The sequence below is a fragment of the Strongylocentrotus purpuratus genome, unplaced genomic scaffold (genome assembly GCF_000002235.5).
Source record: "Strongylocentrotus purpuratus isolate Spur 01 unplaced genomic scaffold, Spur_5.0 spur5_scaffold_5, whole genome shotgun sequence".
NCBI classification, from domain to species: domain Eukaryota; kingdom Metazoa; phylum Echinodermata; class Echinoidea; order Camarodonta; family Strongylocentrotidae; genus Strongylocentrotus; species Strongylocentrotus purpuratus.
This window is the reverse complement of record NW_022145611.1, coordinates 8,558,547-8,619,488: the sequence shown is the minus strand read 5'-3', so window position 1 is coordinate 8,619,488 and position 60,942 is coordinate 8,558,547. Positions and strand designations below refer to the sequence as shown.

The 60,942-nt window shown below is 37.5% G+C and overlaps 2 protein-coding genes and 1 long non-coding RNA gene across 5 annotated transcripts; 2 read left to right on the top strand and 1 right to left on the bottom strand.

Annotated features, from left to right (window-relative positions):
* Positions 1-7,439: 7,439 nt before the first annotated feature.
* LOC576024 (diphthine--ammonia ligase) lies at positions 7,440-20,451 on the bottom strand. Its single transcript, XM_030999726.1, has 17 exons — positions 20,312-20,451; positions 19,231-19,322; positions 18,511-18,695; positions 17,839-17,912; positions 16,667-16,785; positions 15,990-16,051; positions 15,382-15,473; positions 14,511-14,604; positions 13,821-13,977; positions 12,766-12,909; positions 11,538-11,667; positions 10,204-10,402; positions 9,497-9,742; positions 9,016-9,148; positions 8,611-8,706; positions 8,046-8,210; positions 7,440-7,648 (listed from the first exon to the last, which is right to left on the bottom strand). Exons 1-17 carry the CDS (start codon positions 20,332-20,334, stop codon positions 7,500-7,502), a joined length of 2,160 nt encoding a protein of 719 aa, XP_030855586.1. The 5' UTR covers positions 20,335-20,451; the 3' UTR covers positions 7,440-7,499.
* Positions 20,452-20,921: 470 nt separating this feature from the next.
* Positions 20,922-41,894, top strand: arc2 (ADP-ribosyl cyclase). Of its 3 annotated transcripts, none has more exons than XM_030998292.1 (8): positions 20,922-21,039; positions 33,554-33,736; positions 34,023-34,155; positions 34,546-34,791; positions 35,643-35,719; positions 38,395-38,496; positions 39,240-39,332; positions 40,652-41,894. In XM_030998292.1, exons 2-8 carry the CDS (start codon positions 33,570-33,572, stop codon positions 40,833-40,835), a joined length of 1,002 nt encoding a protein of 333 aa, XP_030854152.1. In that variant the 5' UTR covers positions 20,922-21,039; positions 33,554-33,569; the 3' UTR covers positions 40,836-41,894.
* A 12,977-nt stretch (positions 41,895-54,871) lies between these two features.
* Positions 54,872-57,496, top strand: LOC115929445. Its single transcript, XR_004066498.1, has 3 exons — positions 54,872-55,960; positions 56,767-57,035; positions 57,429-57,496. It is a non-coding gene; the product is annotated as an uncharacterized LOC115929445 (long non-coding RNA).
* Positions 57,497-60,942: the final 3,446 nt, after the last annotated feature.

Below are 60,942 nucleotides of genomic sequence, written 5' to 3'. Positions count from 1 at the left end.
TCTTTTTGCATGGAATGAAGAATAAAATGGAAAACATCAAAATGGCTTACCAATGGATGCATTCCAGTAAATGAAATTAAGACAAGAGCTGAGTCTCAGCTTGATAAATTAATTCTTTGCATGGAATTGTGATACAGCTTTCACATAAATGCGTTGTATACTACTTTTTCAGCATGATCTCACTCTGTGTTATTGTTTGCAAATGTAGGAAACTGCAAGTTATACAAACTGTCTTTTTAAAGGAATATGAAGTGATTACAAAACTTATATCAAGCACTGAATGGATTGTTTGAATCTTTTTAAATATTTATCATGGTTTTTTCAGAGATTAATGAATGAATGAATGAAGGGAATTGAAACATAAACTGCTTTTAATATTACACTGATTTTATTATCCCCGGATCATACATACTATATGATATATAAACTTTTACTGATATAAGATTAAAACCGTCGCTGCATTTTATTGATGTGGATAAAGGTGGCATATAAATATCTCTTTCTACATGTTTAGGGGATTGAATAATTCTGACTACCGGTATATATTCTATGGTGTAAAGCTAATGCCTCTCAAATGTGGTCAAAAACTGCACAGATCATTGCGACATTCAAGTCATAATATGATAAGATATGTGCTGTCCGCACAAAACGCAAATCGGTTCAAATGATGCACAATTTATTGTGGTTTACTTCTGTACAGACACATTCTTTTCTATTTGCAGTTATTGTGTATTGTCACGTTGATTGCTGACTCCAAATTTTTCCTCAGTCTCTTCCTTACTACTGTACCTGGAAAATAAGAATGATTGATTTTGTTTAGTAATACGTGGTGCATAAATTAAGATTTTGATACGCATGTTTACCTCATCAGTCTGTTTCATAAAAAAACATCACTTACATAAATTATACAGAGAGAGAGAATTTTTAGTTCATGCCCCCAAATATTTAATGTGATGGTTTGTGTAAAGTGAAAAAGGGGTCACTATCTGTCTTGGAAATTTGCAGCAACGTAACATTCATATTTCCAAGCACAGATAGAATTTATGGTGGAACCGTCACACAGTTGAGAGAAATCACAATTAAAACCCTTGTATCCCAGTAGACCGAAGTTGGTCTTGTAAACCCTCAGAACAATTGGCTGCAGCCGGCAGGCCCTGGAGATTGACATTATGGGCTTGTAGGCCGTCAGTGTCATAGGCAGTTGGTCTCATTGGCAGTTGGCCTGGCGGGCTATGGCCAAATACGTTCTGTTTAGCAATCCAAAAATGTGCCCGAGTCCATTACATATCAAGGCTTGATTTAAACTTTTGATTCGCCCCTTGCAATTTCATGAGCAGAAAGAAAAAATTCTGCACATCTTGGTGTTTTATGCTAATGGTGCATTTATTGCTATATGTTTTACATTTTAGTTATTACCAGGAATTTTTAACTAATATCAGTACTTGATTAATAAACAGATGACAGAATTTTAATATTTAAATTCCATGTCTTATCAATGATAGATAAAAACAATCTAAGTCAGAACAAACAATAATTTGCTAGTTGGACATTTCTGTTTGATAATTGGCAGGGACATTTTATTTAGATATTTCTCCAAAAGCAAAAGAAACATTGCGACATATTATTTGATGTACAGAATGTTCATGAAATGCATTATCTATGAAGAGAAGAAAACATTCTCTGAGGAAAAAACTCTACCAAATTTGAATTTTTTAATAATAAAATGCATCAAGTATGAATGTGGTAGGAAATACACAAACTGCACATTGAAAGAAAAAAAATATTAGTATATCTCTTTTTATCCCTGATATGATAACCAAGAGGATTTGATTGTATAATATACATATTTTATCCCAAGGTATGGGACTTGTAGGCATTTTTAGAGATGCATCAGCAAAAATTACAGATGGGCTCTAAATTTGAGTCTTGTTAAAAAAAAAAATCAACATTTATCTTACAATATATATTTGGATGTTTTTACTTAATATCTGATGTGGAAACTTGATTAGCAAGAAGTGTATGATATGTATTAAAGGGTTGAGAAATTATATATCAACATTTTAGGAATATGTGTACTCGACATTTATTCTATTTCATATTTTAAGATTTTGAGGTGGTTTGAGGGGGAAAAATGACCGCGGCCATTTTAATAGTAGGAGGATGTTTGAAACATGAAATGCAATATTGTACTACATAATGTAGAATTGATTGAAATGAAAATTTACAGGTTACAAGAATGGTAGAATATGATATTACTCTGTCTTTAACATAATAAAGAAACGCAGAGCTAGCTTTGTTTTCAAGCAAAATGTGTTCTTAGATGTAGTAGTTTTACATGGTTGAATTTGTAAATAAATAATACTGCAGGAAAGAAGGGAAAAAACAGGAATCATTCAAAAGTATATGTGTATGGTTCTGGCTTATTATTTGGCTTGTAGTTTAGATTGCATCTCTATATCAATATCTTTTTTTTAAATCTCAATACACCCGTAATCTATCTATAGAGATGAAAGCATGCAATTCTGATTAACTGGCTTAAGATTAAGAAAAAAATGTATGCAACAAAGAATAGGCACACCACGCATCGATATTCAAAAATAGCATAAGCTGCACTGTATAGAAAGGTCTAGTCACTTTAACTTAAAGCTTTTGAACCCTGCAGGTATCATCACACTGTAATACAAAACGTAGCAATCTTCTAAAGTGTCTACTTGTGTGCTTTTTTTTCTTCTTCTTTTCTTCAAGTTTTCAGGTGTTTTGACGTGATTTTAAATTATTCACTATCATTTTTTTTGCTTTGTGTGAAAACTTATTTCCCTTCAATCTTTTTTTTTCCACTGTTGACAATAAAACTATAAGTGGAAATAGATCAAGTGTTTTGTATGTTGAGTCTTCTTTTGTGTGTGTGTGCGTGTGTGTGTGTAGGGTTGTATGACATTTAAACTGGTTGACTACTGAATGCTCTGGTTCCCATAGACTTACTACAGGCTTTGGGTTAATAATATACAGTCAAACCTGCTTTAGTGACCACCTGTCTACAAAGACCACATTTTGTGTATCCCTTGAAAATGGTTTCTCATTGAAACACATACTAAAGAAAACAGTACATAAAGACCACCTGCCTATAAAGACCACTTTTCTTGTCTTCCTTAGGGGGTCTTTGTAGACAGGTTTCACTGTACCATACATGGCACATATCACAACAGTATCTCTATGCGCTCTAATTGGGAGAAGAAAAGAAAATGGAAAATAGAGAAGAGTGAGATGCACTAAGCATACTTCCTTCATGTCATTAATTAACATCGGGAAATGTTTCTAAGAAGATATTAAGATGCATACATGCCAACTGTTCAGATTAAAGAGGAACATTCCTCTTTTTGGGAGAAGATAATTATCATTTTAATGCAGGTGTTCCTCTTCCTGTACAAATTTGTCTGTAGTATTGAATAGGAGAGTTAGGATTGTTCCTCTTTTTTTTTTTAAATAGCATAATTTGTACAGATTTCTGATTTTCAAATGTTGGCATGTATGAAGATGTTTCATTAGGTGAAGGCATTACTTAACTTCTTCAAAAAGTTGTCTACCATTAAACCATTGTTCTATAGTATTTTCTCTGTGCATTGTTGATGAGAGAGGTAGAGATGGAAAGATAAAAGATAGATAAAGATGAGAGAGAGAGAGAGAGAGAGAGAGAGAGAGAGAGAGAGATGGTGGAGAAGGAGAGAGAGAGAGAGGTAGGGGGAAAAGGTACTAGAGTGTTCATTAATAAAGAAAGGAGTGAAGAGAGAGTTGGGAGGGGGATGATTGAATGTTAAATATGGAAATCAGCCCATTGACTACTAAATTCTCTTAATCCCATTGGCTTAATACAGTTCCAGTTCCAGTGGGCAAAAGCTTAATGCAGCAATTCCAGAGTCGATTGTACTGACCCAGTATTTTGTTTCATAGAATAGGGGAAAGCACATGCATGCAAATGCACCTGTTTCAAGAGGTTTTTGGGAATATACCATTTATTTTGTAATGTAATCAAATGTAATCAAATGTAATGCACAAATCTTTGTTTGGTGCCTCGATTCATATTATTTCATTCACCTGTTACAAATTATTAATTTATTTCATTAGAATTTGAATTGCATACATTATTCTTGCTGGGTAGGACAAACATTATGGCTCGTCTTACCCATCGAAACGTAATGTATGCAATTCGCAATCTGACTATTGAAATACAGTTATTTTATAACAGGTGAATGAAATTATTTGTAACCAGGCACTTAACAAATATTTATGCATTGAATTTGGTTACATTATGAAAATGGCCTATTATATCTTGGACAAAAATTGTCTACAAATAATTTAAAGGCTACATGGATTGATTATACTGGTACTGCATGAAGACAGAGTCTCGGAGACCTCCTCACACTGACTGTTTGGCAGAAATGCTTCAACTGCGCTGCTTTGAATGCTGCAAACCAGTCATTGGGGGGGGGGGGGCAGATAATCTGAGCTTTGAAATTATCTTGGGAGTGAAGAGCATTGACTTTAATTGACTTTGTTATAGGTAAGTGATCTGAAGAAGTCGCAATTTCATTTCATCCTTTTGAAAAGACGATTTAAAAACAGATGCAATCTGCGCATGAGCATATAAAGATAATTTGTACCTGATTGTGAAACCCGCTGAGACAAACACTGTATACAAAGTCACATTATCATTTATTCTATGTGCACAAATGCTTTCCATAATAAACCAGTGACATGCATTTGGATGCAAAATTTGATAATTACATAACTGTCAGGAGCACATATTAACCCCCCCCCCCCCTTGCCATTTTAGCCAATAGTGATGATTTTCAACATTTTCCAAAAAAAGATGTACCTTTTCCTTTCACAAACAACAAATGCACTCACAGACTGAAATATCCAAATCTTTCATGCATTTTTTTTAGTTGCTGGCATTGTAAAGGGAAATAAAATCTTTTTGATTACTTCATTTGTATGAAAGCAGGAAAATATGAGAAACAGAATAACAAAAGTTTGAAATAAATTTGACCAATATCATAAGAAAGTTATGAATGTTAGAAATATGAAATCGCATGAATTTGACATTTTGGTAGGTGGATTGTGACAAAGTCACAGACTACTCTCCCGTTTGTCCTGTTCAAATCCCTCGGAATACTAATTAAAATATATTACAGCGAGAAGACCCTCCTGGGTCAAACATTTTGAAATATTGAAATTTTAGTCATTTTGTTGGAAGAAACAAATGTGAAAGTTATCTGGCACTACGTCACAGTGACCTTACCGATTATGCCAGGAATGATGACAATTATGTTAATTATATATAAGATTTAGTTGCATGATGCAAACTATTTTTAAAATAAGATCACTTAATATCAGAAATGTTGTTTGTGCATGAACTTTTACAATTTTTAGATGGCCTGTTATGTCAGGACAGGGTTTAATGTCGAAATCTATGAGAGAAAATGAGACCAAAATCAACATTTGCGAGAAGTTGCAAAGGGACGTGATGCGGTCTATAGATGCATCCCACTAATAGATGTAGAAGGATGCACTATCAAGGTAAGCTGTATATCATATTGATACTTTCAACCAAGTTAAACTATTGACACTAAGCGATTGACCCAACAGAAAAACAATGATATCCTTACGGGTATGCCTATATCTTAATTGACTAATTAGTTCTGAAACTGACTGTATGTGATTGAATTTTTGGAAGTGGGCATTTTTCCTTTCAATATTTTGTTGCGAGACATCATAATGTGGACAGGATAAGATCAGAGGTTTATCCATATGCAGTGGTATAGCCCCCCAGATATAGACAGAGAGAGAAAAAAAGAACTGTAGAACGGAAAATGAGGCCCTTCCTCACATGCTCGATCTTCGTTCCATTTACGGCGTAAGGCCTAGCTCATAATGTACCCATTTTTACACACAATAGGGTCATAGTTTGTGGAAAATATTCTTGGAAATATGCAAATAGGGGGTCATTTTGACTACGCTCATGATCATACATTACCAGTATACCTTTGACTATGAAGTGATACCATAAGACTTATGTCACTTCTCCAATCTTTCACTCTTACTTTAACCCACACCTCCTCTTTCTATCCTCTCTCTAGACAGACCACTGATGAAGAACGTATCACATTTAGTACAGGTGTTGTATTTCAATCCCATAGTAAACCCACTCCTAAAAGCCATCGACACCTTCAAATCACACACAAAATCATTTTTTAGTGACAAACTTTTTTGACAGTAAATTCATATCTCTTTGTAGAAACTTTTAAACAGTTCACCGATATCAAAATTTTCAAACCAAGTCAACTTGAATCTGCACTTGTGATTTGATTAATATATACTAAGATAAATGAAAAATATAAAAATGCAATCTAAGTTTTTTATTTTATCGTCTTTATTATAATGATAACAGTCAAATTTTTACAGGTCTTATACAACATTTTTTACCCGGCATTGTATTCCATTGCTAATTCCTACATGATAGTGCACACACTCCACTCACTGAGGATTATTCTTTACATATATTTGTAACATGATTTGCTGATAAAAATATCTATACACATGTAAGGTCAACAAGGTAACATAATGATTATACTGTCTTGAAAACAAAGCTCTATGAAATGTTTCTTTCTTTTGGTTCAAAGTTTACAGGTACTGTAGCATCCTGGAACATGCAGACATATTGATCCATTCAACACATTATAGTTCAAAAGGAGTATCAATAAAATATTTTGGAGTATTTGTTTGTTTGTTTTATCTGACAGCTACATGCTTGTAACTAAGCAACCAGGGGATCAACGGCTTTAAGTCCTCTCTTTTGATATACCCATCATGTAATTTTTATTCAATTTTTATTTCTTACACCTTGACTTTTTTTTATATCTACATGGAATTTCCACACGTACATGAAAATTGAAGTAATCTTTTGTATGAACACCAGAACAGCTTTTCAAAGATTTGTCAAACCTAGCAACAGCTGACATATACAGAATGGTGATTAACAAAAATAATTGAGTAGAAAGGTTGAATGAAATGTTTTAGCACGAGTTGACTTTTTAAAAGTATTATGTGCTGCATTACAAAATACTCACTTTCATTATCTGGTTTACAAAGGAGAGTTGATGGAGAACTATCTATCAAAATGATTTGTGGTGAAAACATCTCTTGGGAATTAACATGGTTCATTCTCATTCACTACTAATAGAACCAATATCTACATACAGGCAATCAAGAGGCTTGGTGGGGGAAGAGAGGACACCAATTGGTATACTAGTAAAACATACTGAACCATCAAGAATGAAAATAATTCATCCTCCATTGATGGAACACCCTGTACCCATATGCAGGCACTAAGGAGGCTTGGTGGAGGTAGGGATGTCACTGGTATAAAAGTAAAACGAGAAGGGTAGATTGGGGTAAAGAGGACACTGGTATACTAGTAAAACGTGCTGAACCATCAAGAATCATAACAAATCCTCCTCCTCCTCCATTGATGGAACACCCTGTACCCATATGCAGGCACTAAGGAGGCTGGGTGGGGGTAGGGATGTCACTGGTATACTACTGAATCGCACCACACCCTCATGGATGACTTGTAGCTCTCTCTGAAGTGCTGTAGGGGAAGTAAAGGGGAATAAATGGGAAAAAATACATATTTATCATAACAATTATTTTGAATGTAGAAAAAGTAATCAAAACTTTAGTCACTACTGGGATTTCTGCAAGAGCATTTTTTAATGGAGTTTTAGTTATTTTACATTCCTCCCTCTCACATGTAGACGGCGCAGTTGATAATGCAGTACCCCGATTCGATGAAGAAAGAAAAGGACAATATAATCTTTCTTCAAAGTACAATCCCATTCTACCACATTGTTGAACTGCATCAGCAACAGCACCAGCTACAACCAGGGCTGACAAAACTTGCAGCACAGCAAGTGAAAGCTTACCGAAACAGGTAATTTTCCACTGATTGTGAAGAAAGAACTCGTTTTCAAGTGAGGAGACTTTACCTGCATTGAGCTGCATCTGTGGAATCAAAGTCTGGCTATGGAAGACCTTGTAGGACAGGACATCACTGGTTTCCTTGCTGTGGTCCTTCAAGGCTCCAGCAACGGATGAGCACAGTCTCTGAACTACAGTCTGAAGATGAAGCTCTTTGGTAGTGGCTGAGGGGTCTGGAATTCGGAAGAATAATTAATTAATTTTTGTTAAAGCTTGCCATTTAATCGAGGCAAATCAGCCTCATTGTCGGGTTTACATCTGAATTCCAACGTAATTTATTCAGTACTATTACCTGCAAATTTCAACCGAGATTCCAACAAATCAGTTCACAGAATCATTGGGCAGCCAATTTGCCTGATTTTAGATTCACTTTTGTAAAATTTAATCTTAAAATGCATCTGTTCAGCCACACTTACACATATTCATGGAAAAACCTGATTTTGTATCGAGGCAGTTAACATGTCTTGGTTACCCAATTTCTAGATTGTGTATGAATATTGTCATTACTGCTCTCATCATAGGAATAAAGCCAGTCATGAATTTGTACTTTATACATGGGTCATGGTAACTTACCTACTGTAGCCATGATGGCCATTGCTCCCGACTGTTTACACCATGCCGTCTCTATCTCCACGGAAACACCATCTCCAATCGAATCGGTCTTCTCATCTGTAGAATGAAAAGGAGGTAGTTATTTCAGCATTTTGCCTCATTAAGGATGACTAAACCAAGTTTGGAGTTTAATAATAGGCATCACAAATGACCCAAATGTTGTGTTTTGGTGGATGGATCAATAAACTAGAAAACAATGTTTTATTACCAAAATGTAGCAATTAATAAACGAAAAATATTGTTGTTGTCAATTTGAAGAACACTATGTGACAAATTTAGCCCTTAAAATAAATTCTGTCCTGAAAGTGTTAAGACATACAAGGAAAAAACCACTGCCATGGTTTCCCACACAATGTGTTGACTTACATTGCCATGACCGTCTATTTGTGTCGGCTACCACATGCCACTCCACACACCCTCCCTTGGGTAAGCTGGGAACAACCACGTAGTTCATCAGGCAAGGAATGCTGGGATACTCGTTGGAAACCAAATCTTCCAACTTCAAAAACAAGAAAACGGAAAAGAATAAAAACGGGATTGTATTCAAATGTCATGATTATTAATAGCAGGGAAAGAATTACACTGATAAAAATGTCTTCCTTTCAATTTTTACACAATTTTTATGCGAATTTACAATTCGTATTCAATTTAAGAATACAAATTTATGTTTGCACTGTGCACATTCCTCCATGTTTATTTCAACTTGCCAGTTTTCTGGGTCATGCTGGCCTTTTGGAAATTTGTCAGCTCAGGTAAGCTAAAATAGAATGCAGTAAAAATTTATTTCCATACTTGCCATATCTGTTTGACCAAGTCACTAATAAAATAGAAACTTAGAGACACCCACCTGTTGCTTTTCTTCTCTAAGTGCTTGGTCCCATTGTCTCCTTGCAGTGACCTCTAACCCCGGCTTGGTGACATAACATGTTGCCATGACAACGTGGTTCAGTCCCATCCCAGGATGCATTGCAGCTAGAATCCTGGCCACGCTACGCAGCGAGAGTCTGGACTCGGCATTGATACCACCCTCTATGATGGTCATGTTGCTAGGGCAGAGGGCTATTGATCCAGCGCAGAATACAAGGCTGCCAATCTGAGAATGATGATAATTAACATAAGTCAAAAGTGCTGCCTCACACCTGATAGGTTTTCAAAAATGGTGCCAGGAGTCAAATTAGTTATTTTTTCTGATAGATATATCAAAGAAAAAAACTTTATTTACTGCACAATGACTGCTCATGACCTTACCTGTACTGCCTGGCTGTAAGGTCCCACATTAGCAGGTGCCCAATGTGACAGACCCTGGACGTGCATGGTGGTCCTGTAATGGGCGGGGTCCCTCTCTATGTCACCCCTGCCCTCCTCTGCCCCTGGGGTGGGGGTGGGGGTGTGGTGATCTTACCTGTACTGCCTGGCTGTAAGGTCCCACATTAGCAGGGGCCCAATGTGAGAGGCCCTGGACGTGCATGGTGGTCCTGTAATGGGCGGGGTCCTTCTCTATGTCACCCCCTCCCCCTCAGCCCTTGGGGCGGAGTAGGGGTGTGGTGATCTTACCTGTACTGCTTGGCTGTAAGGTCCCACATTAGCAGGTGCCCAATGTGAGAGGCCCTGGACGTGCATGGTCGTCCTGTAATGGGCGGGGTCCCTATCTATGTCACCCCCTCCCTCCTCAGCCCCTGGGGTGGGGGTGTGATGGGCTAGACAGTCCAGCTGCAGGGCCGTGCCTTCTGGCAAGTCGGCCTGGACACATACACTGAGAATTGAGAAAATATAGAAAGAAGGAGAAAAGGAAAAAAACTCTTAAGCTTTTTTGCAGGATGGGCAAACTTTTCTTCATAATTGAAACTGAAGGTGAAGAGAGTACTGTAGATTTTATTGGCAAAAAAGTGCGACATATTCTTTGAACTCTTATACTTGGGAGATTGTGAAGTTATATTCCTGAAAATGATTTGCTAACTGAAAAAGAAATATGAAAGAAATAAATATGGTTCACAGCCACTAGAACTAAGGAAATTTGAAGCTGAATTAACTTATATGAACATGAGATATCAAGATTAGCCTTTCAACAATGAATGAAGGCACAATGCAAATAAATCATCAAGAGAATGGGTTTAAAAAACCTCTTAGATAAGCCAGCTCATAGATACAATCTGCGCATGGGCAGATAAAGGTCATTAGTACCAAAATTGTAAGGCCCACCATGACGAATACTGATTACGTGCTCATGAAAGTTATGTAATCATTATTCATTTATGCACCAACGGTACATTCTATGGAACACAGGTGAAGTGTTCTTCTCAAGGGGGTAATGAAAAGGTATTTATGAAGCACATCCATGACTTTGGCAGTGATTATTCTAAAATGTGGGACTACTCTATTAGGATCTGTGGATATTTGATGTTCGATGATGTTTGATGATGTTTGATAATTGTTTTACTTGACTGCTGAGAAGGCATGTATACGCATGTAATAAAGCACCCCGGGGACTGACAGCTTTAAGCCCTCTCCAAGGGACTTGGCAATGAGAATTAATGCCTTACCAAAAGGCACAAGCGCATGGACTTGGTGTTCTAACCCAGGATCTCGCAATTATGAGACCACTGCGCTACCACTGAGCCATTGTGCCTCCTCGTTTTGGGCCATTTGTTAATGACAAACTGGTATTTTACAGTAATCTCTTAAAGCCCCTCTGCACTAATTTGGCCAGGAGGGATTAGACCTCCCTGCATGATCACTGACAGGTGGTTATCTCAACAAATCAGCTCTCAATTAACATAAGAAAAAGGGGATCATGGGGGACCAACGGGTACTGCTTAGGCATTGTTTGCTATATAGAGGGCGCAAGTAGCTACAAGTAGTACAGTCCTGCTTTAAAAGACCATACTTACCGTGCTGGTGGATTGAGTTTGAAGTACTGGCAGTAGACAGAGTTGACGGATGCAAAATCTGACATGTTCCTCACATAAAGGTGTATGAGAACAGCGTCCTTCAGGGAATAGCCATTGCTCTTGAGTTGTTCTGTCAATTTGGAAGCAATAATTTTTTACTCTTTTATTCATTTATTCATTTTTTTAAACTTCATTAAAATATAGATATAGGTAAAAAAAATAAAAAGGAAAGATTTGTCGGGGCATCAACCTTTTAAGAACAATTGACTAACATATCTAAAATCAACAATGAAGACATTAGTCAATTAATCATATAGACAATGGGTATGAAAAACATAATGTGTATAATCTGACAAGAACACTGATGAAATTCTGAAGAAAAGGACAACCTTTTTGTAATCAACATGACTTAATGGTGGGGGGGGGGGGGGGGGGGGAGGGGATCACAAGTACAACTAACTTTGTCATGACTCGTATATCAGGAGAAAAAAAGTTAAATTCATGTACAGGCCAATAGAAAAGTGCCTCAACAAGTCAATCACAGAGAGAAAGGACAAGAAAATACAAACATCAAACATTCAATTTTTAATAGGAAGATGGATTGAAGGAATAGATATATCTTGTAGAGGTGTCCTGGTCTAGCGGGTACGTCACCAGACTGTGGATCACATGGTTCACGGTGCGAGTCCCATTGAGAGACTAATGTCCTTTGGCAAGACATTAATCTACATTTGTCACTCTCCACCCAGGTGATGTAAATGGGTACCCAGTAGGAAGAAATTCCTCAAATACCAGAGCACCTTATCAGGGTAGCTTGGCTAATGCCGGGGTAAAAAAAGTGCAGTGCTTTATAGACACATTAGTATTAAGCGCTATATAAATGTTATTATATATTTTTGATCAATGAAATCCTATTCAGTGATTGGTCAACATAGCATCATGTTACCGATAAGAAAAATGTGCTTTACCGTGATGTCATCCATGGTATAGTGCAGTATACCATGGATGCGGTCGCTGCTCTCACTGCACTCTACACTACTTCGGTGACAGTATACATTATTGTTATTATTATTATTTTTATGAAGGTTGGTTTGAAAATTATAAAACAAATATATCATGGATTCCTCGGCGACAGAAATAGTGCTATTCCTGCCATCTCGATCCATAATTTCAACTAGAGCCTCTCAGTGCATGGTATATTTGTTTACTATTATTATCATATCTTTACCATTGAGTGTCTCCATAGCAACCTGAGTGCTTAGTAGGATAGAGGAGGTGCTATACTCCGCCTTGCAGGTTGCTCTTACTCCATATACCCAGGCAAAACCCTGGTTACTGCACTGGCAAGAGGGCGACAAACGGCCCTTCTGATCTGCAAAAGATATATTGATATCAGTAAATATATCATAGAAATTGATAATCGATGATTGTTTTACCTCACTACTAAGAATATGCTTGTAAGTAAACAAACAGGAGACTGACGACTTTAATTCCTCTCCTTATCAAAGGACATGAGCGCATTGATTTGGTTTTAAACTCAGGACCTCCCAGTTATGAGACCACTGCTCTGCTACTGAGCCATCATGCCTCCTTTGCTTTTAATGTTCTGTGGTTGGAATTGATTGAATGATGAATTGAAAAGAGTGCATATTTTTTAAAGTGTGATCCACAAAAAACATTATCCCTTTATTTGCCATTTTATCAAAACAAATAGTTAGCAACAATAACAGGATAAGCCCATTGGTATAGGAATGCAGCTTTCAATCGCCCATTTTCGATCTTCATATGAATTTATAAACTAATGTTAGATCACAATTTTGCAGTATCATAATGCAGAAACTCTTAAACTTAGTGAAAATTGTTCACATTAATGATAATAAATTGGCCCAGTCTTGCTAAAAAATCATATGCACTGTAAAAAAAAATGTGTCAGGTCCACAACTTTTACCTGTTGCTTGTCATATTTTGAATATGAGAGTACTTGAAGAACTTTTCAGGGGACATTTCTATGATACTGTTCCACACTAAAATAGAAAGAATGAATTACAAATTACTTTTCACTTTCCCAGAAAATAAGATTTTACTTTGCTTTTATGCAATATTGAAAGGGAAATATTTGTTATTCTTTTATATTTGTGTTCTACGTTCATTCAGCTATTCATTGATATAAAGTTGTATTTTCATCGGATATTGGCGAAAATTGGCGAATATCATCTAACAACGATGGAAAATGCCATTAAAACCAACAACAACAAGGATATGGTCTTTAACTTAATGACCTACTGTCAACTGCAGGACATAGGATGTCTGGACGATCATTTCTGGTGCTACTTGAGGGAGATGGTGTCAGATCTTTGATCATTAATTCTCTATGCAGGCTCCTTCCTCTTTTCATCTTCAGGTCCTGTATTCTCTCGGCAAAAGTCTTTGCTTCCAACCCCTATTGGAAGAACAAGATGACGAATCTTTCTCGACTGATACAATTGATTGGTTCGCTCACTTTAAACACAAAAAATTTCAAGTTGTATGGCAGTTGAATAAATGAAAATTATTTTCAAGCAGTTAAGGTATTTGTGTAGATAACTTTGATGTATCCTCTACCACATGTGTGGAATCAAATTCATGTACATTCTCATATTCAAATCCCATTTCACTCTTATATGCCACACAGATAATCTCCCTGTGCCACATTGTATCTATCATGGGATAAATATACCAAAGGCTTCAAGATTATTTAAACTATTTCCAGGGCAAGATTAATTTTCCACCGGTGTTAATAGGGTGGTCATGGAGCTAATCAAGACCGGAAGTTGATAATTTTGCAAAGCCATTGTGTCCTTCTGTCAATAAGTGCATATTGTTTTGTGCAAAACTGCATGTGTGGCAAACAAGCCACTGTGCACAGAGGCGAAGAAGGCAACCGAAGAGTTAAAGATGATTCTTATTGATAATATGTTACATAAAAAGACATACCGTATCTTTATCAGCGAGATGCATCTTCCCAAAGTGGATGTAGAAAACTGGTGCCACATCATCGTCATCATCTTTTACCACATCGTAGGAATCACTAAACAAATGAGAATCAAATGTTTGTAAATCAATAACTTTATATCAAAAAATGGTTTAATCAACGAGGAAAATAAAATAGACATACACCTGTACTGCTCTTTCTATTCTAATACACCAAATCTTCCAAGTTGCATTTTCCAAACTCCAAACTAAAGCATTTTATCATATTTGAGTTAAAATGCCTTGTCTCCTCCTGGTTGCTCTGACAACTTATAATTCAAAATGCAAAATCACCATGCAGAATCCTATCTTCAAGTCTGGACCCAACGCTACTCAAGAGCCCCTTTCATGTTCATGAAGTGCATAATTAAGCTTGGAATCTCTCTCTCTACAGAAGTAATACTTGGAGCTCATATCTTGAATATAGTATACACCGATTCGGGCGACTTCTGGTGGAAGTGCGCCCTCATAAGGTGACGCCATAACTGGGGGGCGTCTGACTGCAGCTAGCTAGCTTACATTACAACGGGTATGCTATACCTATACCGAACCTCGCCCAGGCCGGCCAGGGTCGCTGCTCCGCTAGCTAGTAACCGCTCTCGAGCTCTCTGTACTGTCAGCTGGATCGGAGAAGCCCCCCAGTTATAGCGCCGCCACCGGCGGGCAGTTACATAAAACCCCCAAACCGAATCGGTGTATAGCAAAGTTTAACTCCTAACAGACAGACTGAAATATTTGTTGTGTTTGATACACTTTAAAATAAAATCAAAGGCCAAAATCTAACTAAGATAATGAAAATACACTAGAAATTTGACAAAATCTGAAATCAACTTACATGACTATCTTCTTGACAAAGAGGGGGCAGTCCAGGGTGAATGTTTCATATTCTCCACCTTCCCCACACACATTCAGGTGATATTTGGTTTTCTGCAAAATGAAAATGGATGATTTGTGAAAATTGTGACCCATCCAGAGGCCTTGTCCAGGCACTGATGTTCTACATATGGCATTAATGAATCTGAATGATGCATAACTGTGTGTAAAGCCGGGTAGATTTGAATGAAATATGTACATAATGTAATTTGAATCCACAGAATTAATTGTAAAAAGACAAACTACATTCTAACTTTATAATTCATCACAATTATTTCAGATTTATAGCCAATAACTTTTTGCTAAAAATTTGACCTAGATTAGGTATAAAATAAAGAAAAATATCAACAAGAACAACAAATTAATAGCCATGAAAGAACAGGCGTATTTTGTTAATACACCTGAAATAGGCTATCTGTCATGTATTTCTTTTATAAATGTATTTGTATGTTGTGATGATTTTCTAGGGATGTAAAAACAAACAAATACATAGCTCCTTCTGCTATATACATCAAGTGCATTCAACACTATCAGTTGAACGAAAGATCGAAACAAATATTGGTTCTTTACCATGGTTTCCATGTATGGTCGTATTTCTGCAATTGTCTTCCCAAGATGCTTCTCTTTAAGACCTGTAGAGAGAGCAAAGAATAAAAGTGAGCAAAAAATGGAAAATTAGCAGTTTCATTCATTGTGTTTCATCCTCAACTTATGCTATGTTTTAGCATGTGACTAACAATCAAGGAAAACCTGGCATTCATTTCCTTAGAACCATCAGCATATTATATTAGTAGTGGTGGTTATTTTTTCTTCTTCAAAATCAAATGTCAATAAATTATTGACTCTTTTTTTTTCTTTCTTCTTCTTGTTTTCAACGTAATAATTGTTCATAAAACATGTCGTAGCAGCCAACCGCACAAAATATATGTGGAAAAAAGATGAGCTATTTACAATAATTTTTGACCGTTTTTCAATTTTTGTTTGTTAGATCGTGTTGTGAAAAAATAGCTTTCTCCAAAAAAAAGCATTTTACAACTATTGTCTGGTTTTTGTACACTTATCTTACACCAGGGCCCCGTCTTATAAACAGTTGCGATTGCAAATTGATATCAATCGCAACTATGTACATAAGAGACAGGACTGTAAACTTGCAATTGATTGGAGGACTTGAGATTGATTCGGACCAATCACAACTGTTCATAAGAAGGGGCCTTGAATGTTACGAAAATGACTCAAGTCATGATTACCCAATGCAGCTACTTTGATGAGGATGGCATGGACGTTGGCGTGTATCATCTCCTGGAGTAGTTCAGACTGATCTCGTCTCCAAAGATAGGCTAGTGAGATGAGACCAAGCCGCCCACAACTGAAAAATAATTACACACGTATTAAAAGATCAAGGGTGTCTGTCCCGATCATTGATCTCTGTGGTTATTGCAAGTGTGCTATTAAGCTTCTAACCGATTCTTCTATACAAGTCAAGGCTTATCGTTTAGAGTGAAGAATGAAAACACACAATTTTAACTGTAAGTAAATATCAAAATGTGAAACTATTGTGCCCAAAAATAATTTGTGTCATGATAGATTGCTCAGTTTGCTCTCTATCTTATTTTTGCACATATATATTCATGCAAAACCATATGCACCGTGTACAGAAATATATTTTAACCAAGTGATATCAGCAAGTCTGGGGGGTTAAGGTGGTTAAGAATTTATAATAATAATAATGATAATAGGCATTTATATAGCGCTTTCTATCTAGAAATTTCTATCCCGAGGCACACAAATTAATTGTTATCCGGCTTTAGGGTAGCTGCCATTACAGCACTCTAGCTTTTAAAGGAATTAATTCCTGCCAGGTACCCATTTACTTCACCTGGGTTGAGTGTGGCAAATGTAGATTAATGCTTTGCCAAAGGACAATAGAGTTATTCATGCCCTACTGAAGGCACTTACGCACAATTATGGTCTTGGGCAATTCCAAGCGTTTTAAGATTAGGACAGTGTTGATGTTTACATTTAATTTGACACCAAACTTGATATGATCAGACAAAATTTGAAATTGCAGGGTTCATGTCCTGTTTTGATTGGAATTGCCCTCTTGAAAATATGGCATGTCATTTTAATACTAGATTTACTAAACCACACACATCTTTGAGTATGATGAAGAAAGGAGATAGGGTCAAGGCATCAGGTGAAATTATATTATGAAATCATATCATAAAATCATAACAATAACAGTAACGACAATATGAATTAAAAACAAATACCGGTATAATGAAATACCTGTACAAACGGTCATAGGTTTTCAATAAAAAATTGAAAACTTTTTTACAATTCAACCCTCTAAGGATGCCCATAATTAACATTAACATATATGAATATGTATAAGGTTTGTAACAATAGTAATGTGACTTACACATTTTCCACTCTCACTCGCTGATAATTTGATAGAATGGCTCCCACAGAGACTCCCTCGACCTGCATTTCATCCTGTGTTTTGATGGAGAGGGAGACAAGATGTATTTATTTAATTTAAGAGAGTTTTAAGTTTGCTGCGGACTGCTCTCCCTCAAGAGATCTGAATATTAGTGGAAGTGTTTAAAATAATCTTAAAATGAATCTGTTTGATTCAGAAATTTAATTGTTTTCTTCAAATTTTGTATGTTCTGTATTCCTCCTGTTTTTCCTTGTGTATTTAATAATGCAGATGCATTCCTGTGATTTCATCTTTTGCAGAAGTGCACCTTGAGAATTTGATTTTGAGTGGACATGATGCCTTACAAATCTCATACTATCATTATTATTTATCAATAATCTCCATCACACGATGAACATGCAGAAATCATACTTCTAGATTGTATGCTACCCACACTTCTTGGTGACAGAGCAGTTACAACTGCTGCTCCCAAACTGGAATAACCTACTTGCATTTCTTCGCAACCAGCAATCTCTCAATACCTTCAAAAAAAATATCAAAACTTGACTCTCCTGTTAAAAACATAATTGTAAAGATACATTATCATTAATATTATTATTATATCATGCAACTTCAAATATAGACTACAATTATAACACCCCGTCTACTTGCCTTGATTTTCTTGAGGAGCAAAAAGAGGTCCTCCACCTCGTCCCCTTCAGTGGGTTGGTAGTCGCGCCCCTGTTCCCTGGACCCGCCCTTGATGGCTGCCCTGTACAGGGGCAAAGCCATGGCCTGGGAGTAGAGGTCAATGGCATGGTGACCAACCGTCTGGAACATGTAACTGTCCAACTCGTCTAGGCAGAAAGTGAGATGTAAATGTGAGGGGGAAAAATGCACTGTAGATTTGAATATGACACCATAAAGAGAACATGTAATGTATGCTGACTTCGTTGGTGAAATAGGTGAAATATTTATTGGTTACTGTATCATCTTTATCAATAACAATGTTTGGCATTGCATTGGTGAAATACTAGAAGTATTACCGACAAGGTACTCGACAGGGAAAAAATGAGTTGTTACTTTGCACCTATTTGTCACTGTCACCAATTTGATGGTTTGTTTTCAACCGACCGCTAAGAAAGCGTGTGTATGCTTGTAAGGTTATTTAACTAGGTGTCCACCTCTGAAAGGGAATTGAGATGACACATAATCTACTTGTCAACGCAAATAATTGAAGCATCATTAGGTTTCAACAAAACAGTCTGTCTGAAGAAGAGTAGTTGCTGTATCTCTAATTTTTATTTCTTCTCATTTATTTTTACTTTATATTTATTTTAAATTTAATTTTAGGATTTGCCAGCCACAGCAAGGAAGAGATTAAAGACTCACCAACTTCCTGTGGATAGAGGTTAGCTAGGGCGACCAGGTCATGACCTTCAGCGACACACTGCATCATGTTGAAGCAGCTGTCCTTCCCTCCGCTGGGTGAGGAGAGGAAGAAATTTTGTAAGTTATGCAAGGCGAAATATTGTATTTTAATAAACTGAAATGCTTAGAATTGCTTTACCAATTAAAAAAAAACACATCATGTATGACTCGAATTGCCAATCCAGCCAGTTAAGCAAGCCAGAAGAGATGTGCTGCAGCACGCCGATGCTCGCCAGTTGCTAGTGTGATGTTTTTTTAATTTCTATTGTAACAGTTTCTATTGCCATTGGTACATTTTGCACCAGTTTACATTTAATTTTCATTTGATGGCTTTACATTTTGCTTTCCATACTCTAGTTTTACACGATTTAGAAGATTTTTAGCCTTCTTCTTCCAGTTCAAGCGTTGGGTAAGTTTTTTTTAAAGAACAGTTCATAGATAGGTTTGAATTTGACCCACATCTTCTAACACAAGGCAGTTGGCAGCGTATTATTTCTATATTAGTAAATACTGTCAAATACATTGATTGAAACATTAAATTTGAAGTCTACTTTCGTGATTCATTCCATCACAGGCATTGGTTTCCTCATCCCCACTCCATATACTCTGCACATGATTTGTGTGTGACGGAATGAAGCATACCCGGTGTGAATTATATAAGTCATTAGCTCCCTAATTTCTGACCAATCCGGATTGATCAATGTTTTCTTGTTTGATTAATTGCCATCTTGACTTGACACTTATCCTTGACTTTTAAGTTTTAGTTTTACCTAATATGTGTATCAAACGTTTATTAAAGACAGGTATTCCATTTGACATATCATATCATTAGGCCTAATAAAATGAAATGAAATCCATATAAACAAAATTGAACACATTGCAATGCTTTTTGCAATTTGCAAGAACATAACCAAGTGATTGGACACTACCTGAAAATGAACGTATGGGACTGCATAAGGATTTAGCAGACCTCGGTCTCCAGATCCAGGCAATTCTCTACGCGATCTAATCTTCAAAAATCTTAAATGAAAGAACCATTTACCTGACTAATGCTACAACTTTCATCTTCTCCTTCTCAATTTACGTCAGCCAGATCAGATCTACGAGTAGGCCTAGACAATATTTTCGTTATAATTTAGAATTTGACGTGAAAATAAAATAACGTGTGAACTATATTGCGGTGTCTTCGAATATCTAAAGCAAAATGAAAAATCAGAATCCATTTCCAAACGAAAACAAATAAAAATGCTTAGGCCTAGAGCACCCTCAAAGCACAATAAACAAAAAATCATAATCTTATTTCGTCTACCGTTTACAAAAAAAAGGGACTGATGGAGGAATGGAGTGGATTCAGTCAAAAATAATTTATTTTTCCAAAAAATTATTTCATGTAAAATGGCATATTTGTGTGAAGGTGCATTGTGCATGATGAAACTAAAATTAAAATGGAAATTTGATTCCAGTTTCGTTAGTATAAGAATATACACCTTTGAATGTATTCTGGTAATTTTTACTCATCCTATTTGTTAATAAACAAAAAACTTCTTTAGTTATGTTATTGTGAGGGAATGAGAAATAGCTCTTTCTTTATAATGCAAATAAGTCAGGGACAAAAGGAATGTACCTAAGGAGGAGTGATATGCCCCAGTGAACATACACTCACTGTATGCAGGTTAAAGCTCATACATGCAGTGAGCAGAGATGGGACTGGCTGTAGCTGTGCCTACATGTATTCTTGATGTTTATAGTTGATTTTGGACACCTTAATATGTGAGTACAGTATATAACTAACTCTCTATTAAGATTTGCTGAGGTGCTTAATTGGATAGATTATGATTTGTGTGAAGAAGAGGGAGATTTAACTTTAATTTACATGAAGGATGCATGCTGGTAGTAATTAGGTATGCATATTAATGCTAGAAAGGCGTGGTAGGACATTGCTTTTTGGTAAGCCTTGTATTGTGATTATAGTTGGAGTATGTTTCTATATTGCTTAAGGCTGATAAAATGATTATGATAGCTCACTCATTTGGAGATTGTGTTATACATATGTGAAAGTAATAAATAGAGAGTGGCCTTCATGAATAATTGCAGATCTATTTACTACATGAATTTCATAGGCTGAGGTAAACTCAATACATATATACAATGTACATGTATGAACTAAATTGCATACTGTATAATATGGAAGATAATCTGGAAAGCAGGTGTAGCAAGTAATTATTTGTGATCATAATGATGCAATACTTACTGAAGTGACTTCATGCAGTCAAGGGTCTTCTACCCTCTTTTGTTTGATTTGATTATCATGAAATAAAGATTGGCCTCATACCCAATAAAACCGCAACAACTGCTTCGTCTGATTTATGACTTTCGAGTCGATACCCTCACATTATGTTGCTTTTGTTTACCTCGTTTTTTATAATGCGTCCTTTTTTAGGGCCTCCAGGGAAAACAATATTTGCAACTACTGATGGAGCCACCCTACTAAAACAAAACTAATACATATTGATATTTCGTCATAGCTAACGCCATTGGTACTACTCTTTTTAATTGATCACACTTGCATCAGTCCAACAGGAAGCCCTCTGTTACTCATCGAGGCAGAGGCGGCACTCCGGGTGGGGGGGGGGGGGCATCCCACTTTTTCGAGTGCCCCCAAAAGTGCCCCTTTTCTTTGCAATAAGTGTCCATTTTCACTTCTGATAAGTGCGGCCCTCTTCACCTCTGACAATTGCCCCTATTCAAATCTGAGAAGTGCCAGTTTTACTTTGACAAGTGTCCATTTTCCTTTGTGATAAGTGCTCATTTTTAATCTCTGATGGGTTCCCCCTTTCACCTCTGGAAAGAGCCCCTTTTATTTGTCCTTTCTAATCGGTGCCCTTTTTCATTTTTTGTATAAGAACCTCTCCTTTTTCATAAATGCCCCCCTTTAACCTCTGATCAATGAACCTATTAAAATCTTATAGATGCCACTTTTCCTTCGACAAATACCCCGTTTCCATTCTTATTAGTGCCCTTTCCCCCCGTTTCCATCTCTGGTGCTAGAAGTGCCCCATTTTCACCTTTGATAATTGCCCCTTTTTACTTTTACACTTGCTCCTTTTCTTTTTCTTAAGTGTCCTTTTCCTTTCTGATAAATGCCCTTTTCTTTCTTTCTCTATAACATGTGCCCCTAATTTAAACCAACTAAGCAACTTTAATTGCTTTCCGCCAAAGCTCGCTCGCTCCCATTTATAGTTCATAATTATGATCATGTCACTCTTAAAGTCTTTTCAGTCTTTTGTGATTAGATTGTGCTTAAAACCCCATCAGGATTATTTATTTCCTCTTTATAAGATGTAATTTTTGCCCTGCGACCTCACAAATCTTAAATTTTGTGATCACTCGCTACACTCGCTCGCAAATGAATATTCAGACCATCGCACCCAACTTCAAAATATTATACAGTATGTAATAATAATAATAATACTCAGTTTTTATATAGCACTTATTAGAATCACTAAGCGCTTCCAAACTTGGAGATTATTACCCCGGGCATATACCAATATCTAAAAAGTAGTATACTTTCGCTTTGAGATTTCTCTTTGTGTTGTAGGTGTCCCAGTTTTGCCAGAAAGTGCTTCTTTTTGTAATCACTACCCCCCCCCTTAATTTCACTCTTAAAAATACCTAGTCAGATTTTGATCAGATTTTCTAGTCACATTTTTTGACTATAGATTTTAGTCATTATGACTAGAAATCTATCCATTTTCAAACAAGTTTGACTAGTAATCTAATCCATTATCGTTCGTGACTAGTTTTTTCGGTTAAAAATTACTAGAAACGAGTAAGTGCCCCTGGGATCCTTTATTCTAGTCAGATTTGACTAGTTTCTAGTCAAATCTGACTAGACATTTTTAAGAGTGTTGGAAGACACTTTCCTCCCCTGATTTAATTTATCTCTTACGAATAATTGTAATTCAATATAAAGAATGCGAATTGCATACATTAGTTGTTGCCAGGTAGGACAAACATTATGCCCTACCTTTTTCTTTTCTGACTGTTGAAATACAATTATTCACTACAGGTGAATTAAAATATATTTGTATCAAGCCACTTCACCAAAACGTAAGTAATTTATATTGTTACATTGCGATAATGATCTATCAAACATTTTTTTAATAAATATTATTCAAATTATTTTTGTACATGTTTACATGCACAGCGAGAAGCTACTTCATTAATGTAAATTGCATACATTGGTTGTTGCTAGGTCGGAAAACATTATTGCATGCCCTACCCGACACCACGTATGCAATGTGCATTCTGACTTTTGAAAATTAATACAACTGTTTATAACGCGTGAATGAAAATAACTGAAAAAGGCACTAGACAAAGACAATATGACGAAAATGGTCCTTGCCATTGAACGAAATGCCGGGATTCCGAAGAGAATTTGTTTTTGACAACATCAACAAAGGTTTTTCAGAGGTTACATAAAGTTTGTTATCAAAGACAATACATTTAACATATGACGAAAATGGTCCTTGCCATTGAACGAAATGCCGGGATTCCGAAGAGAATTTGTTTATGACAACATCAAAAATTTTTTTTCAGAGGTTACATAAAGTTTGTTATCAATAAAAAAAAAAGCTAAATTTCAGTGGCGAATTCGCTCTTAGCCATTGAACGAAATGCCGGGATTCCGAAGAGAATTTGTTTATGACAACATCAAAAAAGTTTTTTTCAGAGGTTACATAAAGTTTGTTATCAATAACAAATGCTAAATTTCAGTGGCGAACTTGCTCTCAGCCAATCAAATGCCACGATTTCAATAGCTTCTTACATGTATTGTATGTGATGTTGTTATAGAATAAAAGTTTGATGAAACACGGCCTCGATTTTCCGGTATGTTTGGAGGACAGGAAAGGGAGTGTAAACCTTGATATAATCAGGGAGGTGTATATATTCCTGATATAATATAATTGTTATGACAGCTGTGCAGGAGGGTGTATTGTATCAAGCTGAAAGTGCGGCTTCGATTCCTTCTTAGGGGAGGGCAAAAAATGTTTTGCGTAATCATAAAAAAGGGATTGTGGAAGTGTCGTGGTGTAGCGGTTCATTCACTTGACTCTCAATCCAAGGCTCGAGAGCTCAAAACCGAGGCAGTAAATACTTCTTTTCTTACAAAAAACTCTTCTGTAGGAAGAATGATTGTGCCTTTAAAAAAATTATATTATGTAAATAGAAGTAGCCACATTTCAATTGTTCCCTTATCTATCCCTCTCTCTCTCTATATCTCTCTCTCTCTCTCTCTCTTTTTGTCTTCAGAAGCAAGTCAATTTTTATCAGTTTTTGTAATCTTTTGCCACTGAATTCCTGTTTTTCGCCTGTTAATTTTATCATAATTATGTTGCTGTCACTGTAATCATAAAATAGCTGCATGCATTCCAAGAGCACACTTACGCTGCAGGCTGCAGCTCTTCTGCATTTGCTATTTTGCTCTATATTTATGCCAATCGTTCCCGACATTTTGTTTCATAAATTGTGTTATTTATTTGAAAAATAATTACCACTATGTACAAAATGTTAATATGGGTATACTGATCATTAATGTATGAACAATGCAGAAATCAACAAATCAAATCAAATATAGCCCGGCGCTGACGTCCTTTGGTGAGACATTAATCCACGTTTGCCACTCTCCACCCAGATGCGAATGAGGACCTGGCAACGGCTGGGATAATAATAATTGCATGCAGGCGCCCTCAGGAAGAACAGCGTTGATGCTGATGAGGTTTACCTGGGTAAACATACATTATTATTATCATCATTATATTACATTTTGAAGAAAAGAATATTACATTTATAATCTTAAATAATAATAATAATAGTGGGTTCTTGTGTACAGTATAGCGCTCATGTCTGTCAAGTCACTCCTGGCGCTCCACATTATTGCCCCAGCTTTAGCATGGTTGCCATTATGGCGCTCTATCATAATAGGAATGAATTCCTGCCAGGTATACCCACTTACATCACCAGTGGCGTAGACAGGTTCGTACACCTGGGGGGATGACTCAGGGGCGGATCTAGCTTTTTGCTAAGGGGGGGATTGACCAATAATGACGATGCAGAGCATCGTCCACGAGCCGCGAAGCGGCGAGCCGATTTTTTTTTGGGGTGTTTATTTTAACCCCGTAAGTGATGTTTTCCTGGCATCTATTAACACAATGGAGACCATAAAAAGCAGTGCATGATAACGTCTTTTTAAATCAAGTAACAGTTAAATACACAGTTATATCCAGAGTTATCATGTGTTGAATATCTTCTCACAATATTTGCACTTGAAAGGGTTTCTCTCCAGCGTGCGTTCTTTTTTCTTTCTTTTTTTCTTTTTTTTCTTCTTTTTTTTCCTTTTTTTTTTGTTTGTTTTTTTGGGCCGCCCAAGGGGGGGGGGGTTAAACCCCCTAACCCCCCCCCCCCGTAGATCCGCACCTGTTTAATCTTGTGGTTATCTTGTGGTTTCCAAACCACAAGATAACCACAAAATACTTGTAAGATTTTCTTTTTTTTTACCGTCTGAATTGGCTTTCACCGTGTGAATGCGGCTAATAATAAACACAATTACAATAATGATGAGGATTATTATCATCATCATCATCATAAGTATTATTATTATTAATATTATAATTGTTATCATTATTATTATTACTATTATTATCATCATTATGACTTATTAAGTAAGCAAATATCATTCCCCAAAACCTGGGGGGGATGATTGTACATGCCATCCCCCTCATCCCCCCCCCCCCCCCGTTGTCTACGCCCCTGTACATCACCTGTGTCGAGTGTTGCTAATGTAGTTTAATGTCTTGTCAAAAGACATTAGAGACTTTTAGATTTGCGTGGACTGATACGTGTGACGTCCATTCAAGGCAGTGCATTAAAAGGACTTCAATCGTAGCAATCCCCATTGTCTTCGTGCGAATCTAAAAGTCCCTATTAGTGCCGCTGCGGGACTCGAACCGCACTCTGGAGACGTATCCACTCGACCACGACACCTCTATAATTATATACGACCTTGATAATCTGTAGGATGATTGTTATCTGTTTTTGAGAGAAAAATGAGACCATGAGGACGTCCTTTCCTTCTTCCGCGGTAATCATAAACATCCTGGAACATTGATATACTTCCTCTTCAATACCAACATCACGCGAGGCGAGAGTTATATTGAGAGAGAAAGAGAATGGTCAGAGCACCGACGGACCTGGTAAGAGGGAGAAAAATCGAGTGAGAGAGCGAGAGAGAGAGAGAGAGAGAGAGAGAGATCAGGCCTGAGAGAGATAGAGAGAAGGATGCTATATAGTTCGATATTGTCCTCTAAGTATACAGAGACAATGTTAGAACTTGACCGAGTAACTTCGCTCTTAGATTAAACAGATTACTTGGGTATACCTTTTTGAAGAACTGGGATCACAACAGAAGTGAAGACTGTTTGCATCTAACGCACCTTTGTCTTACATAATTGTAAGTATAACACATAACTATCTTTTTTTCCCTTTATAGTGACTCGGTAACATTGTTGAAGGTTGATGACAAACCTGTAATTTTTGTATGAAATGTTTCTTATTATATTCCTTCCACTGTAGCTACCCACTGGCAGGCAAAAAATCTTGAGAAATTCTCAACCACAAAGATATTTATGGTTTTCTTTGAAGGCGTCACTGTGCAACACCCTCAATCAGTGATTAACAGTAAATTCTCCCAACCATTTAAAATTTTTCCCAACCATATTTCTTTGAAAATAAGACAGGCTTTTAAAAGTATTTCAACACTTAAATGTCTGGAATGGTATATAGAGCCAATTCATCGCATTGTGGTGATTTACATTCACCTTAAAATGTAATTTAATAATTGTAATAATATAGTTGGGAGAATCAAGAAATCGATTAGATCATTTTTTTCAATTAATATCGTTATAATGCATGGTCCGTTTTCACTCGAACTTTCAGATTATCTGTAATTGTACATCTAGCATTGAAATCATTACCTTAGCACCATTTTCTCTCATCTGAACAATGTTACCAAGTCCCTTTAAGACCCAGAGAGCTATTTGCATGATACAGAAATCATAATTTTCCCCGGAAATTTGCATCTTCTTTAAGAATTTGATTAGTAACTTATAGATCCAAATTAAGATGAAAAAGAAAAAAAAAAAACAATGGCGGAAGCTTATTGGTGAAGTTATTCGCATTACCTAAACTCATTATATAAATTATCTGAACAAGTTTTTTGAAGTTTGAAACATATCGTCGAAGATTTGTTTCAGTTGGTCGTTGATTGATTTCTGGTTCTGTATACGAAAGAAGCTCTCATGCAAATTGCATTCATAATTATATAATTATATAATATGTTCATATAGCATTGAGAGAATTCCTAACACTATTCCTTTTCATTTTCAACTTTTATACTTGATGAAAAGAAATTACAGTGACAATATCAGATTACTCAAGCTAATTTTTATTATTTCTTAATGATTTCATTAATTTTCTAGCCTTGATTTTGTTAACCTTTCAGTACTCCATTGGGACCGTACTAAAATACACTGTTGTGGCCAACCGTCAAAGAAAGCTATTTCTATATTCGTGGAGTGTGGAAAGACTATTTTTCTTTTCTTTTCAGAATAAGCATCAAAGATATCTGTCATGTGAAATTAAAAGTTTATGGATGTTTGTTCATTAATCAATCCTGAAGTACTTGAAAAGAAAAAGGCAAGGTTTTAACCAAAATAACAAAAGCGGACGAAAAGTGGGTTATGACGGAGGATATAGTTTCCGTGCAATGTTTGTCCTTTTTATATATGAGACAAACACTTATAAATGGCCAAAATTGTCCACTCATTTTATTTCATTAACAAACAGTTTTGTGTTCGCGTAGGCGTACGTGTATGTGTGTGTGCGTGCGTGATTGTGCGTGCCTATGTAGCTGGGGTGCGCCGCTTTTCCGATTGCAACGGCGGCGACCTCGTCAACATTTCATTTCTGGTAATGGTTTTAAGTTAAGTTTATTTTGTGAAATTAAATCTGTAATAGAAAATTATAGTTGACTAGTCATCTTCAGTCCGCCTTCAAAAACAATTTAACGTTTAATCAATATAAAGGTTACCGCTATGGCGCTATCCACGCCAGTTTCGTAATAACGTGTTTTCCCTTTGAATTGAGGGATAGATACAAATAATGTTTATAATACTATTACTACTACTACTACTACTACTACTACTACTACTACTTCTAATAATAATAATTATAATAGTGGGTATATATTATTAATACCCGCCTTCACCATGGCTACCATTATGTCGCTTTAAGTATTTCAAGGAATTAATTTCTGTCAGGTACCCGTTTACCTCACCTGAGGAATTGAATAAAATTACACTCATTACATGAATAATTATCTAAAAATTGGTTTATCACCCAAGTTCTTTGACGTTTGAAACATAGCATCGAACATTAGATTTGTTTCAGTTGGTTGTTTTAGAATGCGATAACCTTAAAGGCAGACTTTACTACTTCAGCCAGAAGGGATTAGACCGCCCACCGAGCCAGCGAGGTCACTGTGACAGGTGGCTATCTCATTAACTCAGCTCTCATTTAACATAAGAAAAAGAGGATCATGGGGGACCAACAAGCACCGATTGGGGAAGTTTTCTATATAGAGGGAGCAAGTAGCTACACGTAGGACAGTGTGCCTTTAAAGCCTATCTGCACTCGTTTGGCCAGGAGGGATTAGACCTCCCTGCATTGTCACTGACAGGTGGTTATCTCATCAAACCAGCTCTCAATTAACATAAGAAAAAGGGGACCATGGGGACCAACGGTCATCGATTAGGCATTGTTTGCTATAGAAAAGTAGTGCAGTGGGGCTTTAATGGAGAAATGATTGTTTTCTGGATCTGTACGAAGGAAGCTCTCATGTAAATTGCTTTCATATAACAAAAACACTTCTATCATGTTCATTAGCTATGAAAGAATTCCTAGCACTTTCCTTCTTTTAAAAAAACTTTTATACTGAATTAAAACAAATTACTGTGACGATATCAGTTTACTCATTATGCTAATTTTTATCATTTATTGATTGGGTTTAAGGGACCATACTCAAATGCACTGCTGTGGTCAAAGAAATCTATTGCTATTAGTGGAGTGTGGAGAGACTATTTTTCTGTTCTTTTCAGAATAAGCCTCAAAAATACCCTTTTCACATCTACCAAATATTGCTTAACCCGGGAAATAGGTGGGGCTAAGGGGGCTCTTAGCCCCACCAATTCCTTCCTTAGCCCCACCAATTACCCGGGGTAATTTTAGCCGGCTTTCTGTTCACATTACGTTTTGCCAAAGTGGGCTAACCCCACAAATAGTACGGGACTATCTGGCCCTGCAATACCCTTTTCACATCTATTTTTCTTAACCCCGGACTATCCTTAACCCCATACTATCCTTAACCCCATACTATTTTTTTTGCTGTTCACATCTATTTTCTTAACCCCGGACTATGTGCTTAGCCGGGGTTAAGAAATTTCACGCGATTCACACTACGTTCGCCTTAGCCCCGGACTATTCGATAGCTCATGAATATTAATGCTTTTGCTACCGCGCAAAGCGTTTTCCCTTTATTATTTTACCGATACAAATCAATTACCCATTTTTCATCCAATTCACTTGATAAATTTACCTACGTAAATATGACTGATAATGATAAATGCAATAAAAAATTATGAGCTACATGTTCTTTCACTATTTTTTTAAATCAATTTTATAATAAAGATTTTTTCATAATGACCTCTGCCTCGTAAAAGACTAAACGTCAATACAGAGAGCATGCATAGCGCATGCGTAACGTGAACTGCATGCATGCGTAACGTGAACTGCATGCATAGCGCGCGATAAATGCAAATTCACGACCACACGACCACGCTGTCTGTGATTGGCTGTTGCTTAGCCCCGCTTCTCCTTAGCCCGGTTCGGATTCACACTACGCAGCTTAGCACCACAATTGCCCGGCTAACCCCGCAATTGCCCGGCTGCGCGTTTCCGTTTTACACCCTGCCCTAGGCTTTTCTCCAATAAAATTTTACAAACCGACTGGTATTCGGAGTCTAGTCGTCCACATCTTGCCTCGGCGCTCTGCACACCACCAGAACTCTGAAAACGTCACGTAGCGCTAGCTAACTCTCTATACTAGTTGATCTTCCTAGTCGTATCATTTATTTTTATCCATTAATACGCAATACTCTAAGAGCGTGAGGATGCATGCGTGATCAGCTCGCAAAATTTAGCCCAGCGATAACAAAACAATAATGTATCGGGAAAACCGTCTTGAACAAGAAGACCCTCGCATCCCCAATTGAAATTGTACATAAGATTTGGCTTCGCTATTCTTGACGTCGATATAAACAAACTTAGACTTCGGATACAGCATGTTTCGTGTAATTTCTTGCCGAAAAGCCTAGGGCAGGGTGTAAAACGGAAACGCGCTGCCCGGCTAACCCTGCTATTTTGCAGGGCCAGATAGTCCCGTACTATTTGTGGGGTTAGCCCACTTTGGCAAAACGTAATGTGAACAGAAAGCCGGCTAAAATTACCCCGGGTAATTGGTGGGGCTAAGGAAGGAATTGGTGGGGCTAAGAGCCCCCTTAGCCCCACCTATTTCCGGGGTTAAGCAATATTTGGTAGATGTGAAAAGGGTATAGCAGGGTTAGCCGGGCAATTGCGGGGTTAGCCGGGCAATTGTGGTGCTAAGCTGCGTAGTGTGAATCCGAACCGGGCGAAGGAGAAGCGGGGCTAAGCAACAGCCAATCACAGACAGCGTGGTCGTGTGGTCGTGAATTTGCATTTATCGCGCACTATGCATGCAGTTCACGTTACGCATGCATGCAGTTCACGTTACGCATGCGCGGTAGCAAAAGTATTAATATTCATGAGCTATCGAATAGTCCGGGGCTAAGGCGAACGTAGTGTGAATCGCGTGAAATTTCTTAACCCCGGCTAAGCACATAGTCCGGGGTTAAGAAAATAGATGTGAACAGCAAAAAAAATAGTATGGGGTTAAGGATAGTATGGGGTTAAGGATAGTCCGGGGTTAAGAAAAATAGATGTGAAAAGGGTAAAAGATATCTGTCATGTGAAAATGAAAGCTTATCGATGGTTGTTCATTAATCCATCCTGAGGTACTTGAAACGACAAAATTAATGCAAAGTTTCAACTAAAATTTGAAAAAGCGAACGATAAGTGGTTTATTACAGAGGATGTAATTCCTCTGCTATGTTTGTCTTATATAAGAGACATTATACTTATAAATGGCCAAAACTGTCCACTCATTTTTTTTCTTCATTAACAAACAGTTTTGTGTTCGTGTAGGCGTGCGTGAATGTGTGTGCGTGCGTGTGTGCGTGAGTGTGTATTATGATTGTGTGTGGCCTGTGTAGCGGGAGTGCGCCGCTTTAACGGCGGCAAAGCGGCGACGCGACGTCGTCAACATTTAATTTCTGATAATGGTTTTTAAGTTAAGACTATTTATTTCGTGAAATTAAATCTGTGATAGAAACAAAGAATGATAATAATATTGCGACTAATAATAATAACGATACTAATAATAATCATAGTGGGTAATATATCGCGCTCATGTCTGTCAGACTTGACACTCCTGGTGATCGACAATATTATTAATACCCGTCTTCAGCATGGCTGCCTTTATGTCGCTCTAAAGTATTTCAAGGGATCAATTCCTGCCAGGTACCCATTTACCTCACCTGGGTCGAGTGTGGCACATATAGATCAATGTCTTGTCAAATTCGACATTAGTGCCGCGGCGAGACTCGAACCGCGAACCATGTAAACCATAGTCCTGTGATGTATTCCTAGACGACGACACCTCTACGTGCTCATCAATGTGTAGTTTAAAAGTTAACAAAATTATCGATTTCAGTCAGAATGAAGACTCACAGATGGCCCTAATCGTAACCACGTGATTATGTGATATAATGATAATACAAGTGCACGATGACCACTACAATTTATAGGAAACATAATAGAGGTGAAGGGCGATGAGATTTATGTAAGGGATGGAGTGCAGAGTACATGGTGACCTCCGCACACACCCACACCCACACACTTTCTCTTTCTCTCTTCCCACGCCATCATTCAAGTTATTGCTGGCAAATGGTGACCGTTTGATAGCCCTTGTTGCGTTTCCTTTTATTAATTATTTCCTGTAGGCAATTAACAAAATCTGTAGTAAAGATTTTTTACGGAATGCCCCTGGAATTTTGTTATCAGCTAGAGAACATCAGAGTAAGTAGAGATAGTCAAAATCCTTTGTCCCTTTATGGAATGCATCGCAAATTGGGAAGACGACCCCATGGAAAAGTACATTCAAGTCGTTACGGTCTAATTTAATTTTTTACTCTCATTTGCTAGGGAAATCATGAAGATCTTCTTTCAAATCAAGAGTTTTTGCGCACGTGACATAAAAAACATTTCAATTTTGAATTAAAATTTGGACCATGTCTTTTGACGAGTAAGATGAAGGTTTTAAGACCAAACACACATACTATTTATAAATTGATTATCAAATTTTCATTGTGGCGGACAGACGTACTTATTTTTCAAAAAAAACAAAAAAACAAAAAAAAGTGTCATCAAAATTTTGTTGCGATTAAACAAATTTCTTAAAAAAACTCGAAATTTGCCGACGAAATTTTAAAGGGGGTTGTGGAACACGTCACCCAACACCCTTTCAGAAACACCACAGAGTATATTCTTCTTCAAGAATCCTAATACTTGAAGGAGGGCATCTTCCAGACTCTACTCTGCTTGCCATCGATTGTGCGCTCACCTTTACATGACATCACTTTTCCAAATTTTTCGACAGAATTCCTTCCTTTTTCAATAAGCATAGAAAACAAAGAACGGGGAGGGAGTGGCATAGTAATTTTGAAAGGAAATTCAGATGAACCAATATGATCCTTTAAAGACGTTCCTGCTTTTTTTCTTTTCCATGAAATTCCACAAATTTCGAAATGGGCCATTTTTCACATCGTCTTGTGATTGTCATCAACTTTGGTGATCATCTTTGCCTATAACATCAGTTTTCCATTTTTTCTGACTGATGTTCACATATTTTCTAAAACGTAGCGCAAAAGAGGGGAGGGGGTACACTTTGCCAACAGCATATCAGATGGTCCACACTTCACACAGTCATGAACACCTCCCCGAAAGACCCCCTGTGTATTTTTTTTTCTTCCAGGAAATTCTGAAGTTACATGATGAATCTCCTCCGCACGTCCCTGTTCTTGTCATCCATCTTGGCGGCGACTGTTGCCTATACCTTGCCAGGACCAGGAACCACATGGAACATGACCGATGTCTTGCTAGGAAGATGCGTGGAGTACCGTCAATGCCTCCACGGGGGTCTCTGTTTCCCTTATTAGTAAGTCGGATGCTCTGAATTTTGCCGTGTTTTAAGCGATTATGATGATGATAATGGCGGCGATGATAGTTATTATAATGATAATTAGACGATTATGATTATTATTTCAATTACGGTAAGTCACAAATTTCGTTTTGATATTAACAATAAATTAAAAAAATAATGAATATTAACTGTGATCAATGACAAGGCTCTATATAACAGAATGTCCCTAAGGGCTCACTCTGTATTATGAAGAATGATTATACTTTTCACTATCTCATTTTCTATTTCATGTGCACTGTAGTGGCGATGTCAACTGTGATGCTGCAGTTGATTCATTTCTAGGAGCATTTCGGGGGATGGATCCATGTTCTGCCTCTTACTATGCCTATGATGACTTTTTTAACATGGTCCCTCCTAACACCAAACCCGGAACGGTAGGTATACAGTTCTCAGGCTCGTAGGGGATTGGGTTCCGCTATAAATTGATGCAGACACTTTCCCTTTGTGATGTCGAGGTGTACCTATTCATTCCAAAATTCACTGACAAGCAAAACATAATAAGTCGTATACGCTTTAGGCAGCATTTTCACTAAAATTATCATATTACCATTTTTATGGGTGTCTTTTTTTTGGGGGGGGTGGGGGTCACTTGAACCCCCTAGAAGTCAATTGTTCCCTTATTTAGCCCTTGTTTAGACTGGTTCCCGCGACTTGTACAAACTGGTTCAGACTGCATGATTCACTATTACAAAATGACGACAATAATGATTCCATTGATAAATGGGGAAATTTTATTGAATTTTCTCTCTCTCTCTCCTCTACAGACAATTTTTTGGACCGGTGTCAGTGGTGCCTACATACCCCATGACGTTGCCGAGGTGAGCCAGGAGTACATTGTCCTAGGAGAGACCTTTCCCGGATACATGGCTTTGAACTTGTCCTTCTGCGGCTCAACTGATCCCAACGAACCGTCTGGATTCAACTACACAGTCTGTCCCACCGAAGACACTGACCGCGCTGGGTGCAGCAATAACACATTTGCGACCTTCTGGGATCGTGTTTCCGAGCTGGTAGGTCTATCTTTAACTATGGTCTGTTTTGGTCTATAAAAGGTATAGAACTTGTGGATAAAGGATCTGGTATACGGTATAGGTCTGGGACCAATTAGGGCGTCAAGGATCTATTAAGACTAAGGTCTAGTAGTTCTATGGTCTAGTAGGTTTGATGTCCTGTAGTACTTGGAAGATTAAGTATCTAGTCTGCTTGGGACCATGCAGGTAAGATCAAGATCTGGTCACAAGTTTCGTCTTATTCGTTTACCATCGGTGTTCTGGTTCCCTCGTCTATACATTTATCTGATCCTGCATAATTATAAAGGAATTACCCTCGAGGATGATTACCCCCAGACAAATACCCTCTGTAGGACAGTAAACCCTATAGGCCTATAGTATCTCCATAGATTTACTACTCTCAGTCTCAAAGACAACTACCCATTGGACGATCACCTCGAACACAACTCCGGAGTCGCGATGGCTCAGTGGTAGAGCAGAGGTCTCGTAACCGGTAGGTCTCGGTTTCAAGACCAAGTCGATGCGCTATAGTGCCTTAGGAGAAGACTTTAAAGCAGTCGATATCCTAAATACACAAGCACACAAGGCTTTCTCAGAAGTCATGTAAAACAAACGAACCAACAGATAAGACACCATTTTGCATCATTAGTACCTTTACTTTTATTATTAGTGTATGCGATTCCATGCCTTTCCGTCTGTATCGCGTGTTTTAATGACAAATTGAGATACCAATTTCCTTTATTTTTCATTACTTCTTTTTGGTGTAATTATACAAATATCAATATTGTCCCTTAAATTTTATTTGAATGAAGGTGCAATTTAAAATTGTTTGCTCACTTTTTCCCATCCAGTTTACAAGACAAGCAACAGGTGAAGTTCACCTTGTTTTGAATGCACAACGAGATCGAGGAGCGTACCACCTCGAAAGGTAAGGAGCGTTCCTCTCCATAATCAATCAACATACTTGATCTTCAAGAATGGGACACAATAATTAGAATAAATTTACCATGGGTGGCCAACATGCTGAAATATAAACGAACAAAAAGAAGTATTTTTTTTACCTGTTTTGTTACTGTTTTTAAAACCTGTTGATATGGAATTATCTCCCCAAACATAAGTGATAAAGCAAAATTGTTTTCTCAAACTGTATATTCTCTGTATGAAATAATACAGTGTCGCTTGAAGTTCCAATCCAAAGTGAATTTTATTTTCTTCCAGTCGTATTTTTTAGTATCCAATTTTCTATGTTTTTAAATGCATAATAGTTTTATGATACAAGGAAAAAGACATAGTTTTCCGGAGTAAACAAGGATACATGCATTAGACTATACCCATTTAGGGTTACCCGACTTATGCTTTTTCTAATTTGATTGCGCAAGCATTATCCCTTTATCACGATTTTTGCGCTTTCCTCATGCTATTCTAGTCATGTACCCTGTAAAATGTTGAAGGAGATAAAATACTAGAAGAAATGTTTATTTTTTAAAAATTGAATTGAATAGGGCAACATGCAAAATATTTCAACAAAAAAATTAGATACGAGAGGAAATAATTATCAGGCTAGTTACAATGCGATTAACAAAAACAGTATATCTTTTCAAAATGAACGAATTTTTGTTCACTTTTCCTCAAATTTTCATCAAACTGATTCCTTGATTTTTCTTTCACATCTCCACACACTACCACCCACATTTCTGACTTATCCTCATTAAACTTTGTTAACGAGGATAAATTTATCCTAATTCAGCTGTTAAATGAAGATAAATTTATCCTAATTTCGCTGTTAAATGAAGATAAATTTATACTCATTTAGCTGTTAAATAAAGATAAATTTATCCTCATTTAGCTGTTAAATGAAGATAAATTTATCTTCGTTAACAGAGCTAAATGAAGATAAATTTATCTTCGTTTAACAGCTAAATGAGGATAAATTTATCTTTGAAAGTGACTATCAGATGAACTAAAATTAACACGATCGAAAATATTTCTGACAAATCAGCTCCATGCCTTTTTAATAGGAAACCCGCAAGGCTATTGAAATTAAATAGTAATGGTGATCTGTGGACGATCAGCCCTGATCTAATTATAAATAGACGTAGTTGGGCATTACAGATCATTGAAGTAACATTGACCGGATTCACCGGAATGGCAATTTACAGTTCTTTCCGGTAGATTCGGTGGCGGAACCAGGCTTTTCATTGGGGGGGGGGGGGAGGTCCGATATAATTATGACAAGCATAAGGAAACAGGGGGTATATAATTATGAACAAGATTGTGCACTTGTTCATTTTTTTTTTCTTTTTTAAATTAAATTAAATTTGTTTTCAGCTCTGAATACATAATAAAATAGGTACAAGATATATATTAGGGGGTCCCTTGTGATGCAGAAGTACAGCTAAGATAAGAGAAGAATTATGGGTATAGAGACTGAAGAGTAATTGGGAGAGAGTGAGAGGGGGGTAGGGAGGGGTGAAGTGAGCAGGAATTACATATGATTGCACATATCGTTGCTAAGCAGCAGTGGCGTAGACAGGTTTGTACACCTGGGGGATGACTCAGGGGCGGATCTAGCTTTTTGCTAAGGGGGGGGGTTGACCAAAATAATGACGATGCGGAGCATCGTCCACGAGCCGCGAAGCGGCGAGCCGATTTTTTTTGGGGTGTTTATTTGAACCCCGTAAGTGATGTTTTCCTGGCATCTATTAACACAATGGAGACCATAAAAAGCAGTGCATGATAACGTCTTTTTAAATCAAGTAACAGTTAAATACACAGTTATATCCAGAGTTATCATGTGTTTGGTTAAGTTACCAGATGAGTTGAATATCTTCTCACAATATTTGCACTTGAAAGGGTTTCTCTCCAGCGTGCGTTCTTTTTTCTTTCTTTTTTTCTTTTTTTTTTTTTTTTTTTTTTTTTTTTTTTTTTTTTTTTTGGGCCGCCCAAGGGGGGGGGGGGTTTAAACCCCTAAACCCCCCCCCCGTAGATCCGCGCCTGTTTAATCTTGTGGTTATCTTGTGGTTTCCAAACCACAAGATAACCACAAAATACTTGTAAGATTTTCTTTTTTTTTACCGTCTGAATTGGCTTTCACCGTGTGAATGCGGCTAATAACAATAAACACAATTACAATAATGATGAGGATTATTATTATCATCATCATAATTATTATTATTATTAATATTATAATTGTTATCATTATTATTAATACTATTATTATCATCATTATGACTTATTAAGTAAGCAAATATCATTCCCCAAAACCTGGGGGGATGATTGTACATGCCATCCCCCTCATCCCCCCCGTTGTCTACGCCCCTGCTAAGCAGACATAAGCATTCATGATTCAAACAGTATATTGGGAGAGCAGCATTCTTTTCAGCATTCTCTGAGTGAATATTCATTTGACCAGAAGGCAGGGACTCATTCCATATGACCTGGCCACTATAATTGATTCATATACCGTAGTAGTTTTACTTTTAGGATTGGATATGTGAAATTTATTTTGTTCTCTTTTGTCTACTTACATTGTGCTATAGACAATATCCGCCGATATATTTTATTCCTAATCAATTTTATATAATTTTGTGTTTCTTATAACAGTACATTCGCCCGCGTAGAAGTACCTGCACTCGATCCTACCAAGGTCACTAATGTTGCGATCTATCTTATCCCGGATTTCACGCTACCGACCCCAAATGATAAGTAGGTAGACTTTCCGTCGTCGGATTAAGGTCATGATGCTAGTCAGGCACGTAGCCACGGAGGTGGGGGGGGGGGGGAGGGGCACGGGAGCACATGCCCCCCCCCTAAATTTCCAAGATCGGTTGAACTTTTTTTTTAGACCCCTTTTTTTACCTCGATCGATTACATGTATCTGCCCCCCCCCCCCCCCAACATCAAACTCTGGCTACGTGCCTGATGCTAGTCACTGGCGTTTCCTGCTTGGGGTTTAAGCAGGTGTAGCCATAGTAAAATGAAAATGAACATTATGAACGTATCCTTTACAGATTTCTTTGACAATATTAGTTTTGAGAAAGCAACAAGGTTTTAACTTGTTTTTTTATCAGTTTGTATCCATCGTTAAAATATTATGAATGCTATGGTTAATGCATCATTCTTTGGCACAACAATTTCGTAGGCCTATCCCCCTCCCAAAACTCATGTTCACTTTGTAGCACCCCATGTGTCCGTATTCACTTTGTATTACCATGAACCATGGTATTACTGAGCATGGTTCGGGCCGGCGTTCAATTTCCACGAAGAGAAAGACTGTTCCTTGTAAAATGTCATTGTTTTACATACTCTATTTACAAATATATTAATTCATTAATTTCCATTTACTGTTATAATATCACTTGATTATGTATACATTATGCATATTAAAAAACGTATATACATCATTGTTAAACAATAATCCTAATCAATATTTATTTTTCTTCATATAGGGTTCGGGAGACGTGTTCTAATGGTACTGTGGCATCACTGAGGGGAGTCTTAACGGACCTGGGTCTCAGCAACACTTGTGAGGAAGATCCAGAGTAAGATAACATTTGTTATTTTAAAAGATTTGATGGTGCTTGTTGACAACATGATTTTTCAGTTATTTTCACTCTTAAAAGGGAACAATAGTAAAACGTGCACAAATACAAGTTATAAACACGTACACAATGCACATAAGTGAAAAAAGGGAAAACTCATTACATTGAGATTGAAGAAGCCAACAAAGACCAGAGATATGTTGAAGTGTAGCTCCTCGCTTTATAGTTAAAGGGAAAGTCCACCCCAAAAATAAGTTTGTTTCGATAGAGGCAGAATAATAAGAAAATCAGGTGAGTGAAAGTTTGAGCAAATTCTGAATGAAAATAAGAAAGTTATGAATTATTGAAGTTGTGATCAATCAAATACAAATTGGCAACTCTGTGACTTATCATACGAGCTCTCCTTCATTTGCTTTGTGCATAATATTCCATAAAATCATGTTTTCTTCGTTATTGATGACGGAATATATATTTGTTCCTTGCAGGGGAGTATAGAAACATATTTGCAATTATTATATTTAGGGTGCATGTATGGTTGAAATTTTTCTTGAGGGAAAATGAAAATTTTAGATTTTTTTAGTACTGAGTAAATGGAAGTTGAGCTCGCATGATACGTCATAGAGTTGCCAATTTGTCTTTGATTGATCACAACTTCAAAAATCCTAACTTCCTTATTTTTAATCGGAATTTGCTCAAACTTTCACTGACTTGTTTCTCTCATTTTTCTACTCCTATTAAAACTAACTTAATTTCAGGGTGGACTTTCCCTTTAAATTATACGCTTCTTAATAAAATTAGAAAGGGGAAATAAGAAAGAAAGAAAAGAGGTAAATATGAAATGTATTTATACGTAGCTTGTGAGTAAATATATTATTTCAGGAATTTTGTTTAAAAAAAAAATTAATTTAGAAACAGATTACAGTTAGAGCAACGACAATAATGATAATAATTATTAGTGATAATAGTACTAGAATCGATAAAGATAATTGTTACATTAATGAAATATATAACAATAATAGTGATGATGATGATGATGATAGTAATAACAATGGTTATAGTATTGATCATAACAATAATTATAATATAGTAATAATTTGACATTGTAAGGCTGACGGAGAGGCAAGAATATAATTCATATAACAAATTTCTTTGAATTGTAAACATGAAGCAGAAACAGAAGGAATTTATCTTTATCCTGAGTATAAAATGGGGCGAATGTATACCCCCTCCCTACTCTCTTTATCTTAATTATCCATTTGTAACATTGTCATGCTCTTCTATAATAATTTTCTGCACTTTATCTTTTCTCATCTTGTCAGTGACATTATGTGGCTCCAGTGTGCTCGATATCCAGATAGCCCGTACTGTATCCCATACAGCAGGCAGGAACCAAACACCGGCGGGGGCACCGGGGGCTCATCGGCCATTGCGGCCGCATCAATGACGGTCCTGTTCCTTCAAGTAGTTTCCACTCTCTTGCTAAGTGGTTGCAAAATTGATTGACTGGTTGAAATCTACATATTTTTTTCTTTTAATTGACAATATAGGAAACTATAGACGGATAAACAAATGGACCTGTACAGTATATTAAAAAATATTAATAAAAAAGCAAGAGGTGAAAACCCGGAAAGCTCTAATATGTTCTCAAGAAGCATAATTCGGGACAAGTCAATTGTTCACGTATACTTGGAAAATTACGAAAATTGGTAAGGGTATGAATAATTTTATTTTTTAACTGTATACAAAAAAAAACACACACAAAACAAATGTTTATTCTAAAATAAGGTTTTAACAGGAGAATGGATAATAAAGCAATGATGGTCCGTTACTACAGAGAAATAAAAATGTGAAATATGGGGAACCTATTAGTATTAAAAAGCAAAATGTGTATGTTATAGGTTCCCGAATAAGATCCAAATATTATAAATAAATTCGATAGCAATAAAGAAAGACGTAATGAAAGTTTTAGCCAATGACACATTATCATTAATATGAATAAAATGTAAACAAAGAAGAAGTGTTTAAATATTACACATATTATAGCCGTTTATAGAACGTTTATGTACATCCCGACTTGGAATGACTCTGTGTAAAATCAGTACAAATAGATGACCAAGAATTCGTACAGACCCATTGTCAAGAGTATATACCTGTAGATGAACGTCATATTATATTTAAAAATGATTAATATGTAGCCTTAGCGAGTATCATAAATTGTATACATTTATTATAGATATAATGTATACTGCATGTGTAGAAGGTATACATTCGATCTCTCGATTTCCTTATCTCAGTAGTTTAGTATTACCATTATCATTACATATTAGCTAATAGTATATGAACTTACACACTTTAGAATATTGATTTTGTTTATTATGCTAGTCTATAGGAAGTCTGTACAAGCACTAATTTCAGTAAAGCTCATGTTTAGGTTTATTCGCAATTTATATGCGACATATATAATTTCTTAGCTTTATTAGAAATTTAGTTAGTTTTCAGTGGTTTTGTAACATTTTTATGAATGATCATGTTGTAATTAAATTTCTGAAATCGAATTTGAAACATTACCTCTATACTGTCATTTGTTGATATCGGCGATACATATATTTTTTAAATCATCGTCATAATCATTTTTTCATTGCCCAGGAGAAATAACGTGTTCTTCTCAAAAGCATGCATCCTTAATTCCTTGAATTATGTGAAAGACTTTCGATTACAAATCGGAAATGTGTGATACAATGCTTTTTTTCGGTTTTTATGTTGTTTACTTCAGATTTCTGCCGACTTATTTGGAGTTTTTGGTTAGAGATTGGGGCGCTTTAGTAACGAGACGGAAGGCAAAGAGGACGGGAGAATTCACTCAACCGAGATCAAATAATGTATGCAGATCGGATTCTGTCTATTGAAATACTACTATTCTTAGCAGGTGAATGAAATAATTTGTATTGAGGCACTTCACAAAGACTTATGCATTAAATTTGGTTACATTACGAAAATGACGGAAGGCAAAGACGAGGGTAACTGAGCAAAATAATCAATCTGCGCAAGTGCGAACCAGAATTATCTCCGTCTTGTTGATTTTCACGACCTGTCTCAGCCATAATAGCGATCGTTCCCTAAACTCGACGGAAGAGTTGTATCGCCGTACAATATACCATTATCGTAATGTAACCAAATTAAATGCATAAGTCTCTGTGAAGTGCCTCAAGACAAATTATTTCATTCACCTGATAAGAATAATAGTATTTCAATAGACAGAATCCGAACTGCATACATTATTTGATCTCGGTTGAGTGAATTCTCCCGTCTTCTTTGTCTTCCGTCTCGTTACTAAAGCGCCCTACTATCGTCATGTGGAGGAGACGTCTGTATTTTTTGGTTTGCGAGATCATCCTCCAAATTCTGTAATAATATGTGATAAACAGATGAACGTATTGACAAAAAAGCGACCATGAGCAAGAATGACGTATTCCTCACAAATACATGACATGGGTAATGATACATATCATAGTGAAAATATCGTAAAGGTTTAAATGTAATTCGTAATTCATTTTGAAACTAATAATCAAAGAAATGTAATATTCGTTGTATTCATGACCTGCCAAACCTGACACTTTTTTCTCTAAATCCTCGAAAACTTGGTTCTCTCTTCTTTCGGCATCGCCAATTTCTTTCCTATACAGTACATATCCAGTCTGTTTGAAAGATCGTCATTGTCAAATCCTTTTTTTTTTAAGTTAGAAATTCTGCTTGCAAAAGAGAACATAAAAACATTGCGTAATGCTCTGGTTTCTATATATGCCACATTTTTTAGCAATTATTAATATTTTCTTCCCATCATGATATGAACTTTTAAAAAAGAAACCTAGGTGAATTCTCATATTGGAGATAGAAGAAGCAACGTAATGTAGAACCAAGTGGATTAATTTATATCTCCATAATCCTATATAATTAGAACTGTAAATGACTTAAAATTAAAAACGATTTTCTCTTCAATGTGTTATTTTGTAATGATATTTTTAGAATTGTTTGAGGAAAAAGGTATCTTGCCTTGACCTTTACATTCAGAGTATGGTTGTTCTGGTTGGTTTCATTCAGTTCTTCCTGAAGACTCGAAACAACTTCACCATATAGTTTCCTCGTATCGCGGAAGTAAATCCGGCAGGATATAAGAATTTAGTTGTAATCAGAGCCTCTCTGAATCTCATTCACGTGACTTTCATTTTGAACAGAACATCAAAAAATCAATTTGTCATTCTGCACGCCCATGCAGTACCACGTCTCAACCAAATTAGATATTTTATTGAAGAATTATGCATATACAAAAAGTAGACACTGTAAAGTAAGTCGTGAAGGCTTATGAGACTTTAAATTCGTGTTTAATGTATAGGCTTCGAGCAACGCATCACTGATCTCTACGGAAAAACGCATACAAGAAGTTCATATGAGCGCATGCGCAAACGCATGGCTTACTGAGTGACGTAACAATGTAACTTTTGGCCAATGAGAGTGCGTATGATGGTGCCACGTGATTTTGAGAGTTACGTCACAAAGGATTTCCTTCGTATTTCCAGAAAGTGCCCTTTTTGTTGATGGCCCACTATGAAATACGCTCCGCCGCTCCTGCTTTGGCCAGAAAATTCAGATTTCCAAAGCGGCACAATAAAAGTTCCGTCCGCCTTATCATGCTCTATTTTATCTATGGTTCTGGCCAGGCACGTACGCAGGGGGGGAGGGGTGGGGGGGGGGGAGGGGGAGGGGGAGGGGGGAGGGGGAGGGAGGGAGGGAGGGGGGAGGGGGGGGTAAACCCTCCCTTGAGTTTTTTTTTATGTGTACGTTTTTCGAGAAAACCTAGATTCGCAAACAATTTGATGGCAACATTTCACATAATGTGAAAGAGGATGTCATTTAAAAGTATTAAGGCACTTCCGCAAAGATTTCCCTTAAAAAAATGTTGATAAAAGAATACGTAGATTGGTTTTCTGTTGTACACAGAATACCTAGATTTTGTATTCTTTCGTCAATATTCGACTTCAAACACCTTTGTTTTGAAAATCCTTAATTGCAGATATAGATCTATGTCTTTAATGACGTCCTCTATAACATTGTGATATGAATTTAATTGGGGCTCCCAATACTTTGGAGGGACTTTAACAACATCCAGTTGTAAGGAAATACCAGACCTGCTGAATCACACATCAAACGAAAATTAAATGGCTTAATTATTCACAAATCACAATCCTCCATGGGCTCATTCAAACCTTTTTTCAACACAATACCCATTTCTTTTTGGTAATTGGTCAAGCTTTGGCCTGAACCCTGGGACGCGTACGCGTAATTATTTCTTTCGCGCTCATTCGTTCCATCATAAATTTAAACGATACTCATCTCCACACGTGCACGCGATCGATCGAGCAGTGACAGCTAGCTCAGTTTAATACGGCTGCAAAATTTTCGACACGTCGTAGCGAAGTTGTATTTTGACCAATAATTTTCTAAAAAAAGGACCATTCTACACATTATACAGTCATGCTGGTAAGTGGAACCGATGTATTTTGGCCTAGGCCTAGCTAGTATTATCGGAGATAAAGAGAGATACCGTATAAATGCATCGGATATGCATCCGCTAAAATTAGATTTCAATGTGAACTTGAAGTTGAAGTGAAGTTGAAGTTGAAATGAAGTGAAGTTGAACTTGAATTTTGAAGGGGAGACCAAACTCCAAAGTTCGCGGATATTTTGACAAAATTTCTAAATGTGATATTAGATCTTTTACTTAGTCTATGATTTCTCATATTCTACACAAATGTATTTATTTTAATTAGATCTAGAGTCTACTTGTCTAGGTCTAGACCTAGGTCTAGGCCCAGACCTATATTACGAAATGGACGGCAAAGTCTTTTAGATCTAGGCCCCTAGACCTCTAGATCTAGACAAATTGGTTAAACTAGAAAATTTATCGTCAAAGTTTTCCGGAGATATCGCGATCTAAATAGATCCAAGTTAGAGTCTAGGCTTAGGCTAGGCTATTCGATTTCGGATCGGCGTACGTGCGCGCTGCAACTGTACCGGTACTAAAAAAAGTCATGAAACAACGAGACCTTACTTCGCGCACGGGGGTTTAGACTAACTTAGATCTAGGCCTATAGTATAGGGTGGTATTCCGATAGCACGTAGATCTAGAGGAGACTGGGTTCAATCAAGAACATGCGCCACTGAGGGTGATTAGTGGCAGCAAGAGGTCACCTTCAATCGTTTCTTGCCGATCAGCCACTACCACCCTCCTGGCCTGTGGGTCTGCCCAAGGCACCTCCCTTCCACCCTACCTGATCTTCAAGGGAAAGAACTTCTCAACGGAATTATCGGAGGGCAGTCTACCAGGCAGCCGCTTCAAGATGACCGACAGTGGATGGAGTAACGGTGTTGTGTTCAGGGACTTCCTGAGGCTGAGCAAGCACTTTATTCCATCCCTGCCAGATCGAGACCCAGAGCAATTAAGGGTTCTGCTCCTCTATGACTATGATGGTCATAAGAGCCACATCACCGTCCCCCTCATAGAGGAAGCACGACGGAACAATATCATCCTCTTCCTTCTGCCACCTCACACGAGCCACATTCTCCAGCCTCTGGATGTCGGGTGCTTTGGCCCAATGAAGGCACATTTTAACAGACAGTGTACGGACTTCCTAGCTGGACATCCAGGACGTTCCATCACCAGGTACGACCTTTGCGGGCTGATAAGCCATTCGTACCTACAATTGATGAGGAGGGGGAATCTGGAGGGAGCCTTCAGGAAGTCTGGAGTATGCCCCTTCAATCCAGAGGCTATCGATGTCATCAGAATGACAAGACCTAGTACGGTGACAAACTGTGAAGGGCACCCGGCACCTCAACCATCTAGTAGCAACGTTGAAGCTCTCCTAGCGAGCAAAGCACCATCCCCTCCGACAAAAAAAACAAACAAGAGGAAGCGACGTGCTGCACCCGAGTATGAAGCTGGCGGAGTAGCCCTTACGGAGAATGGAATTTTTTTAACAATTTTCCATTCAGCAACCGCGCAGACATCCGTTGAAAGACCTACACGTGATCACGTCAATGCCCAGGATAATGGGAATGATGGGGAGAAATGTTGTCAGTGCAACCTCGACGATCCTCCTACAGACTCAGAGAATGCCAGCACTAACATCATGTGGCCGGAATGTGAATCCTGCCAGCACTAACATCATGTGGGCGGAATGTGAATCCTGCCAGCACTGGGTCCACCTTGGACGCTGTGCAGGAAAGGAGGTAGCGGATGATGACTTCTTCCGTTGCCCATGCTGTTTGACTGAACCTTAAGCAATCCATTTTTCTATTTTTGTTACAATGTTAGTATAATCCCCTGGACCATTTCTTAATGTTGATCTTTCAACATGCACACACATAATCGTAAGAGATATATCAGGGAATAATTTTCCTCAAATTTTTTGATTAGCAATTTCAGCCGATGGATAAATATTTCAAATGAAATTCTGTACATTTCTATGGAAGAAAACTGCTACACAAAAGATATTTTGTATAGCAGTCATGCAAAAATGCATAGCAAATTGCGATGCGATACCAGGAAAATTATTCCCTGTATATTGTTATAAAAATCACCATAGTTATGCTTTGATTGTGTTCAATTATATATAACACATGGTCGATGTATACATGGATTATAAATATGTAAAATATATAAATAAAAATATGTAAATAATGAAATATGTGAATATTTAAAAAATTCATATTGTGTCAATGTGTAGAATGTAAAAAAGAATATGTTACAATGGTTGTAATAATATATTTCTGTGGAAATATAATGTAAAATATGTAAAATAATGCATCATTCAGAAATTAATGTATATACATGTATATATGAAAAGGTATTGATATGTAAATATGTGAAATATAATGTAAAATATGTAAATGAAATAAATCAATTATAAATAAAATGTGAATATGAAAAAAATTAATGTTCTTGAAGAACATAAACTTTGAAAAACTTTGAGTCTATGAATAAACAGATTCATGTACAACTGAATACCTCTACAATTTTGATATTGCCTGTTTTTTTCTTTATTTTCTGGGTATCTTCCATTTTTTTAAAATGATTTCCAATATATTTATCATGATTGTCGTGTGGATGAAAGAGTCGAGCTAGTTGCGTTTCATTAAAAAAAAAAGGATCTGTGGGGCCCATAAAACATTAATTTCCATGATAAATGATGATTATATATTATTTTTGCATGATTTTGAAATTGAATAAGTGTTTTTTGCAAGATTGCAATATTCAAACATTAACAAAGAAAGATGTTATCGTGCAAAAGTATGAATTACATGAGTTACATTATTAACTTTTAAACAAATCAACAAAACATATTTATTAATATTTGTATTTAAAAAAAAAAAAAAAGATATACTAGATAGGGAATACACTGACATTAACACGTGAACAATACAACAAAATTGTCTTTTATTTGCAAAATTTAACAAGGGTAATCTATTTGGGCAAAATTTCAACGATAGAGAGTAATTATTATCAATTTCAATGTTTCAATATAAAATCCGGCTACTGGTTGAAATGATGTCACTTTTTGGAATGTTTACATATATAAAGCCCACCACAAGAGGGCAGTAAATATCATGCGCGAACTTAGGTCACACTTTTTTACAGACGTCGGTAGTGGTAAGCCTTCCGATTTTCTCGTGTAATCATTGGTTTCAATGGAACATGATATATGTTGATCTGGATGTTTTGTAACGTGCAAGAAAAGAAAAATATCCGCGAACTTTGGTCACCCCTTCATACTAAGTTAGCGTATACTAAGTTAGTCCACACTTTTATGGAGTGCCTGTTGCCAACTCATTTACCCTGTACAGATTATTTTAATACTTCAATGAAAAGCGTCCAAAAAATTAATTTTGCAATGAAATGTGAAGAAAAAGATAATATGCGTATGAACTGAATTTTAACAAAGTCTTTGGTAGATTATCTTTGTCATGAATATTAAAGGAAGACGATGAAACCTAGCATTCCATAGAAGTGTGAACTAAAATTCTTGTTTAGTCTGGACTTAGTCCCGGCTTAACTTATGAGAATACCCCCCATAGGGTCTAGGCCTACCTACAGTAGATCTAGATCTAGAGTCTACAGCTGATTTATCATAAAATGCGGTCCATCAAAAATCAGTTCATATCATAATTTGCAAGATGAGATAGACTATCGTACAATCAGTTAGATCTAGGTCTAGTCAAACTTTTTACTTACAAATTTGAGGATATCTGCTCTCAAAATGAAGATTTCCAGGGGGGGCACAAAATGACATGGGGTGAATTCAGTAACGTAGGCCTAGATCTACGCCAAAAAATCGCAACGAGTCAGCCAGCCGGGGGGGATGGGTAGGAGGATAACGTAACGACTCTGCCAGCTGCTGAATAGATCTAGATCTAGACTAAGGTCTAACTTTCTAAGCACATTTAAAAAAAAAAATTTTGCTCACGAAAATTTAAAAATTGTGCTGGCCGCAAATTCGCTCAGTGGGGAGGGGGGGGGGGGCATGTGCCTCCTGTCCCCCCCCCCCCCCCCCCCCCCCCCGGATAAGCCCTGCTTTGGTAAGTTGATATTTTTTCAAAACGGACGCAAATGACTGCAAGATTTGATGATCTTTTGTCAATATTCTCACAATTTTGCGCCAAATTCCAAAGAAAGTTTCGTCTCTGGGTAATTTAATGCTTCTCTTTCCATTGGTGATATCAGATCTACCGAATTTTAGAGATTGCGAACTAAAGTCACGCGCAAACATTGGTCACAGTCACACTAAAATGTCCATGTACTTGATCGTGCCAGTAAAGCTTGCACAGCAGACCCTATGGTTGGCTTCTTGGTACTTGGTTGGTTGGTCCTCAAATGCTCCGCAAAAAGCAACAATTGCTCCGCGACATTTGCTCCGCCGACATTTGCTCTGACGACATTTGCTCTGACGACATTTGCTCTGCCGAAAATTGCTCCGCCGACAATTGCTCCGCCGACATTTGCTCCGCCGACAATTGTTCCGCAAACAGCTCCGCCCCTAAAAGTGCCCTGTAAATTTCAAATGCTCCAACAATGCTACTTCCTCAAAGCACCCCGTTGAAGATAAATGCTCCGCCGGAACGGTGTCAATATAATTAATAAGGATAAATCCTGCGAGCGCGGCGTCGCGACCGTCCTCAGGGAAAATTAAAAATAAAATGGAGTATGAAATATACTGTAGGCCTAGAGTAAAGGAGGGTTTTTTTGGCCACTTAAGACAAAATCCTATTTTTTGGACTCTTTACTTCCTATTTATTATCATTTCTTGTTCAAATCATGAAGCAAATAATATTATTTAAACAAAAAAAGAATACCAGAAAAAAATCACGAATTGCCATGACAATATTTATTTCAATTTTCACTGTTTCAGAGACAGTTATCGGCATAGCAAACCAGTTTTCGGTCTCATGTATGGCAAGTCAATAGGAAGCGCGCACTTCCTTGCTGATCTATAGGTTCCATGACACATGCTCCGCCGACGATTGCTCCGCCGACATTTACTCCGCAAAACGCGACAATTGCTCCGCGACATTTGCTCCGCGACATTTGCTCCGACGTCAAATGCTCCGCCGACAGTTGCTCCGCCGACAGTTGCTCCGCCGACAGTTGCTCCGCCGACAATTGCTCCGCCGACAGATGCTCCGCCGACAATTGCTCCGCCGACAATTGCTCCGCCGACAATTGCTCCGCCGTCAATTGCTCCGCAAAACGCGACAATTGCTCCGCCGACATTTGCTCCGCCGACATTTGCTCCGCCTGAAGCGACACTTGCTCCGCCGACATTTGCTCCGCCGACATTTGCTCCGCCGTCAATTGCTCCGCCGACAATTGCTCCGCCTGAAGCGACAATTGCTCCGGTGACATATGCTCCGCCGACAATTGCTCCGACGACATTTGCTCCGCATGAAGCGACACTTGCTCCGGTGACATTTGCTCCGACGACATTTGCTCCGCCCAAAAAGTGTCCCATTAAATACAAATGCTACTAGTACTACGACAAATGCTTCGCCGACAATATTTTTTTTCACGGGTTGTTTTTGTTTCTTTCTTTTTTTCTTCATTTTTTGAATGCATTTCATGACATTATGTAAATGAAATGAAATGAATGAATGTTGATAATGTGGGAGGAAAAAGCAGTTGCCTAAAAGTCATTTCGAATATACTGAAATAACTTTCCATCTATCACTGTACGTCCCACATAATGTACACTAAACACTCATTACATGTCATGGGAAGTTTTTTTTTTTTAAAGTAGAGCAGCAAGCCACATTCCCCAATACGCGCATACCTCCTAGTTAATTTCAAACAGCTCATCAATATGTAAGACCTGAAATTACCTCAATGAAAGAAGACTAATAACATGAGAGGAAAGAAAAGAGCAAAAAAGACAACCGTTTTTTGCTATTCCCCATAATGTTAGATTAAAAAAAATAAAAAAATAAAATTATAGCTCCTTACGCAAGTTCTCCGACGAAAGATAATTACTCCGCTCAAAATCTGTTTCATGTATTACTCATTAGCTGATCCAAAGCTCAAGGCTATCTCTCTCTCTCTCTCTCTTTCTCTCTCTCCCATGCTCCTCCTTTTCCTGTTTACACCGTTTTCTTGTCTTCTTTGCTCTTTTCTTTCCTCTCATGCTATTAGTCTTCTTTCATTTCCATCACTTCTTCTCAGCTCCCCCTCTCGAGTTCTATTTCTCTCGTGAAATTGAAACGTAAAGTAATACAATCATGTAGTACATTCTTGTTTAGAATAATATTTTCAATAATATCCAGTCCATTTTCTAAAGGTTTCTTTCCTTTAGTTAAGTGTATGTAGCTTTAATATATATATGTTAGTGTGCAAAACACTCCGTTTCATTCGAGTACTTTGTTTTCACTAAATAATTTAAGGGACTCACGAAGCCACCGGAAGAAGAGCAATTGGCTTATCATGAAGAACTAACATCAAACTGCAACAAAATGATTTGTATAAATGTGAATAAGCAGAAAGGCTGCCATCTCATTTTCCCGTCTGAATGGGTTCTCTTCCTTACGTATATAAGTGCCCTTATTTTCTAAACTTTTTTTTTATATTTGTGTGTTTATTAAATTTTCAATCATATAAAAATTACATATTTACAAGTCATTGGTAATAATTAGACAAACAAAAAAAACAATATGTATAAGAACAACTAACAATAATGAAAGAACAAGAAAGTTATAAAAAAAAAACATTATAGTAAACAAAAATACACTGTACACATATAAATCATAGTTTGAACTCCAGTGCATAAAGGGGAGTGAGGGGGCACAGGAATAAAAGTTAAATCAACATGAGTATCATAAGTCAAATCGCCATTTCTTAAAATGCGAAACAAGCTTGTTCCTTTTTTTCGCTGAGAAAATTTCAATATCTTTTTGTTTCTTTATAAAACTCTTAAAAAGATCAACACTTGGTAAATCCCCCTTACTTATTTTCTAAATTTCCATGATGACCTATTACATTGTATAATGCTTTACCTAGTAAGATGCATTGATCGAGGTAATTTCAGGTATTACATATTGATGAGCTACTTGAAATTAACTAGGAGGTATGCGCGTATTGGGGAATGTGGCTTGCTGCTCTACTTTTTTTAAAAAACTTCCCACGACATGTAATGAGTGTTTAGTATATATTATATGGGACGTACAGTGATAGATGGAAAGTTATTTCAGTATATTCGAAATGACTTTTAGGTAACTCCTTTTTCCTCCCACTTCATCAACATTCATTCATTTCATTTCATCTACATTATTACAAGAAATGCATTCAGAAAATGAAGAAGAAAAAAAGAAACGAAAAAAACAGGTGTAAAGAAAATATTGTCGGCGAAGCATTTGTCGTAGTACTAGTAGCATTTGTAGTTTATGGGACACTTTTTGGGCGGGGCAAATGTCGTCGGAGCAAATGTCGGCGGAGCAATTGTCGCTTCAGGCGGAGCAATTGTCGGCGGAGCAATTGTCGGCGGAGCAAATGTCGGTGGAGCAAATGTCGGCGGAGCAAATGTCGGCGGAGCAATTGTCGCTTCAGGCGGAGCAATTGTCGGCGGAGCAATTGTCGCTTCAGGCGGAGCAATTGTCGGCGGAGCAATTGTCGCTTCAGGCGGAGCAATTGTCGGCGGAGCAAATGTCGGCGGAGCAAGTGTCGCTTCAGGCGGAGCAAATGTCGGCGGAGCAAATGTCGGCGGAGCAATTGTCGCGTTTTGCGGAGCAATTGTCGGCGGAGCAATTGTCGGCGGAGCATCTGTCGGCGGAGCAATTGTCGGCGGAGCAACTGTCGGCGGAGCAACTGTCGGCGGAGCAACTGTCGGCGGAGCATTTGACGTCGGAGCAAATGTCGCGGAGCAAATGTCGCGGAGCAATTGTCGCGTTTTGCGGAGTAAATGTCGGCGGAGCAATCGTCGGCGGAGCATGTGTCGGGTTACCGATCTATAGCACTAGCGTCGGAGCAGGTATCCCACGCAGGAGCTCGCCATGCCGAAAACTGCAGTGCAGAAATTGGACTCTGGATTAGACATAGATATCGTGTGTGCGTTGCGGTGTCCAGCTGCATTGATTTAATGAGATACTTTTGAGCTTGCGACTCACACAAAAACGGGCTCTAAATCTGAAAAATACTTGAAATAAAGCTCATTTTATGGTACCAATATTTCTTACAGACACGCGTAAGATATTCGATTTTTCAGATTCGGGTAGCGGGAATGCCGATTACATCGATAAAATGTGATATTTTAGGATATATTTTCCATTGCAAATGTGGTTCTTCAGTGACTCTGGCATGGTCTGGTATGTGTGGGATATGTGATATGCTATTATGCGATGTATTAAAGGGATTTTACCATGCATCCAACAGACCGGCCAAAAACTTGTGATGGTCGATTACCCCCTCCTTTACTCTAAATGGTCGTGAAATAATCATTGATTAAAGGCCCACTGCACTACTTGTAGCTACTTGCGCCCTCTATATAACAAACAATGCCTAATCGGTGACCATTGGTCCCCCATGATCCTCTTTTTCTTATGTTAACTGAGAGCTGAGTTGATGAGCTAACCACCTGTCCAGGGACCTTGCAGGGCAGTCTAATCCCTCCTGTAAACTACGGCAGATAAGCTTTAAGAGAAGGGGTGGTAGGCAGGCAGGCGGTTTTCAGTTATTATATGAAAAGGATGAAAAATTTCTTGCTCGCTACGCTATAGCTTATGCTCGTAATACATGTACATCAGTGATTAAAAAGCGATGCTAGGCACGCAGATGCTTTTCAATATAAAATGGCAAGCCAAAGAATTTTGACCATTCGCTAAGCTCGCCATGGAATAAACAATAATTCTGAAATAATGCTTGCCCATTTGATTCAAAAGGGGCGTAATGTAGAAAGATTATATTTAAGATTATAACCTATGATTTTTACCTTCCTTGTTTGCCAAATAAAGAAATTAAAAACAAACAAAAACGTCCCCTTAAATATGTTTGTGCCCTCCCTTTCACGGGACAAGATGTCACAGTTACTTTATAGGTAAAAATATGCCTATAAATAATCAAAAGAGAAGTGTTAACAAAAATTGCTCACTTGCTACGCTAACTCGGGAATATAATTTTAAACATTCTAAACGTCAGACGAAGAAGGGCGGAAGGCAGGTAGATGCTATTCAATATAAAATAAGCTTAAAACCGCCCGCTCTCTAAAAATGAAATTGACATCGCCTCATGAATGTGCCCAACCCGTTCCGCAGCAAGAAAACTCTGTTTGATACTCATTATTGTTGAACATAATTCTTTGGTTTAAAACGCTCGCTCGCCGGTTTATGGTATACCATAAACATGCTCATTTAATTAAGGAGGGAAATTAAGCAGGAAGATACTATTCAATATTAATGATAAGTCTACATTAAAGCTCTCTTTCTCTCTCTCTCTCGCTATATACCATCGCTTACCGAAAGGGAATAAATATTACCTTAAATAATATTGTGCCCAAGAAGAAAAGAAAATTCACAATTTGTTGAAAGAAGGTCGACTCAAGGTTGAGAAAATGTAATATATTACTTAAAAGCTTCTGCACCTTACCCCCCCCCCCCCGAAAAAAAAGGATTGCGTCTTTCGCAAAGGTTTATCACTTTTTTCCATCAGTGTCTCCTGATCGGGGAATTAAAACTCGTCCCCCTTCTCAAAATGCACACTCTTGCCCTGAATAACAACAACAACAAAACAAATCACACAAAACAAAAACAACAACCCATAAAATAAATATTGTCGGAGGAGCAATTGTCGGCGGAGCAAATTGCGGCGGAGCAAATGTTGGCGAAGCAAATGTCGTCGGAGCATTTGTCACCGTTGTAATCGTCGCCGGAGCATGTGTCGGGTTACCAGACGACAGGGATATTTTGAATTTGACAGACCCTATGGTCGGCTTCTGTCTCTAAAGTGAGGAGCTGACCCTAACCAATTCCAAATACGAGGCTAACGAACGAAAGAGACAGAATCGTTGGTCTAACACAGTATTAGATCTAAAGCCAGTAATTGATCAAGATATGTTTAGAGTCCCGAGTTAAGCCTTTTTAGGGGACATGGAGACACCATGTTCACTCAGTATCATGAGTGATAAAGGTTTGAATTTCAATTTAGTAACCATTATTGCATGAACGTGCAATGCACGTAGACTGCATAGGGATGCGTGCAAGCTCTACATTATAGGAAGGGGTTTAATTAGCACACCAAAACGAGTGCACGATCAGATAGAACTTAGAAGTTGAGCATGCCACATTATTTACACTTGAACCTTGAGGCACGTCCTCTTGTCATATTCCTCCTATAGAGGGTAGTGAGAAATCTAAATGGACAATGACATGTCATGGATATATGTGTCTGATATTCCTAGTGATAGAGTCTTTATAATAAATTATAGGCCTAGACTGAGCCAGAGGATAATTTCGTTCTTGAAATTCTCAATCATGCTATCTAAAGAAGATGTAAAAGTACCATTCATCATTCGCACTTAAACAAAACACAGGTGGCCTGAGTGTTAAAAACTTCACTGTATTTCTATGTATGTCATATGTTTGAAAAGTATTATTGTAGATTTGTCTTGTTTAAACTTAATGTTTCTGGAGATGGAAGTAGTTTTCATAGCTGCCTACATGTCTCTGTCCCAGTTTTTTTTTGGTTTGCATTGCCTTTATAGAATGTTAGGCAAGTTTTGGGGGCTAAACAGTGGTTTGGGTAATAAAGTTAACTCGAAGTCACACAAGTCAAATTATCACTAAGTTGAATTTAAAATTTTGACCAAACTATGCAAAACGTGTTATTTCCACTTCCCAATAAGTCAAATTTTGCAATAGTCTAAATTTATTTTTGATGCTCCCAACAGATTTGACTTATGCGGAGTTACCTGATGAGTGATTCGCTAAGCTAAGACACCGCGGAAGGACGTGGGTTTAAGGTCTAAGAGGAGCACCAGCACTCCCAGGTTGCGAAAAAAAAGGGCTAGGATATCAACTTCAGGGGGATTTACTCCAGAAAGGTACTCAAAAATATTTTGATATCCACCTAGTTACTTTTTCAGAGCTACCAACCAACCCGTTTTTGCCGGAATTGCTCCTTTTTTTCCTCCAAATTACGGTATCACGTTTTTTCTTCATAAAATATGTTTTTTAATAAAAAAAATTTTTTAAATTATTATTTTTTTTTTTTAAATACCGCACGTCAAACAACAGGCCTAAAAGTGGTGATTGGATCACAAATTCAATAGAAAACTAATTTTCAAAACATACTTGAAGAGAAAAATATTATCAAAAAAAATGTCGATAATACCAAAATAACCACCAAAAAATTACCTGCTTGTATGGAAAAAAACACATGATAAACATTTCAGCTTTGGAAGTGTGTCACGCGTGGTTGTAAGTTTCATTTTTATGTATTCCTTTTTTTTGCTTGAAATTCCTTTTTTTTGCCATCATGATTCCTTTTTTTGGGTCGCACAAGGTTGGCAGCTCTGCTTTTTATGTAGGTAATACCAGAACTATCACTTTCCACATCAATATCTGTTGGACAAAGATATAAAGTTAACATACATTCAATATTGCTTGGTGTCAATTTTTTTTTCTTCTAGCCAACAAAATTAGTAAATAATTTAAAATGAATTAGAGTAAAACCATTAATTCTTTATTCTTATGACAAGTAATGACAATTGAAACATGATTATGTATCATGGTGTAACCTTTATGAATTGCCTATGACTAATTTCCCTAGACTTAAGCTATCCTCCACTCATTTTATGTCTGGTATTTTGGTGTAACTTTGGGATACGTTTATCTTAATTTTCCCCAGACTTAAGCTGTCTACTCCAGTAAAATCAACCGAGCCTGAAGAGATGACCTTTTGTCGATAGATCAGCCAGGAAGCTTGCCAAGGATCATTATCCTACCACTACTTTCACTTCTCCATCTACCTCGTTCTCCCATCAACCATCTTCAGCAGCGTCATCAACGCCGTCAACGAAAACTCAAAAGCCATGGCAACCAAAGACACGGTCAAGAGTGCAGAGTCCAAGAGAGCAAGGATGGCCTCGGAGTCAAGATCAGAAAAGCATAAAAAGGGTAAGAACTTGTGAACAAATTCTTCCTCCACCCTCCCCCAAAATATTACAATTGTTATTGTCATAAGGGTAAAAATACGCTAGCTGTACAGAATGCTTGAGTACAATTTTTGTTCATCTAATTGCCACTACTTTATGCATGAATATCACTCTTGATTGGATTTTCAAATATTTGTTTGAATAGTTTGGAGGGCTATTAAAACAGCTAAGATGATATTCAACTCTGGCCTAATAAATATGTGTAGATGCTCGATGAAAATGTGGTATCATGGATAGTTCATTCTTTGACGGTCAGATGTCTTTCGAGATTTAGCAGCTGTATGTGTGTCCTTTTCATTCTCCCATCTTTATTTGTTTGTAATTGTTTCCTTTATTTCTTTACACCCTTTTACAGAAATTGCTGTCCATTGTAGAGGAGACACTTGCAGCCGAGGGGACTGATTCCAGTCATGTTTGCTTCAATTGTTACAAGACTCTACACCCAAACCAAGAAATTTGTGAAGGTAAGCTATACAAGATAAGACACTGGGTGGGATGCTGATACCATGAATATGCATCTATTAAAGATAAAAAGATAATGATGAGGCTTTTAAGATTGTGTAAAAAATGTCAGTCATGCAGAAACTTTCATTGGTTGGGGGTAATTATAACATGTGTTTAAAGCTTTTAACAAGGATAATAATAAGTGAGCAATGAATAAACCTATAGCAAAAAATCCTTCATTTGAAGGTTAGTCTCTTGCATAGGAGTTATAGATGTTCATATATCCCCTGCTTGCTAGTCCCTTCTGTAGGAATTCATCAATTAATGTCAATCAATTCACCATTTTCTTTTCCCAGGATCTGAAGTTATCAAAGGAAGATCGCTGAGGCCAACGCTGACTTATCATCTCCTTTGAGCATGCAGATAGAGCAGCAACAAATTAGTGTTTGATGTCGTACTCCAAGATCAAGTAAAGCAAAACGGGTATTTGCTATGTAATGCAGAGAGTAAAGAAGCTACAAGACACTGGTTTCTTCATGAGATGTTTGAATCTTTTAGACTCTCTGTAAAACCTTTTGCGCAGAGTGAATATGCAGTTGGGTTAGGTACACATTTCACTGTACATACTCATCTAATGGACTGACTCACCGATTGTTTCATAAATATTCAATTTCTTATAGTAGTTTTTCTTTTTAATAAGAAATGTTTCTGACTTGTGGCTCCTTTCAATAGTCGCATCCTATAGCACTGTATACATATTGTGGCGGCCGCCCCTGTCTTCGATCTCGACCTCTACGTCAGGATGGTTCCCATTCCCAGATGGGGAATTTGATTCTTTACTATATCTGTCAGGATATTCGTCAGACAACATCTTATTAATTATGTCCAAGTGGTCAAAGGAATTAGGTCTTATCTTTATCCAAAAAGAGACCGGGGAAGCTACAATTACTTATTCATGTTTGTTTCGTTGAAATATACGACTATGACGGAGGTGTACCGGTTAAGAATTAAGACAAGTGATTAGAGACTCATAATTTTAGTTTCCCGACAAAAAGAAAATGGTCAACTTTTATTGATACATGTACTTCAAATATTTACAACATCTTCATATCACCACTGTCACAATGCCTTGTGCTCATAGTTATACTTCAGTAATTTACATAATTGTTGTTCTTATATGTTAATACATGTAATAAACTGAAGGGCAATGATTCATTAGGAATATGGAACTTGGAAAATTTCCTATCTTAGTTTAATTCCATTTCTATAGCATCATAGGGGGAGAGGTGGACTTCATGCGTCTTAATAGTGGTACATCTTAATTCCAGCTAGCGTCTTAAAGTCCACTTCGTTCCGTACCTTCATATTCAAGTTCCAATTACAATTCCTTATGGCTATTGGGGGATTTCCAGGGAGAGCTTAATTACATGTTGTCTTGACGAACGCCCAATTACCAGTCTTATGGGGGGATTTCCAGGGAGAGCTTAATTACATGTTGTCTTGACGAACGCCCAATTACCAGTCTTATGGGGGGATTTCCAGGGAGAGCTTAATTACATGTTGTCTTGACGAACGCCCAATTACCAGTCTTATGGGGGGATTTCCAGGGAGAGCTTAATTACATGTTGTCTTGACGAACGCCCAATTACCAGTCTTATGGGGGGATTTCCAGGGAGAGCTTAATTACATGTTGTCTTGACGAACGCCCAATTACCAGTCTTATGGGGGGATTTCCAGGGAGAGCTTAATTACATGTTGTCTTGACGAACGCCCAATTACCAGTCTTATGGGGGGATTTCCAGGGAGAGCTTAATTACATGTTGTCTTGACGAACGCCCAATTACCAGTCTTATGGGGGGATTTCCAGGGAGAGCTTAATTACATGTTGTCTTGACGAACGCCCAATTACCAGTCTTATGGGGGGATTTCCAGGGAGAGCTTAATTACATGTTGTCTTGACGAACGCCCAATTACCAGTCTTATGGGGGGATTTCCAGGGAGAGCTTAATTACATGTTGTCCCGACGAATTAGGCCCTTAATCTCTCGTTTCAGAAATGTTGCAGGTTATAAAGACATAATGCAGACGTGGGGAAAACAATGCGCTGTGCTATCTTGGAAAGCACACGCGCAGCGTATAATGGACTTAAGCATAAGACTGTGCTAGTCCGTAATAGATTTATTTGTTATTTCTCATTAATAAACTTTAAACCTAAAGTAAACCATACAATTCCAATAGAGTATGTCTTTTGCAATGGACAGAGCATCATCAGAAATCAACATAAGCATTTCTGAGTTATGAATTCATCTAAAATGCGTCAGAAACAGCTAGCGCTGGGTCCGTGTGCTTCGACACCACATCGAAACAGCACTAAGCATCAATCATGGCGCGCTGCACAGAGGGAACGTTGCTCTATGCGTGCAGTACATACATGTAGCAGATCGATTGGGTATGATGCCAACATCAGGTAGCTCAGACAATCGGTGTTGGGGATGCCCTTGAGGACAGCATCAGATAGCTCAAACAAGGGGCGCTGGCGATGCTCTTTGATCTGGTCGCTCGTTGACGTTGAAGTAGAAGGCTCAGTGTCAGTGTCATGTTTTTTTGCAAGGACTTTGAACCTATTCTTGCAGGATTAACTCTTGAGATAGTTCCCACTATCTTATGAAGATTTATTTTCTCCTTTACCAGTTCATCATTATAAAATAGTAAGTAGAATATTAAAACTTGGATTTTGTTTGCTTTGTCTGATGCACTCCTCCATAGGAAAAAAACGGAAAGTAACCTCCATGACTCTGATGACAGGTCATGAATCTTCTGCTCCATTTCCTTCAGTGCGACGGTCAGGTTAAAGCAAGAGTCCTTCGCTTCGAACACACAGATGGAATATGTGTTCGGGAGGCTATTTGGACCCTCAACGTTTGCCACTTGCACCATTAGCTTAAAGGAGGTGCCCCCTTTATCTCCTAGCTTGACCCAGATCTGGTCATCAGGGATTCAGCCATCATGCCAAGTGAGCATGGTTTTTTTTCTTTTTTAGTAAGACTTTGCGTCCGATCAGTTTCTTTTCAGATGGGGTTAGGCTACATGATGGTGTCTGCTTTTTGCTGTAGTGGTGGTCAGCTTGAGCAGTGTCGTCAACATCTCTGATTTCTCGATACTCCACTCCCCCCCCCCCCCCCCCTCTCCATGCATGAAATTCCATACATGCCAACTGTTCAGATTAAAGAGGAACATTCCTCTTTTTGGGAGAAGATAATTATCATTTTAATGCAGGTGTTCCTCTTCCTGTACAAATTTGTCTGTAGTATTGAATAGGAGAGTTAGGATTGTTCCTCTTTTTTTTAAAAATAGCATAATTTGTACAGATTTCTGATTTTTAAATGTTGGCATGTATGAAATTCCATCCTCAGCTCTTTGATCTGC

What these genes read in the sequence shown, in the direction of transcription:
- LOC576024 (XM_030999726.1), bottom strand. Translation starts at nt 20,334, where the DNA reads ATGAAAGTTGTAGCATTAGTCAG. An exon ending in AAACTCAATCCACCAGCACG is followed by an intron (nt 10,403 to 11,537) that starts GTAAGTATGGTC and finishes CTCAATTCTCAG; the next exon opens with TGTATGTGTCCAGGCCGACT. An exon ending in ACAGATGCAGCTCAATGCAG is followed by an intron (nt 7,649 to 8,045) that starts GTAAAGTCTCCT and finishes CTTCCCCTACAG; the next exon opens with CACTTCAGAGAGAGCTACAA.
- arc2 (XM_030998292.1), top strand. Translation starts at nt 33,570, where the DNA reads ATGATGAATCTCCTCCGCACGTCCCTGTTCTTGTCATCCATCTTGGCG. An exon ending in CTAACACCAAACCCGGAACG is followed by an intron (nt 34,156 to 34,545) that starts GTAGGTATACAG and finishes TCTCCTCTACAG; the next exon opens with ACAATTTTTTGGACCGGTGT. An exon ending in CTACCGACCCCAAATGATAA is followed by an intron (nt 38,497 to 39,239) that starts GTAGGTAGACTT and finishes TTCTTCATATAG; the next exon opens with GGTTCGGGAGACGTGTTCTA.